Source organism: Choloepus didactylus, chromosome X (assembly GCF_015220235.1).
Source record: "Choloepus didactylus isolate mChoDid1 chromosome X, mChoDid1.pri, whole genome shotgun sequence".
NCBI lineage: Eukaryota > Metazoa > Chordata > Mammalia > Pilosa > Megalonychidae > Choloepus > Choloepus didactylus.
The window spans coordinates 108,625,749-108,697,837 of record NC_051334.1 but is presented as its reverse complement, the minus strand read 5'-3'; positions in this window follow the sequence as shown (position 1 = coordinate 108,697,837).

Below are 72,089 nucleotides of genomic sequence, written 5' to 3'. Positions count from 1 at the left end.
AGTCCCTGCTACTCAGGAGCTGGGAGAAACAGACAAAAACAAAACAAATATAATATATGTAGCAAGATAAGGGAATAGAGTGATAGGAGATGAAGGACAGCTTATTTAAATTGGGTGGTGACAGAAATTATTTCTCAGAAGGTAATATTTGAGCAAAACCAGAATGACATGGGGAGTGAAGTATGAAGTGTTTACAGGGAGAGGAAACCAGGAAAAAAAATCATGCAAAGACCCTGAAGGAAGAGCATACTTGCCAAATTTAAGGGAGAGGAGGATGCCAGTATGGCTCTAACTGAGTGAGGAAGAAGGAGAATATTTTATATGAGATCAGAAAGTAAGCCAGGAACCAGATCATGTGAACCTTGTAGACCATACCAAGAAATTGCATTTTATTCAGAGCAACGTGGGAAACCAGTGAAGAGTTTGGAATCAAAGAGTGCTGTGGTCTAATTCACATTTGAAAAGCTTCACTCTGGCTATTGTGTAGAGAATAGGCAACTGTGGAGGAGGGAGCAAGGGTGAAAGCAGAAACCAGTTAGAAAGATATTGCTTGATGGTCACTGTGCTAGCTTGAAGCTGTTATGCTATGTTGAAGATGTTATGTTTAAGAGTAAATGCAGGGCAGACTGGTGAGCTGTATGTTTTAGTTACTCCTCCAGGAAAGTAGGTAAAAAGCCAGGAACTGCGTGGACTGGACACCACAGAGCAATCTGTCTTTGGGCATACTTCATACAACACTCATGAAAACGTGGAACTGCTGAGATCACCGAAATCTGTAAGTTTTTGCGGCCAGGGGACCCGCGCCCCTCCCTGCCAGGCTCAGTCCCGGGGGAGGAGGGGCTGTCAGCTCCAGGAAGGAGAAGGGAGAATTGCAGTGGCTGCTCTCATCGGAAACTCATTCTACTGATTCAAACTCCAACCATAGATAGACTGAGGCCAGACACCAGAGACTCTGAGAGCAGCCAGCCCAGCAGAGAGGAGACGGGCATAGAAGGAAAACAACACGAGAAGCTCCAAAGTAAAAGCAGAGGATTTTTGGAGTTCTGGTGAACACAGAAAGGGGAAGGGCGGAGATCAGGCCTTGAGGCGCATATGCAAATCCCGAAGCAAGGCTGATCTCTCTGCCCAGGGCACCTTTCCTTAATGGCCCTGGTTGCTTTGTCTATTAGCATTTCAAAAACCCATTAGATCTCTGAGGAGGGCCGTTTTTTTTTTTTTTTTTTTTTTTTTTTTTTTTAAATCCTTTTTGCTTTTTCTAAAACAATTACTCTAAGAAGCTCAATACAGAAAGCTTCAAAGAATTGAAATTTGGGCACGTCAAGTCAAGAGCAGAAAAAAGAGAGCTCTGAGACAAAAGGCAATAATCCAGTGGCTGAGAAAATTCACTAAACAACACAACTTCCCAAGAAAAGGGGGGTGTCCGCTCACAGCCACCATCCTGGTGGACAGGAAACACTCCTGCCCATCGCCAGCCCCATAGCCCAGAGCTGCCCCAGACAACCCAGCGTGACGGAAGTGCTTCAAATAACAGGCACACACCACAAAACTGGGCGTGGACATTAGCCTTCCCTGCAACCTCAGCTGAATGTCCCAGAGCTGGGAAGGGGGAGCAGTGTGAATTAACAGAGCCCCATTCAGCCATCATTTGAGCAGACTGGGAGCCTCCCAACACAGCCCAGCAGCCCAGAACTGCCCTGGGGGGACGGCACTCACCTGTGACATAGCACAGTCATCCCTCAACAGAGGACCCGGGGTGCACAGCCTGGAAGAGGGGCCCACTTGCAAGTCTCAGGAGCCATACGCCAATACCAAAGACTTGTGGGTCAGTGGCAGAGACAAACTGTGGCAGGACTGAACTGAAGGATTAGACTATTGCAGTAGCTTTAAAACTCTAGGATCATCAGGGAGATTTGATTGTTAGGGCCACCCCCCCTCCCCGACTGCCCAGAAACACGCCCCACATACAGGGCAGGCAACACCAACTACACACGCAAGCTTGGGACACCAATTGGGCCCCACAAGACTCACTCCCCCACTCACCAAAAAGGCTAAGCAGGGGAGATCTGGCTTGTGGAGAACAGGTGGCTCGTGGACGCCACCTGCTGGTTAGTTAGAGAAAGTGTACTCCACGAAGCTGTAGATCTGATAAATTAGAGATAAGGACTTCAACTGGTCTACAAACCCTAAAAGAACCCTATCAAGGACAGCAAATGCCACGAGGCCAAAACAACAGAAAATTATAAAGCATATGAAAAAACCAGACGATATGGATAACCCAAGCCCAAGCACCCAAATCAAAAGACCAGAAGAGACACACCAAGAGCAGCTACTCAAGAACTAAAGATGAACAATGAGACCCTAGTACGGGATATGAAGGAAATCAAGAAGACCCTAGAAGAGCATAAAGAAGACATTGCAAGACTAAATAAAAAAATGGATGATCTTATGGAAATTAAAGAAACTGTTGACCAAATTAAAAAGATTCTGGACACTCATAGTACAAGACTAGAGGAAGTTGAACAACGAATCAGTGACCTGGAAGATGACAGAATGGAAAATGAAAGCATAAAAGAAAGAATGGGGAAAAAAAATTGAAAAACTCGAAATGGACCTCAGGGATATGATAGATAATATGAAGCGTCCGAATATAAGACTCATTGGTGTCCCAGAAGGGGAAGAAAAGGGTAAAGGTCTAGGAAGAGTATTCAAAGAAATTGTTGGGGAAAACTTCCCAAATCTTCTAAACAACATAAATACACAAATCATAAATGCTCAGCGAACTCCAAATAGAATAAATCCAAAAAAACCCACTCCGAGACATATACTGATCACACTGTCAAACATAGAAGAGAAGGAGCAAGTTCTGAAAGCAGCAAGAGAAAAGCAATTCACCACATACAAAGGAAACAGCATAAGACTAAGTAGTGACTACTCAGCAGCCACCATGGAGGCGAGAAGGCAATGGCACGATATATTTAAAATTCTGAGAGAGAGGAATTTCCAGCCAAGAATACTTTATCCAGCAAAGCTCTCCTTCAAATTTGAGGGAGAGCTTAAATTTTTCACAGACAAAGAAATGCTGAGAGAATTTGCTAACAAGAGACCTGCCCTACTGGAGATACTAAAGGGAGCCCTACAGACAGAGAAACAAAGACAGGACAGAGAGACTTGGAGAAAGGTTCAGTACTAAAGAGATTCGGTATGGGTACAATAAAGGATATTAATAGAGAGAGGGAAAAATATGGCAAACATAATCCAAAGGATAAGATGGCCGATTCAAGAAATGCCTTCATGGTTTTAACGTTGAATGTAAATGGATTAAACTCCCCAATTAAAAGATATAGATTCGCAGAATGGATCAAAAAAAATGAACCATCAATATGTTGCATACAAGAGACTCATCTTAGACACAGGGACACAAAGAAATTGAAAGTGAAAGGATGGAAAAAAATATTTCATGCAAGCTACACCCAAAAGAAAGCAGGTGTAGCAATATTAATCTCAGATAAAATAGACTTCAAATGCAGGGATGTTTTGAGAGACAAAGAAGGCCACTACATACTAATAAAAGGGGCAATTCAGCAAGAAGAAATAACAATCGTAAATGTCTATGCACCCAATCAAGGTGCCACAAAATACATGAGAGAAACATTGGCAAAACTAAAGGAAGCAATTGATGTTTCCACAATAATTGTGGGAGACTTCAACACATCACTCTCTCCTATAGATAGATCAACCAGACAGAAGACCAATAAGGAAATTGAAAACCTAAACAATCTGATAAATGAATTAGATTTAACAGACATCTACAGGACATTACATCCCAAATCACCAGGATACACATACTTTTCTAGTGCTCACGGAACTTTCTCCAGAATAGATCATATGCTGGGACATAAAACAAGCCTCAATAAATTTAAAAAGATTGAAATCATTCAAAGCACATTCTCTGACCACAATGGAATACAATTAGAAGTCAATAACCATCAGAGACTTAGAAAATTCACAAATACCTGGAGGTTAAACAACACACTCCTAAACAATCAGTGGGTTAAAGAAGAAATAGCAAGAGAAATTGCTAAATATATAGAGACGAATGAAAATGAGAACACAACATACCAAAACCTATGGGATGCAGCAAAAGCAGTGCTAAGGGGGAAATTTATAGCACTAAACGCATATATTAAAAAGGAAGAAAGAGCCAAAATCAAAGAACTAATGGATCAACTGAAGAAGCTAGAAAATGAACAGCAAACCAATCCTAAACCAAGTAGAAGAAAAGAAATAACAAGGATTAAAGCAGAAATAAATGACATAGAGAACAAAAAAACAATAGAAAGGATAAATATCACCAAAAGTTGGTTCTTTGAGAAGATCAACAAGATTGACAAGCCCCTAGCTAGACTGACAAAATCAAAAAGAGAGAAGACCCATATAAACAAAATAATGAATGAAAAAGGTGACATAACTGCAGATCCTGAAGAAATTAAAAAAATTATAAGAGGATATTATGAACAACTGTATGGCAACAAACTGGATAATGTAGAAGAAATGGACAATTTCCTGGAAACATATGAACAACCTAGACTGACCAGAGAAGAAATAGAAGACCTCAACCAACCCATCACAAGCAAAGAGATCCAATCAGTCATCAAAAATCTTCCCACAAATAAATGCCCAGGGCCAGATGGCTTCACAGGGGAATTCTACCAAACTTTCCAGAAAGAACTGACACCAATCTTACTCAAACTCTTTCAAAACATTGAAAAAAATGGAACACTACCTAACTCATTTTATGAAGCTAACATCAATCTAATACCAAAACCAGGCAAAGATGCTACAAAAAAGGAAAACTACCGGCCAATATCCCTAATGAATATAGATGCAAAAATCCTCAACAAAATACTTGCAAATCGAATCCAAAGACACATTAAAAAAATCATACACCATGACCAAGTGGGGTTCATTCCAGGCATGCAAGGATGGTTCAACATCAGAAAAACAATCAATGTATTACAACACATTAAAAACTCGAAAGGGAAAAATCAATTGATCATCTCAATAGATGCTGAAAAAGCATTTGACAAAATCCAACATCCCTTTTTGATAAAAACACTTCAAAAGGTAGGAATTGAAGGAAACTTCCTCAACATGATAAAGAGCATATATGAAAAACCCACAGCCAGCATAGTACTCAATGGTGAGAGACTGAAAGCCTTCCCTCTAAGATCAGGAACAAGACAAGGATGCCCGCTGTCACCACTGTTATTCAACATTGTGCTGGAAGTGCTAGCCAGGGCAATCCGGCAAGACAAAGAAATAAAAGGCATCCAAATTGGAAAAGAAGAAGTAAAACTGTCATTGTTTGCAGATGATATGATCTTATATCTAGAAAACCCTGAGAAATCAACGATACACCTACTAGAGCTAATAAACAAATTTAGCAAAGTAGCGGGATACAAGATTAATGCACATAAGTCAGTAATGTTTCTATATGCTAGAAATGAACAAACTGAAGAGACACTCAAGAAAAAGATACCATTTTCAATAGCAACTAAAAAAATCAAGTACCTAGGAATCAACTTAACCAAAGATGTAAAAGACCTATACAAAGAAAACTACATAACTCTACTAAAAGAAATAGAAGGGGACCTTAAAAGATGGAAAAATATTCCATGTTCATGGATAGGAAGGCTAAATGTCATTAAGATGTCAATTCTACCCAAACTCATCTACAGATTCAATGCAATCCCAATCAAAATTCCAACAACCTACTTTGCAGACTTGGAAAAGCTAGTTATCAAATTTATTTGGAAAGGGAAGATGCCTCGAATTGCTAAAGACACTCTAAAAAAGAAAAACGAAGTGGGAGGACTTACACTCCCTGACTTTGAAGCTTATTATAAAGCCACAGTTGCCAAGACAGCATGGTACTGGCACAAAGATAGACATATAGATCAATGGAATCGAATTGAGAATTCAGAGATAGACCCTCAGATCTATGGCCGACTGATCTTTGATAAGGCCCCCAAAGTCACCGAACTGAGCCATAATGGTCTTTTCAACAAATGGGGCTGGGAGAGTTGGATATCCATATCCAAAAGAATGAAAGAGGACCCCTACCTCACCCCCTACACAAAAATTAACTCAAAATGGTCCAAAGATCTCAATATAAAAGAAAGTACCATAAAACTCCTAGAAGATAATGTAGGAAAACATCTTCAAGACCTTGTATTAGGCGGCCACTTCCTAGACTTTACACCCAAAGCACAAGCAACAAAAGAGAAAATAGATAAATGGGAACTCCTCAAGCTTAGAAGTTTCTGCACCTCAAAGGAATTTCTCAAAAAGGTAAAGAGGCAGCCAACTCAATGGGAAAAAATTTTTGGAAACCATGTATCTGACAAAAGACTGATATCTTGCATATACAAAGAAATCCTACAACTCAATGACAATAGTACAGACAGCCCAATTATAAAATGGGCAAAAGATATGAAAAGACAGTTCTCTGAAGAGGAAATACAAATGACCAAGAAACACATGAAAAAATGTTCAGCTTCACTAGCTATTAGAGAGATGCAAATTAAGACCACAATGAGATACCATCTAACACCGGTTAGAATGGCTGCCATTAAACAAACAGGAAACTACAAATGCTGGAGGGGATGTGGAGAAATTGGAACTCTTATTCATTGTTGGTGGGACTGTATAATGGTTCAGCCACTCTGGAAGTCAGTCTGGCAGTTCCTTAGAAAACTAGATATAGAGCTACCATTCGATCCAGCGATTGCACTCCTCGGTATATACCCGGAAGATCGGAAAGCAGTGACACGAACAGATATCTGCACGCCAATGTTCATAGCAGCATTATTCACAATTGCCAAGAGATGGAAACAACCCAAATGTCCTTCAACAGATGAGTGGATAAATAAAATGTGGTATATACACACGATGGAATACTACGCGGCAGTAAGAAGGAACGATCTGGTGAAACATATGACAACATGGATGAACCTTGAAGACATAATGCTGAGCGAAATAAGCCAGGCACAAAAAGAGAAATATTATATGCTACCACTAATGTGAACTTTGAAAAATGTAAAACAAATGGTTTATAATGTAGAATGTAGGGGAACTAGCAGTAGAGAGCAATTAAGGAAGGGGGAACAATAATCCAGGAAGAACAGATAAGCTATTTAACGTTCTGGGGATGCCCAGAAATGACTATGGTCTGTTAATTTCTGATGGTTGTAGTAGGAACAAGTTCACTGAAATGTTGCTATATTATGTAACTTTCTTGGGGTAAAGTAGGAACATGTTGGAAGTTAAGCAGTTATCTTAGGTTAGTTGTCTTTTTCTTACTCCCTTGCTATGGTCTCTTTGAAATGCTCTTTTATTGTATGTTTGTTTTCTTTTTAAATTTTTTTTTCATACAGGTGATTTGAAAAAATAAGGGAAAGTTAAAAAAAAAAAAAAAAAAAAAAAGAAAAAAGACAAACAAGGGGAAAAAAAAAAAAAAAAAAAAGATGTAGTGCCCCCTTGAGGAGCCTGTGGAGAATGCAGGGGTATTCGCCTACCCCACCTCCATGGTTGCTAACATGACCACAGACATAGGGGACTGGTGGTTTGATGGGTTGAGCCCTCTACCATAAGTTTTACCCTTGGGAAGACGGTTGCTGCAAAGGAGAGGCTAGGCCTCCCTGTATTTGTGCCTAAGAGTCTCCTCCTGAATGCCTCTTTGTTGCTCAGATGTGGCCCTCTCTCTCTGGCTAAGCCAACTTGAAAGGTGAAATCACTGCCCTCCCCCCTACGTGGGATCAGACACCCAGGGAAGTGAATCTCCCTGGCAACGTGGAATATGACTCCCAGGGAGGAATGTAGACCTGGCACCGTGGGACGGAGAACATCTTCTTGACCAAAAGGGGGATGTGAAAGGAAATGAAATAAGCTTCAGTGGCAGAGAGATTCCAAAAGGAGCCGAGAGGTCACTCTGGTGGGCACTCTTATGCACACTTTAGACAACCCTTTTTAGGTTCTAAAGAATTGGGGGTAGCTGGTGGTGGATACCTGAAACTATCAAACTGCAACCCAGAACCCATGAATCTCGAAGACAGTTGTATAAAAATGTAGCTTATGAGGGGTGACAATGGGATTGGGAAAGCCATAAGGACCAAACACCACTTTGTCTAGTTTATGGATGGATGTGTAGAAAAGTAGGGGAGGGAAACAGACAGACAAAGGTACCCAGTGTTCTTTTTTACTTCAATTGCTCTTTTTCACTCTAATTATTATTCTTGTTATTTTTGTGTGTGTGCTAATGAAGGTGTCAGGGATTGATTTAGGTGATGAATGTACAACTATGTAATGGTACTGTAAACAATCGAAAGTACAATTTGTTTTGTATGACTGCGTGGTATGTGAATATATCTCAATAAAATGATGATTTAAAAAAAAAAAAAAAAAAGAGTAAATGCATATTAAACTGTAAATTGAAATGTAACTAGGTATTACAGAATTAAAATAGACAAAAATGTTTTGTGAAATAGTATTTGGAATTCTTATGTGTTATGTATATAGACATTAAATAATTTGTTTCATAAATAGGGTGGTGACAGAAATTATTTCTCAGAAATATGTCACATTCTTTTAGTCCATTCTTGTTGAGTGCAGACCTATTATGGGTGGGACATTTTGATTAGGTTGTTTCAATTGAGATGTGACCCACCCAATTCAAGGTGAGTTTTAATCCTTTACTGGAGTCCTTTATGAAAGGATAAAGGACAGAAAAAAGCCATAGAACTCAGAGACAGGAAACACCCACAGAAGCCAAAAGAGTCACTGAAGCCAGAACCTGAAAGAAATGAAACCCAGGAGAGAAGGAAGAAGAGATACCAGCCACATGCCTTCCCAGCTGACAGAGTTGTCCCAGATGCCAGAAACCTTTCTTCAGAGAAGGTATCCTCTTGTTGATGCCTTAATATGGGCATTTTCACAGCCTTAGAATTGTAAAATTGTAAGCTAATAAACCCCTTTTGTAAAAGCCAACTTTCTGGTATACTGCATTTTGGCAGCTTTAGCAAACTGAAACAGTCACTTGGGGCCAAAGTGATAGCAGCAGAGATGGTAAAAAGTGTTTGGATTCTGGATAATCTGTAGTTCAAATATAAGTCCAACAAAATCCTTGGACACCAAAGATTTTGTCTTCAGCAACACAAAGGTTGGAGTTGCAACTAAGTGAAAAGAGAAATCTGCAGGCCAAGCTGCTTAGGAGGTGCTGAGAATCAAGAGTTCATTTTGGGGGCATATTTAGCTTGAGTTGCCTGTTGGACATCCAAGTGGAGATGTTTAGCAGGAAATTAGATTTTAGTCCAGAGTTCAGGGTGGAGGCCAAGACTGGGAATTCAATTTTGAGAGTTATCTGAGTAGGGATGGTATTTTAAGCCATGAGGCTTAATGGGATCACACAAGATATAATTTTAAATAGAAGAGAAGAGAAGAGGTCTAAAATATCCAACAAAGGAGATTAAGAAGGGAAAGCCAGAAAGGTTGGTGGAAATTAAAGAGTGGTATCCCTGTAGCCAAGTAAAGAAAAAAGAAAATCTCCTCTCTCTCTCTCTCTCCCTCTCTCTCTCTCTCTCTCTCTCTCTATATATATATATATATATATATATATATATATATATATATATGGGACAATGGGTAAAAATAACTATCACAAACTGTTGAAACATTAAAAAATGAAAGCTCCCTGGATTTACTGATCTACAGGAACAAATTAGATCAAGACAACCTTAATAAATAAATTTTATTAGCTTGCTACCTTTATTGTCTGATGCTAGACTTTTAGCATCCTACAGATTTGTGTATCAGTCATTGTACTCTATTACTAAACCTTATTTCCCCTTGAATATGATGGCTATATTAGTATGCTATATTCATTATGTCTATTTCATTTTTAAAAGATAAATTCTTTTGTGAAGCCTTTTTGTTCTCTCCTGTGAAGAGGCTTTTATTGGGTCCTTTCTTAAGGTTGCTTGACATGTCCAGATTTGTTTGAACCTCAATAGTGGATGCAACTGGAGTTTTTTTTTTTTTTTCCAGAGGGCTCCTCAGCAAATAGACTTCAATTGAGCCTGTCTCATCAGTTCATCAGAACATGTCTAAACATGCCTGAAACCCTAGCTGTTTCTGGCTATGCACGTAAGATCTGTATTGCATTTTCTGCTAGGATATGTACAAAATGCAGTAGAAAAACTACTGTAGGAAAGTCAGTTGGAATGTCAGGGTATAGAAAATCTTCACAGAAAAGCTCTGACTTTGAAGAGGACCTTGAGCAATAACATGTGATTTTGCCAAATGGAGAAAATAGGCAGAGAAGGCATTGTAGGTACAAGGTACATGAACAAAGGCACAGAAACATGAATGCATGTGATATGATAAAAAATAAGCAAATAGCCTAATTGCTAGAGTACAGAGTTGAGTTGACTGATAAGATGAAAATAGAAAAATAGGTCTGGTCAGATTTTGAAGAGCTTTTTGCATTGTGCTAAAAATTTCAAATTTTATTTTATAGGTATTGAAGTCACTGAAAGATTTTTCTTTTTCCTTTGAAGGTTTTGCATTATTGGGCCTCTATTATACAAAAAAAATAACTGGTGACTGTGTAAACAGATAAAGAACTGTTGGGACAGTTAGATGCGAGATTATGAATAACTAAACTATGGGAGTGGCACTGGGAATGAAGAAGGGATAAGTGTGATCAAGAGTCTTAAGGGAAGAATTAATGGGATTTCCTGACTACTTTTATATGGCTAGTGAAAGAAAAGTAGGCATAAAAATCAATTCTGAAATTCCAATATTGATTCTTATGTAGATGGTGGTGCTGCAACCAAAATAAGAGATAGAGAAACAAATACAGATCTACAGGAAGAGCAGTGAGTTAAGTTTTGAACCAGTTGAGTTTGAAGTATCTCTACAACATCCAGTGATAGATTTTTTTGGGGGGGAGGTTCCAATGGGGTTTTATTAGTTTACAAATTTACAGTTCTAAGGCCATGAAAATGTCAAAATTAAGGCATCAAGAGGAAGATGCCTTCTCTGAGGAAAGGCTGCTTGTATCCGGGATTCCTCTGTCACATGGGAAGGCACTTGGTGACGTCTGCTGGCCCTTGTCTCCTGGTTCTGGTTTCAATTGCTGTCTCCAAATGTCTCTGGACCTTTCTCTCTATGCTCTCCTGCTTTGGATTAAGACCCACCTTGAATGGGCTGGGTCACATCTCAATTGAAATAGTCTAACCAAAAGGTCCTGCCCACAACAGGTCTGCCCGTGCAAGAATGGATTAAAAGAACATGGTCTTTCCTGGGGTACATAACAGATTCAAACCAGCACAAACTGCCACAGCCAAGAGTAGTGAGTCTAAGGAGACATGATGACTAAATGTAATGTGGTATCCTGGATTGGATCTCAGTTTTCCCCAATGCTTGGCTTGGAAGCAGTCCTCATCTGACAAGAGGTCCCCATGCCATTGCCAACAAGAGGGCAAATCTTCCTCCATTTCAGTTGACCACATAACTGCCTGACCTCTACCAAGCAGCATATCTCATAATGCAGCCTTTGAGCATGTGACTAACCCTGAGCCTTCTTTGAAGGAACAGGATTCTGGGAAACAAACACAGAAATTGTACACAGCATACGTTGAGAACAAAAGTAGTCAGATGAGAAATAAACAAATGAAAACCCTAAAAAACAAAAGACCAGAATGACCAGCTTTGAAGGACTGGACAACTCTTTGTTGAGTAACTCAGGCCTGATCCCTCGAAGATTCTCAGAAAGCAAGGATATTGCTGCAGAACCAGTCTGATAATGCAGCAGTGCAAAACTTAAGAATGATGTTTCTTTCTGGAAAGTAAGCAAGCCAACTAGTGCCTTCATGCAGATACTAACTAGAATCTGTGTTGGCTTACAGGTGCTCTCTGGGTGCCCCAAGACTCCTTAGCTCTTGCAGGTGCTGGTCGTTGAGGACATCTCTTAGCACATATATCCAGGAATCACTTTCTCTCCAGATATTCCCTGAAGGATGAATGAGAAATTTCATTCCATGACTCTTTGAGGAGCTTTAAACGTGGGTCAAGCATAAAGTAATAGTCTTGGATGTTTCACCTCCTCTACCCAGAAGAAAGAACTGAGTCTCTGCATTATCAAAATCTTGAATGTCTTTGCTTGCTTCACTCATAGTGTTAGGACCCAGGCCAGCGGCCCAACCCCTCAGCTGCACACAGTTGCCTATAGGACCAGGAAAGACATTAAAGGTCAACAGGCCCCTCTCCCCACCCTCGATGGAGGGAAGCATTAAAATTTAGTAACCAAATCTTGCAACATCCTGTTGTAACCAAATCTCATGAGACCTTGTTGTAACCAAATCTTGCGAGATCCTGTTGTAGCCAAATCTTGCAAGAAACTCCATTGTGACAAACCTTTATAAGCCCCTCTATGGAATGCTGACATTACTTTCCCAACCAGTTGCCATCAGGAAGAATTGTCTCCTGTTTTGTTTATGTCCCTGATTAAAATTGCCAGGCATGTTCTTTGGTCTTGGGGCTAATCTGGGTTGGAACACATACTTTATCCAAAATTTCTTAGTGTCATCAAGAGTGGATGAGAGCTCAGGACTTTTCCACAAAAGTTTCTTCCAATGCCACACAAATTTTTGACTATGGTCTCCCAAATCCTTTTTTTTTTTTTACATTTTATTTTGAAGTAAATTCAAAGTTATACGAACAGTTGCAAAAACAATACAAACCCCATACACAGAACTCCAGCATTTCCTGATGCCCCCGATACCCCAATCCACTAACTTTAACATGTTGTCACACTGCTATTTCTTTCCCTCCCTCCCTCCCTCTCTCCCTATCTATCATCCATCATCTATTGCTCTGTCTTCTGAACATATGAGAGCTAGCTGCACACCTCCTTGAACAAACACTATAATTCACATATACAACTCCCATGAACAAGAATATTCTTTTATGCAATCCCATTAAGCGCAGCTAAGAAGTACAAGAGATTCAACAATGATACAAAGCTTACATTTTATATTTCCTTTTCCTTATGTCTCAACTGTGTCCCTTTGAACCTCCTCTCCTCCATCCTCAGATCCCCTCCAGGATCATCCTTGACATTCAATTGTCATCTATTTAGACTGTCTTTTTTTTTCTCAATTGTGGAAACATACATATAGCTTAAATCTTCCCATTCTACCCCCTCTCGAGCATTCCATTAGTGGGATTAATCACATTTAGAATGTTGTAATGCTATCACTTTCCCACCATCCATTACTAGAAATTTCCCTTTGCCTCAAACAGCAACCCTACACTCATTTCTTAACTCCCCATTGCCCCTTCCCCCATTTCTCTTAACCCATACTCTACTTTTCATCTCTATGGTCATAGTCTCTGATAGTTTCTTTGTGTTTACTGTGGGGCTTAAAATTAAACTTTTAAATCCATAACAATCTTGTTTTGCTTTGATACCAACTTAATTTCAATACGACACATAAACTATGTACCTATACTCCTCCATTCCCCCATCTTTATATAGTTCTTGTCAAAAATTACATATTTTACATTGAGTTCAAAACCACTGATTTGTCATTGGAGTTTTTGTATTTTATATCCTGTAGGAAGTAAATAGTGGAGTTACAATTCAATAATTATTGACTTCTATTTGTATTCCATTGTGGTCAGAGACTGTGCTTTGAATATGTTCAATTTTTTTTTTAATATATTGAAGCTTGTTTCGTGTCCCAGCATATGGTCCATTCTGGAGAAAGAACCAAGACCACTAGAGAAAATAGAGTGTCCTGGTGATTTGGGATGTAAGGTTCTATATATGTCTGTTAAAATTCTCTATATCCCTTTCTCCTTTCTTTGTTTCTCTGTCGGTAGGGCTCCCTTTAGTATCTGAAGTAGGGCAGGTCTTTTATTGGCAAACTCTCTCAGCATTTGTTTGTCTGTGAAAAATTTAAGCTCTCCCTTAAATTTGAAGGAGAGTTTTGCTGGATAAAGTATTCTTGGTTGGAAATTTTTCTCTCTCAGAATATTAAATGTCATACCACTGCCTTCTTGCCTCCATGGTGGCCACTGAGTAGTCACAACTTAGTCTAATGTTGTTTCCTTTGTATGTGGTGAATTGCTTTTCTCTTGCTGCTTTCAGAACTTGCTCCTTCTCTTCAGTATTTGAAAGTCTGATCAGAATATGTCTTGGAGTGGGTTTATTTGGATTTATTCTATTTGGAGCTCGCTGGGCATTTATGCTTTGTGTATTTATATTGGGTAGAAGGTTTGGGAAGTTTTCCCCAACAATTTCTTTGAATACTCTTTCTAGACCTTTACTCTTCTCTTCCACTTCTGGGACACCAATGAGTCTTAAATTTGAATGTTTTATTTTATCTATTGTATCCTGAGATCCTTTTTGATTTTTTTGATTTTTTTCTTCATTCTTTCTTTTGTTCTTTCATTTTCTGTTCTGTTGACCTCTAGGACACTGAGTCATTGTTCAACTTCCTCTAATCTTGTATTATGAGTATCCAGAGTCTTTTTAATTTGGCCAACAATTTCTTTTATTTCCATAAGATCTTCTATTTTTAAATTTAATCTTGCAATTTCTTCTTTATGCTCTTCTAGGGTCTTCTTTATGTCCCTTTTATCCTGTTCCATGGTCTTCTTCATGTCTTTTATATCCTGTGCCATGTTTTCATTCCTTGATTGTGATTGCTTGATTAATTGTGCCAAGTACTGTGTCTCTTCTGATATTTTGATTTGAGTGTTTGGGATCAGGTTCTCCATATCGTCTGGTTTTACCATATGCATTAAGATTTTCTGTTGTTTTTGGCCTCTTGGCATTTGCTTTGCTTGATAGGGTTCTTTCAAGTTGTAAAAAAAAAAATCTAATTTTTCAGAAATACAATTTGTTGGTGTACACTTTCTCCAACTAACCAGCAGATGGCGTCTGTGAGTCACCTATACACCTCAAGTCAGTTCTTCCCAACTCTGTCTCTGTGGTGTGTGGGGAAATGATTTTTGTGGTGAACTCAGTTTGGATTTGTTGTTGGAGATGTCTGCCCTGAACGTGGTGCGTGTGTCTGGGTGGTCAGTGAGGCAGGGCCACTTTAATATTCAAACCCCCCAGGAGTTCCCAGAGATTCAGGGCTGCTGCAAGAGTCTAAGCCTTCATTTCAGTTTTGCCCCAGATTTTCTCTGTCGGTGACCCACAAACCACTGGCATTGACATAGCATCCCTGAATTTTCTGAGCGGGCCCCCCTTCTCAGCTGTGATCTTCCAGGACCTCTGCTGAGGGAAGGCTGTGCTACATCACTAGTGTGCGTCATCCCTCAAGGGAAGCCCCGGGCTGCCAGGCCGTGCAGGGGTGCTCTCTGCCTGATGCAAAGATTAGCTTATCATTCTTGACTGGTGTAAGTTCTGAATGAAAGGCAGGTAGTAGAGTTGGGCCCCACCCCTTTCCTCTTAGAGAAGATAGACCCCTAGGGGGAGGTCATTAGCATTTCAATGGTCTCTCTCTGCCTGTGCTATACCCTTGTCTGGGTCACAGAACTGGGAACTGAAAATGGCTGAGGCTTTCTCCACTGAGTCAAAAAAGGAACAGAGCTAGTCCAAGGGGACCCTCCAGCTCTCCAAGGTCAGTCATCACCCAAAGCCTCTGTCTACTTGTTGGGGATTCATACCTCATAGTGAGCAGTTCACATTCACTAATTAAAACCCCAGTTGGAGCTCAGCTGAGCTATATTCACTTGCTGGGAGAAAGCTTCTCTCTGGCACCATGAGGCTTTGTAATGGGCTGTGGGGGAGGGGTCTCCCAATTTGGATCCACAGTTCTTACTTACAGATTTTATGCTGTGATCTTGGGCATTCCTCCCAATTCAGGTTGGTGTATGATGAGTGGACGGTCACGTCTGCCCCCCTGCAGTTATTCCAGATTATTTATTAGTTGTTTCTGGTTTTTTTTAGTTGTTCCAGGGGGACTACTTCCAGTGATAAGTTTTTAAGAGACAACTGGAAATGTGATCCTGGGATGCAAGAGAGAGACAAACCCTACATAAGCAGGTTTGGGAATTATAAATTAGTTGAATTCATAGCAAAGAATTGGGTCATCCAAGGGGAAAGAAGATAATTTTTTAATTCATTAAGTAAATTCCTAATAAGGAGGTACTATACTCTAAGAATTGTGAGAGGACCTTGTTCTGATTTGCTACTGTTGTCATTTTGCAAAATATCAGAAATTGGTTTTTATGAAGGGGATTTATTAGGTTACAAATTTCCAGTTCTAATGCCATATGTGTCCACACTAAGGCATCAACAAGTGGATGCCTTCACTGAAGGAAGGCCAATGGTGTCCAGAACACCCTATTCAGCTGGGGAGGCATGTGGCTGGCATTCTCCAAAGTGTCTCTGGGTCTCTCTTGGCTTCTCCAAGTCAAACTCTAGGCTCCATCTATTAGCTTAGCATCTCCAAACATCCTTGTGTCTGCATCTCCAACCATCTCTAAGCATCAGCAAGCATCTGGGTCTGTGTCATCTGTTAGCTTCTCTCTTAAATACTCCAGTGAATTAATCAAGACCCACCCTGAATGGGCAGGGCCACATCTACATGGAAATAATCTAATCAAAATTATCACCCATAGGTAGGTGTGTCACATCTCCATGGAAGCAAACAAAAGTTCCCACCCTAAATAAAAGACAAGTAAATCTGCCCCCATAAGATTGCATTAAAGAACATGGCTTTTTGGGGGACATAATGTATCCAAACTGGCACAGACCTGCAAACAAAATTGTGAAAAAGGAGACATGATCTCTTTTCTCATTAATCTGAAGCCACATTGCAAACTTGTAGGGAGACAGATGTTAAACAACAAATTACCTGATTAATGAACTACAATTTCATAAGTGCCTATGAAGGAATTATACATGGTGCTAAAGAAATCCTATAGCAGAGGGACCTTAAATAATTTAGGGCAGAAGATAGTCCTGTAAAGATTCATAAGTAAATAACTTTTGAGTTGAGATTTGAAGTATTTGTGGGAGTTAGGGGAAAAAAATTAGTGAAAATAAGTTTCTACAATGTTCCAGAGGGTAGAAGGGATGTAGAACTTAGTAGAATTGAAAGAAGGCCTTTGTGCTTACAGCAGAGAGGTGGTGACTTCCTTTCCCAGAGACATGGGTGATTACATAAAGAGAAACTTCCCACTATAAAACATCTAGAAATGCCAGATAAATTATAACAAACATTTTTATATGCATAACAAAGCTTTCAGTAAAGGAAATGCTTGGGGAACTGACAGAATATGATTTATAAAAAGTTATAAACATGATTGTCATACAGTTTAAAGTTAAGATGTGTCAAAGCTATATTTAATACATTAAAGAGGGAATGTCCTAAAAGGCAAAAAAAAAAAAATTCTTTGGGGTTATCTTTTCTACAAGATAAAAATCGCTACTGAGGTGGGGCAAGATGGCGGAGTGGTGAGGAGCAGAATTTCATCTCTCCCGTAGAGCAGCTGGCAATTACCCAAGAACTATATGAAACAGTGTTTTCGGGATCTCCAGTAACCAGTCACACATTGGACACAAGTTTGGAATTGGAGGAAAAGCTGAGATCGCAGCGAACATTGTAAGTTTCCCGGACCAGGGGTCTGGCGCCCCTCCCCACCCAGACCTCACAGACTGTCTTGCTGCCGGCTCCCTGAAAGGGGGGAAAAAAAAAAACAAAAAACAGCAATCTGCTGAGGGCAAGAAGGGAGGCTCAAACCAGCCTCAACTGCAGAATTAATTAACAAATTAATTAACTAACTTTGGGAGCTGGGGTGCTAAAGAAGGGCTGGGCTCCAAGAAGTGGGGGCACGTAAAAGCGGGCACCCATTCCCAGACTCCAAAAAAGCCATTTTTTTTTTCCCTTACATTTTGTCCCTTCTGGCTTCTCGCTGATCCCTTATCTTTTTGCATTTCAATAGCCCCCAGCAGGGGTGGAACTGAAGCGGTTGGAGAGTAATTATCAGACAATAGCCCAAAGCATATCTTTAAATGCTCTATTCTGACACTGACAAAACTTCCAGGCTGGGGAAAAACATTTAAAAGAGACTCTTCTTTTTTTTTTTTTTTTTTTTTTTCCTTTTTTCTTTTTCTTGATTTCTTTTCTACTTTTTTTTTTTTTCTTTTTTAAATCTAAAAGTAATATATGTGGTTATTTTCTATCGGAAAGCCCAGGTTGAAGGACTAGGCTGGGCTTGAGGGGAGACAGAGTACCCACAGTGTCTTTGAATTCCGTATTCACTACTGAAGGCCTCCACCCCCGTCTTTAATTGGCAACTCAGGCTGACCAACGAATCTACCTGGAGAGGCCCCAAAGAGGAGAGAGGAGAAGGGAATAGTGCCCCTGAGAGACAACTGGAATTCTGAGGATTGGGAGATTGGAGGGAGGCCCAGCTCAACTGGCAGTCCTCCTTCTGGGAACTCAGACCCCAGGGGCTGGAATTCAGATTCCAGCTTCAGTCAGCCACGCCCCTGACAGGATCAGAGTCACCAGGAGAACTAAAGGCTCCATACCTCCTTACACTGGTGGGGGAGCCGTGGGCGGGCAAGCGCCACCTGCTGGACAGGAGAGGAAAAGCACCAATTCTAAAGGCCTCATAGGAGGGTCTCATTCTCAGGAAAACTCCATACCCTCCCAATGAGACCTGGGCCTCACTAGACTGGGAAAATCTGACTAGGGTCGACCATATCTGAGGAGACCCACTCACAAAAAGGTTACATAGAGGCAGAGCAAGAAACAGAAAAAACAAGAGGGGAAAAATTCTGATCAACTAAATAGAACCTAAGTTAGAGGTCTAGAATAAGTTGAACTGAACAACAGAGGCCAGAAAGCAAAGCCAACCAACAAGAAAACCACTAAGTAAAAGACAGAAAACAAGGTCCAAAATAAACTAATCAAGAGAATCAGATGCCTAGACAACTTAAGATAACAAGCCATACCAGGAAACATGAAAACATGGACCAGCCAAAGGAACAAACTAATAGCTCAGCTGAGACACAGGAGTGGAGGCAACTAATGCTAAATAAATTTGATGAAATGAAGGAAGATATAGCAAAAGAGCTGAAGGATATAAAGAAGACACTGGCTGACCATAAAGAAGAATTCATAAACTTAAAAAAACAAAAGGCAGAACTCATGGGAATGAAGGCCACAATGGAGGAGATGAAAAACACAATGGAGGGACACAACAGTAGATTTGAACAGGCAGAAGAAAGGATCAGTGAACTGGAAGACAGGTCATTCGAATTCATACACACAAAAGAACAGATGGTGAAAAAAATGGAAAAATATGAGCAGGGTCTTAGGGAGCTGAGTGACAACATGAAACGCACTAATATACGTGTTATGGGTATCCCAGAAGGAGAAGAGAGGGGAAAAGGGGCAGAAAGAGTAATAGAAGACATATTCACTGAAAATTTCCCAACTCTTATAAAAGACAGAAAATTAGAGATTCAAGAAGTACAACGTACCCCAAATAGAATAGATCCCAATAGACCTACTCCAAGACACTTACTGGTCAGATTGTCCAATGTCAAAGACAAAGAGAGGATTCTGAAAGCAGCAAAAGAAAAGCAATCCATCACGTACAAGGGAAAGTCAATCAGAATATGTACAGATTTCTCTGCAGAAACCATGGAGGCAAGAAGACAGTGGCATGATATATTTAAGATACTGAAAGAGAAAAACTGCCAACCAAGAATTCTATATCCAGCAAAACTTTCCTTCAAAAATGAGGGAGAGATTAAAACATTTTCAGACAAACAGACACTGAGAGAGTTTGTGAATAAGAGACCAGCGCTACAAGAAATACTAAAGGGAGTGCTACAGGCTGATAGGAAAAGACAGGAGAGAGAGAGTTGGAGAAGAGTGCAGAAATGAAGATTATCAGGAAAGGTAAAAGGAGAGGAAAAAATAAGATATGACATATAAATTCCAAAAAACAAAATGGTAGTAGAAAGTACTGCCCTTACAGTAATAACACTAAATGTAAATGGATTAAACTCCCCAATAAAAAGACACAGACTGGCAGAATGGATTAAAAAACAGGACCCATCTATACACTGTCTACAAGAAACTCACTTTAGACACAAGGACAAAAATAGACTGAAAGTGAAAGGTTGGAAAAAGATATTTCATGCAAACAACAAACAGAAAAAAGTGGGAGTAGCTATATTAATGTCAGACAAGCTAGACTTCAAAAGCAAAACAATTAAAAGAGACAAAGAAGGACACTATATATTAATAAAAGGGTCAGTTCATCAAGAAAACATAAGTGTCATAAATATTTATGCACCAAACCAGAATGCCCCAAAATTCATGAGGCAAACACTGCGATCACTGAAAGAAGAAAGAGATACCTCTACAATAATAGTTGGAGACTTCAATACACCACTCTCATCAATGGATAGAACATCTGGACAGAGGATCACTAAAGAAACAGAGATGTTGAATTGTATGATAAATGAACTAGACTTGAGAGATATTTATAGAACACTACATCCAACAACAGCAGGATACACTTTTTTCTCAAGTGCTCATGGAACATTCTCTAGGATAGACCACATGTTGGGTCACAAAGCAAGTCTCAACAAATTTAAAAACATTGATATTACACAAAACACTTTCTCAGACCACAATGGAATGCAGTTGGAAATAAATAAAAGGCAGAAGGTCATAAAATTCACAAACATATGGAGGCTAAACAACACCCTCTTAGAAAACCAGTGGGTAAAGGAAGAAATTACAAGAGAAATTAGTAAATACCTCGAGGCAAATGACAATGAAAACACAACTTATCAAAACTTATGGGATGCAGCAAAGACGGTGCTGAGAGGGAAATTTATTGCCCTAAATGCCTATATTAAAAGAGAAGAGACAGCAAAAATTGAAGAGTTAACTGCTCACCTGGAGGAATTAGAGAAAGAACAGCAAACTAACCCCAAAGCAAGCAGAAGGGAAGAAATAACAAAGATTAGAGCAGAAATAAATGCAATTGAGAACAGGAAAACAATAGAGAGAATCAACAAAACCAGAAGTTGGTTCTTTGAGAAAATCAATAAAATTGATGGACCACTGGCTAGGCTAACAAAAAAAAAGAGAGAGCAGATGCAAATAAATGCAATCAGAAATGGGAAAGGAAATATAACTACCGACCCTGCAGAAATTAAGGAGAAAATGAGAAGATACTATGAGCAACTATATGCTAATAAACTAGACAACTTAGATGAAATGGACAACTTCCTAGAAAAGCATAAACAACCAACATTAACTCAAGAAGAAATAGATGACCTCAACAAACCAATCACAAGTAAAGAGATTGAGTCAGTCATCAAAAAGCTCCCAAAAAGGAAAAGCCCAGGACCAGATGGTTTCACATGTGAATTCTACCAAGCATTCAAGAACGAATTAGTACCAATCCTGCTCAATCTCTTCAAAAAAATTGAAGAAGAAGGAAAGCTACCTAACTCTTTCTATGAAGCCATCATCACCCTAATACCAAAACCAGGCAAAGATACTACAAAAAAAGAAAATTATAGACCAATTTCTTTAATGAATATAGACGCAAAAATCCTCAACAAAATACTCGCAAATCGAATCCAGCAGCACATTAAAAGAATTATACACCACGACCAGGTGGGATTTATTCCAGGTATGCAAGTCTGGGTCAACACAAGAAAATCAATTAATGTAATACACCACATCAATAAATCAAAGCAGAAGAACCACATGATCATCTCGATTGATGCAGAAAAGGCATTTGACAAAATTCAACATCCTTTCCTGATGAAAACACTTCAAAGGATAGGAATAGAAGGGAACTTTTTCAATATGATAAAGGCAATATATGAAAAACCCACAGCTAACATCACACTCAATGGGGAGAGACTGAAAGCTTTTCCTCTAAGATCAGGAAAAAGACAGGGATGCCCACTATCACCACTGTTATTCAACATTGTGCTGGAAGTTCTAGCTAGAGCAATTAGGCAAGAAAAAGAAATAAAAGGCATGCAAACTGGAGAGGAAAAAGTAAAACTTTCACTATTTGCAGATGACATGATTCTATATGTAGGAAATCCAGAAAAATCTACACCAAAGCTACTAGAACTAGTCAATGAATACAGCAAAGTAGCAGGCTACAAGATCAACACGCAAAAATCTGTAGTGTTCCTATACACAAGTAATGTGCAACAGGAGGAGGAAATCAAGAAAAAAATCCCATTTACAATAGCAACCAAAAGAATCAAGTATTTAGGAATAAACTTAACCAAGGACACAAAAGACCTTTACATAGAAAACTATAAGAAACTGCTAAAAGAAATTGAACAAGACCTGAAAAAATGGAAGAACATACCATGTTCATGGATTGGAAGACTAAATATAGTTAAGATGGCAATTTTACCTAAACTGATTGACAGATTCAATGCAATACCAATTCAAATCCCAACAACTTACTTTACAGAAATAGAAAAACCAATAACTAAATTTATTTGGAAGGTTAAGATGCCCCGAATAGCCAAAAATGTCTTGAGAAAGAGGAGCGAAGTGGGAGGTCTCACACTACCTGACTTTGAAGCATATTACAAAGCTACAGTGCTCAAAACAGCATGGTACTGGCATAAGGACAGATATACTGATCAATGGAATCGAATTGAGTGTTCAGAAGGAGACCCTCACATCTATGGACAACTGATCTTTGATAAGGCAGTGAAGCCGAAGCAACTGGGAAAGAGCAGCCTGTTCAATAAATGGTGTTTGGAGAACGGGATATCCATTTCCAAAAGAATGAAAGAGGATGTCCATCTCACACCTTATACCAAAATTAACTCAAAGTGGATCAAAGACCTAAGCATTAGCACTAAGAACATAAAACTCTTAGAAGAAAATGTAGGGCAATATCTGAAAGATCTTGTGAAAGGAGGTGGTTTCTTAGACCTCACACCCAAGGCACGCGCAACCAAAGAACAAATAGACAAATGGGATCTCCTCAAAATTAAATACTTTTGTACATCAAAGGACTTTGTCAGAAAAGTCAAAAGGCAACCTACACAATGGGAGATGATATTTGGAAACCACATATCAGATAAGGGTTTAATATCCCGAATATGTAAAGGAATCCTGCATCTCAATAACAGAAAGACAAACAATCCAATTCAAAAATGGGCAAAAGACATGAACAGACATTTTTCTGAAGAGGAAATACAAATGGCTCAAAAGCATATGAAAAAATGCTCAACTTCACTGGCTATTAAGGAAATGCAAATCAAAACCACAATGAGATATCATCTCACACCTACCAGAATGGCCATTATCCAAAAAACAGAAAATGACAAGTGCTGGAGAGGATGTGGAGAAAGAGGCACACTTATTCATTGTTGGTGGGAATGTAGAATGGTGCAACCACTCTGGAAGACAGTATGGAGTTTCCTCAGGAAGCTAAATATAGATTTGCCATATGACCCAGCTATTCCATTGCTGGGTATATAGTCAGAGGAACTGAAACTTAAGACACAAACAGACATTTGTAAACCGATGTTTATTGCAGCATTATTCACAATTGCCAAGAGATGGAAACAGCCCAAATGTCCATCAAAGGACGAGTCGATAAACAGACTGTGGTATATACACATGATGGAATATTATGCAGCTGTAAGACAGAACAAAGACATGGATCATGTAATAATGTGGATGAACCTTGAGGACATTATGTTGAGTGAAGTTAGCCAGAAACAAAAGGACAGATTCTGTATGGTCTCACTAATATGAACAGACATTAATGAACAAACTTTGGGAGTTAAAAGCTGACAACACAGGTGACCAGGAGATAGAAAGAGGGCAGAGATCAGCCATTTGATGCTGAAGGACTACAGAATGTTTAGGATTGATTGCATAGATCCAGAAATAGATAGCATAATACTGTGTGATGGTAGCACGGTATTGTAAGTACACTGAACAAAGATGTGTGTGAGTAAAGCTGAAAGAGGTGGGATAGGAGAATGTATGACACCAGAGGTAAAGATAGATGATAAAGACTGGGACTGTATAACGTGGCAAAAACTGGAGTGGCCAATGACTGTTACTAAATATACAAATATAAAAATGTTTTGGCATGTGGGAAAGCAAATGAATGTCAACCATGTAGAAATTTGAAAAAGGGATGGTATTCAGGAAAAAACATAATCAAAGCAAACTGGAGTCTATGGTCAACAGTAACATTGTAATATACCTCCATTAAATGTAACAAAGGCAATACGCCAATGTTAAATGTATATGAGAAGGGGATATAGGGGAGTAATACGGGATTCTTGGTAGTGGTGTTATTTGCTGTCCTTAGTAGTATATTGTATTGTATGACATGTTATTTTTCTTTTTATCATTTTTTCTTATTGCTAAAAAAAAAAAACAATTTTTCTTGTAGTAATCAGTATGTTCAAATGCTGATTGTGGTGATAAATGTACAACTTTATGATAATACCATGAACAACTGATTGTACACTGTGGATAAATGTATGGTATGTGAATATAACTCTATAAAATTGTAAGAAAATATATATATAGGAGTAAAAGTGTTGGAGAAAACATGGTGAGAGGGATGATGCCTCACCAATATGGACTAACTACAATGTGTAAACTCAGAATTGAATCTTAGAACATAGCCTAACGTGGACACAATAATTGTAATAGTCCCTAGATTGTAAGCTCTTACAGCAGTTAACTCTATCCCTGAATTGTAAGGCCTATCTCTAAACTTTAAGATGCTGATCCCCTAGCGTACGTTGTCACAAACATTGGGACTGGCAGTTTGATGTGCTGAGCCCTCAAGCATGGGACTTGCCCTTATGAACCTCATTTCCACAAAGGAAAGTCTAAAGTTGTATGTAATGGTGCCTAAGAGTCTCCCCCTGAGTACCTCTTTGTTGCTCAGATGTGGCCCTCTCTCTCTCTAACTGAGCCATCTCAACAGGTGAACTCGCTGCCCTCCCCCCTACATGGGACCCAACTCCCAGGGGTGTAAATCTCCCTGGCAACGCAGAGTATGACTCCCGGGGATGAATGTGGACCCGGCATCGTGGGACTGAGAGTATCTTCTTGACCAAAAGTGGGATGCAAAATGAGACGAAATAGTTTCAGTGGCTGAGAGATTCCAAATGGAGTCGAGAGGTCACTCTGGTGGACATTCTTATGCACTATATAGATAACACCTCTTAGGCTTTAATGTATTGGAATAGCTAGAAGTAAATACCTGAAACTACCAAACTCCAACCCAGCAGTCTGGACTCCTGAAGACAATTATATAATAATGTAGATTACGAGGGGTGACAGTGTGATTGTGAAGACCTTGTGGATCACACCCCCTTTATCTAGTGTATGGATGAGTGGAGGAATGGGGATAAAAACTAAAGGACAAATGGGGTGGGATGGGGGGATGATTTGGGTGTTTTTTTTCACTTTTATTTTTTATTCTTGTTCTGGTTCTTTCTGATGTAAGGAAAATGTTCAGAGATAGACTGTGGTGATGAACGCACAACTATGTTATCATACTGTGGACAGTGGATTGTATATCATGGATGATTGTATGGTGTGTGAATGTATTTCAATAAAACTGAATTTAATAAAAAAATTAAAAAAAATCAATTGCACAGCTACTAGACGAAAATCAAGTTAACATGTAACTTCACAGATAATAAGTCTTAATCAATATAAAGTAGTATATCAAACAAAGTACATTTCCCTAAAAAAATTAAATAATCCCTAGTTTGGTCTTTTATACAAGGCTTCAGTGTGACACTGACTGTATATGTAGCTGTTCTATCACTGAACTTTTTAATATTTTAATGTTTTGATACTTTTTTCTGAACAGACCCAAAACAAATGGGAACTCAAAACAAGAGTGGTTGTTTTGATTTGCTAAAGCTGCCAAAATGCAATATACCAGAAATGGGTTGGCTTTTAAAATGGGGATCTATTAACTTACAAGTTTACAGTTCTGAGGCCATGAAAATGTCCAAATCAAGGCATCACAGGTGATGCTTTCTCCCCCAAAGACCTGCTACCAGTGATCCTCAGTTCCTCTGTCACATGCCAGGCACATGGCTATGTCTACTGGTCTTTCTCTTCTCTCCTGAGTTTCATTGCTCCTGGCTTCTAAGTGACTTCATCTCTGTTTTCTGTGGTTTCTCTGTTTTCTGTGTGTTTTGGTTTGCTAAAGCTGTCAGGATGCAATATACCAGAAATGGATTGGCTCTTACAATGGGAATTTTATTTTAAAATTTATAGTTCTAAGGCCATGACAATGCTCCAATTAAGGCATCAACAGGATGATGAGCCTGAAGAAGAGCCACTGGCATCTGGGATTCCTCTGTCAGATAGCAAGGCATGTGGCTGGTGTCTGCTGGTCCTTTGCTCCTGGGTTTCATTGCTTTCAGCTCTTGGTTCCAGTAGTCTCCTCTCTGAGTGTTTCTGGGTTCTCTCTTTGCATCTCTGGAGCATTTCTCTTTCTACTCTCTCTTAGCTTTTTCTGCCTTTTATCCTCTCACAAAGAACTGCAGTAAAGGATTAAGACCGACCTTGAATGGGGTGGGTCACATCTCAATTGAAATAACCTAACCAAAAGTTCCCACCCACAATAGGTCTGCATCCACAGGAATGAATTAAAAGAACTGGGCTTTTCTGGGGTACATGACAGCTTCAAACCAGCACACTGTGTGTCCTCTCTCAGCTTCTTTGGTTTTTCTCTCTGAGCTTCTCTGGTGCTTTTTTGTGTGTCTTCTCTCTTTTATCCTCTTATAAAGGACTCCAGTAAGAGGATTAATACCCACACTGAATAAGGTTGGTCACAAAGATCCTACTCACCAAGAGATTCTACTTACAATGTGTCCACACTCACAGGAATGGATTAGCTTTAAGCACATGATCTTTTCTGGGGTACATACAGCATCAAACCATCACACTGGTAAACACAAATTCCATGAGGGCAGGGGCTTTGTTTTATTCACTGCTGTATCCTCAGTGCCTATAAGGATGTCTGGCATACTAGGAATTTAATAAATATTTATTGAAGAAATGAATGAACAAATTTATACTTTAGTTGATCTTAGAGCATTTGTTGTTCTCCATAACTGGACTTGGAGTTTAATGGTCACATGGGGACAATAGGATAGGTTTGGGTCCATAAGAAGTGGGACTTTGAAATTGAGGCTGTCATAAAAAGCCAAAATCCTCTATAGTATATATCCTCAGGGTAAGGGTGACTAAAACATAAACTTACCTGCAGTGAAAGTTTGTCTATATTTTCCTGGGTTTTAGATTGCAAAAAAATGTTTTCCTCCCTGAAAATCCATAACCACAGATCTTCCCTCACATGAGTTTTACACTACCTGCATATTGTAGTATACCAAAGCAAATACACTAACATAACAAGTATCCCATTCTGGTGATATTTCTGAGAAACCTGTCAGAAGCAAACACAAACAGAATATCTCCAGAATGGCACACCCTCATCCAGGGATTGCTACACAAGATAGCCACAATAAAAACCCTACCAAAATAAACACACAATCCAAAATTACAAAGCACACCAATACACAGACATTCATGAGCAAAAGATAGCAGAAATAAAAATCACAGACCTTGATGACATAATCTAGAACACCTTCAACGTGGCAGAGATCAATGATAGAAGATGTTAAGGTTAGACTGAGAATGCCCAACACATGTTTAATAGAAATTCCAGCAGGAAAGGATAATGGGTACAAAGAGAGGCAATGTTCAAAGCAATAATAATTAAAAATTTTCCAGAGCTGATGGATGACATGAATTCTCACATTCCATGCTCAGGAAATATGGAGAGAGCAAAGAAAAGAATATGAAGATGGAGATGAAGATGGAAAGTGAGACAAAACCCAGATAATGGAATGCTTTTCTGGATATCTTAAGGATTTTGGTCTTCATCCTAAGAATAATGAGAAACCATTGAAGAGTCTTAAATAGGGAAATGAATATAATCATATTTTAAAGAATAGATTGGAAGAGGACAAGACTGGATTCACAGAGACTGGTTAGGATACTATGGCAGGTGAGAGGACCTGGTGGACTGAACTAGGATGATAATGATAATGGTAGAGTTAAACAGACATTAGGAATTATAATTAACATGATTTGGCAGTGTATTACATATAAAGTTGAAAACGAGAAAGGAATCAAGTATGGTTTCCAATTTTCTGGCTTGTAAAACTTGATGAACAATGATGACATTTTCTGAATTAAAGAATATTGAATGAAGATCAAGTTTATGGGGATTGGATGGAGATCATGAGTTTAGTTCACAACATGAGGAGTTTGTGTTGCCTTTGAGGCATACAGAACATAGACCTTGGTGTCAGAAGCAGGAAAAGAGTCAGTTAAAAAAATAAAGGGCAATAAAAATGGCAAAGAAAGAAAAATCATAGAGGCTGGAGGAAAACTAGTAAAACATGATGGCATGTAATCCAAAGGAAAAGAGTTACAAGAACATTTCAAATACTACATAAGGGCAAAGAAAAATAAGCATTGAAAAGATTGCACTGGATTCAGTAAGTAGCACATCATTGATGATATTAATAAGGACTGCTTGCTCTCATATATAATAAAACATCTTCAGGATAAATGAAAGGAAGGGAGTTACTTTAGAGTGAAATAGCACTGTGGCAATGGTATTTTATTGTCATGAGTCTTAATTCATGCCAGGAGCAATATAAGCATTGTCATATTTTAAGCATTAATACTTCTAGAAAAAGACTTGAATACCACCAGCGTTTACCAGAGCAGTTGATGAACAAATATTTTCTGCTGGAAATCACACTGTTTGTTGGATTATTTACTGGGCTGCAGACATAGGGATTAAAAATGACAGCAAGACACTTAAACACAGCAGGCAAGGAAAAATACCTTTGAAAGCTACTTATAAGATAGAAGTTAAAGGGAAGTGACTTTTATGAAATGATGGAGAACTACAGCAAGAGTGCAAAACAACATACTAACTAGCTAACATTCACTCATTAGTTCATTTAACAAATACTTTCTTGGCACCTACTGAGTAAGGCATGGGGGATACAGAATAGAACATGCTTAGGTGGATAGGGGAGAGAATTGGGAATAGGTTGGGGATCTCAGATGTTACATACCATATTTTATTATTGAAAAACAAAGTTGACATTTTAATAGACTGTGTTTTAGAATCTATCAAGTATCCCTGTATAAAAGCAATCTTGCCAAGGCATCATCATCAAAAGGTCTTAGCATCAAAATGACTGTTAAAATGGTCACATCAAAATGGCTACATCAAAACAAACAAGTCAAAATGTTATGTACTCTAATGGGAGATAAATGCAACTAAATAAAATGTCATTTGATTAAATAGAGCCTGAAATTTCAGATAGAGGAATTTGGATTTACTAATTTAGGCAAAAGGAAGCTGTTGCAGAATCTTTGCAGATTCTGAGTACAGGAAATTCATGACATACATTGTATTTAAGGAACATCATCCAGGTAAATTCTAATAGTGGCAACAGATGCATTAGGCTGTCATAGCTGGGTGACACTAGCTATTAGGAACATCCAAATGACTTCCCTTGCTTAGATTTCAGGCTCTCCATGCAATTCTTCTGCTTATAATGTGGCTCCCCTTATAAATTTGCCTGCAAGAATAGAGAATACTTCCCAAAGGACCCAAATACCTGGACAGATGGTAGTTATATATCTAATGGTAAATTAATAAATTGAACCTCAGAGAGAGACAGAGACAGAGAGAATATTATCCTGGCAGCAATAGTTGGATAGCAACATTATCTTCAAATATTCTTCAAATCACAAGGAAAACATAAAGGCATTCTCATTATGAATATTAAAATGATGTGCACTGAAGAATTTTATAAAGAAATCAAAAGAATCACACTTTGAAATGTGAGCTCTACAAGCACATGCAAGGAACAAATAAAACACAACTCCCCACATAGGTCCAAAACTTTCCATCTTGCTCACATTCCACTGAGATTTTTCTACATCTCTGCCACCCCACCACCAGTCCCTAGCCAATTTTTTACTATTTTCATCTGATCCTTCTTGAAAAACCAGTTTGGATGCCACTTGCAACAATAAGCTTTCCCAAATCCCTTGATTCAGAATTACTTTCTCCCTTTGCGCCCATAATTAGAACACTTATCACCTTTGCCTTGTGTTATAGTTTGCAGTTGTTCACATATCAGTCTCAGGGGAACATTAGCTCCTTGAGAGTAAGAAACAGGATTTACCCAGAATAGGTGCTCAGTAAATTTGTACTGAATTGAATTATCCCAATAAAGTAACAGTTGCTTCATCATCTAAACCAGCGTTGTCCAATAGAACTTTCTATGTTGATGGAAATGCTCTACATTTGCATTGTCCAATATGGTATCCACTAGCTACATGTTGCTTTTGAGCAATTGAAAAGGGGCCAGCATGACTGAGGAAATTTAAATTTAAATTTAATTTAATTTAAATTTAAAATAGCCACATATGGCTAATGGTTATGGTATTGGACAGTACAATGTATGACCATGCAACATCTTAGCAGGAATGTGTTTCAATCAATGCTGTGAAGTATCAGTTAGTCCTTCCATCAAGTAGAGTCTAAAAAAATCAGTTAGGTTTTTCTTGCTTTACCTAGATGGTTCTACACTGTGCAAAGAGAGCTTTCATCAACATTTGCTTTATGGGCATTTCATGCCAAGAAATATTTGGAGAATAACAACAAAATAAGAAGCTCTAGACCCTGGCTCCAAACAGATTAGCATTTTATCAAGGAGTTTATAATTTAAGGGCATTAGCATATTTAAGAGGTTAGAAAATCTTACTTTACATGCTAGGAAGTAAATTGTAATTGAAAATGTAGCAATGACTAACTTTCTGATGAGGAGAAAATAGGTTTAGGGTTGACTCAGTAAGATAGAGTTTATTACTCCAGGGTCTGATATAGAGAAACACAGCTAGAGGGTTTTAGCTGTCATCCATCTCCTAAAAGTGTGCTTCTCATGACAGGAGAGCCCAAGTGAAAAAGCAGGGGTGGCTTACCACACACTGATCCTCACAATCAGAGAAAAAATTCAAAGGCCACAATATAGTGAGCAGAGCTCAGAAGTTCCTTTGAATGTGGAGGACAGCTCAACCCCCAGCCAGCACTTGTGTGGTGACTTGCTGAGAAGTCCTGTTGCCAAGGGCACCCCAGTCTCAGACAAACTCCCTAATTCTGCCACTTTCCTAGTGCTGCCATTCTTTCATTTTAGATCTTGTTTATAACCAAAGAGATTTCCAGTAGGCAAGTAGAGTCTGCTTTAGGACAAGTTGATCATTATTTAGTTAAAAGATATGGCATATTTGCAGACATCGATCTCAAAGGTATTGCACTATGTAGTTATCATCAGTAAGTTTCTTTTTCTGACTAATATAATGGCATTTTTGCCCTACTGAGTTTTTCATAGATGAGCTTTTCATAGTACACAGAATACCTCCTTTTCTGCCTACTTCCTCAACCTTACCTACCTAAGCTCCTTGATGGGGTGGGGGTGGGGAAGCAGCCTTCAGAGAGGGACTTTGAGTTGGTGCAAAGGGACTGACAGAAGAGTGAAGTGGAGGAAGAAGGTGGTGAGTTTGACATTTATAAACTGTCCAGCCCTGTGGACTGGTTTTGAGGAAAGCTATCAGAAGTTAAAAGCATGGGCTTTATAGTCAAACAGGTCAGGGTTTAAATCCTGATTCTGCCGTTACTAGTTCTATGATCCTATCTAAGTAACTTCACCACTCTGTGAATGTGTCTAGGACTATAAAATAAGGATAATAATAGTCCTTTCCTGGGAAAGTAGTAATAAGAACTAAAAAAAGGTAATGGCCTGAAAGGTACTTAGCATAAATTAGGGTCATCATCATCTTTAGAATATAAGCTCCACAAAAAACAAAGACAGTTTGTATTTTTAATTGTGCTAGACTTAGCATCTAGCATAGTGCTAGACATATAGTAGACTGGATGAATAATTGAATGGTTAGAGGTGAGAGGGCTAGAAAGGACAAATGCATTTACGAGAGACTGTAAGATTATGGCACAAAAGGAGTGGCTTCAGGTTGACAAACCGTGGCAGAGTCTTGAGAAGAAGTTGCTCTCAACCTCTGCATTTTGCTATGGGTGATTTAAGGTGTTGGGAGTATCTGGAATCAGCTGCATTGGCATGTACTTAGGAGTGCTCATGGTGCACAGTTGCAGTGATAGGACTTTATCAAGTGGATTAATGGGCATAGGGTGTTGACAGCAGGTGCCAGAGAACAGGAGTGATCAGAGCTGACATATTTCTTTGGTGACACACATGGGACTTTCTAAAATAACTGGAAAGTTTTTGAGAAGGGCTGTATTTCAGCAAACCAGTTGGAATGTCTATAATTTGATTCTTAAAAGTAAACTTGACCTTAATTTCTAGTCACAGGATGGTAAGATCTGGATTAATCAATGACACTATTGTAGTGTTGTTTTATCAGAAAAAGTCATTTTCCAATATTTGTTAAATTGTTTAAAATTAAACATATGGCTTTGTAAAGGAAGTGGAAGTTTCTTGACATGAATATTGCTAACACCAAACACCCTATCCTCTAAAACTCCCCATTATGGGCACTTCAATGATTTCTGCTTTTTGCTCCTTCTTTATTCTTCTCCTAAATTCCTACTTATTTATTCATCTTTCCTTCTTGCCTTTCTGGCCTTCCTATGCCCCATAACTTCCAATGTAATATCTAGTAAAGCCCTCAGGAATTTCTTAGTTACTCCACTCACCCTGAACTAAAGATATTTCCACCCCTGTGTTAGATATTATTGTGGTAAATAAGTTTTAGCTAGAATTTGATACTTATTCAATTTCATTATGAAGAGAGCAATTAGCAGCTACTTAAATGTGTTAAATGAGGGTATTTGGCCTGAGAGGGATAGCAAATAGTTGCCTAGTTTTTCATTGATGCAGAGTTTAATTTTATAGCTTATACTTTAGTCTTCATATATTTTAAAGAAGGAAAAACAAAGAGAAACAAAAATAGAGGTTAATATTGGAGTGGAGCAATATAGGAAAGGCTAGGACTAAAGGGAAGAGAATCGATGTATTACAGTTTGATGAAATTGAAGAGCACATCCACGTGAGGGCTTTGATTATCATGTATATGCTGTTGATTCTCCTAATATAATCTCTCCCCCACACTTCAGAAAATGCATAGCTGGTTCTTAATGTCTCCCAGTCACCACAGATTCAGTATTTCAAAATGAATGTAACATCCCATCCTCTCTCCCCTGTCTTCTCTCTGACTTACTCTCATTCTCTCTCATGTCAGGTTCCTTATCTCAGTGAAGAGCCCCACCAAACACACAAGTGTTCAAGGCAGAAATTCCTTCTCCTCCCTTTAAGCCTGAGTGATATTTTACAATGCAAATCCCATTTTGTCACTTTCTTTTATAAAACCTCCAGTGAGTTGTCATTTCCTGGGATAGAATTCAAACTCTAGGACATGGCTTCCAAGGTTCTTCTAGATCTGGCCCTGCCTACCTCTCTAGCCACATCTCTTGTTTCTCTCACTTTTACTCTTTTTGTTACAGGACTATACTTGAAGGTCCTTACATAGGCATTTGTCTGTATCATCACAAGCTAATATTTGCTGCCCAAGTACCATTTATGTGGCTTGTTCCAACACATTATTCAACAATTTAAATATCACTGGACTTGGTTTATCCTAATCCCTGAACAAAATAAGTGTCCTATGATGTATTTTCATTGACAATGTTGAATTTTTTCTGAACCCTCCTGGAAAACAGTGATCCACTCTTTTATGTTTTGGGAAACAGCCTATTGCAAAGAACCACCATTCCTATATGACTTAGATGAGACTTACAGGTGACCCTCTTTGCTTATTTATGATAAGACACTGACCCTCCAAATTCCCATTCTTTGTTTCATAGATAATTAGCTGAACTATTTGTCCCCACTCATTAATTGAAACAAGATGTCCATTTATCTGACTTGATCAAACTTTAGTTAAGCTTTTCTCCTCTCAGGCCACTGAACTTTGTTCCACCAATGGCCTGAGACAGCATATTAATGGTCATTGATGGTTCCTCTAGAGAATAGGCTAACCTCAGGGTAAAACAGTCTCTGATCTACTCTCTCATCAGGCCATTTCCACCCACTCACCATGTTCCCCACACCTAATTCTTTCTAACTTTATTTACTTCTTTCCTATAAAAGAAAGGCCCTTTTCTGTCTGACTTTTGAAACACTTGCATATCTCATGGGATTGTGCTCCTTATGGTAATAGTCCAACTCTCCCTAAGGCAAAAGTCTCTTCCCCCCTTTTACAATAATCCTTTTGAATGAAGTTTCTCCTTACCTAAGTATGAGCATTCATTTTTGTTTTTGTTTTGACGGCATAGAATCCTGGCATTTATTGCAGTGTATTGCTAATAGTTGTTTCATGCCTGTCTTCCCTGATAGAGAGTAAACTCCATAAAGAAAAGGACCATATTTTTTACCCAGTGTTTAATACAGTGTGTGGCCCTGCCTACCTCTCTAGCCAGATCTAAAATGGGTGTTCAATAATCTTTTATTGACTGAAGAGTACATGAATGACTGCTATATTAACAGTTCACATATAATTACAAATACTTTGAGAAAGTCATAGGTTTCTATTCTGTATATTAACCTTGTTATCAACAAGGAAAGATTTCAAGAGTTCAGTGGGTGGGTAATAGTGCTAGTAAATTACAAAGAATATTTGACTGATAGGTGACTGAAAAAGACCACAGATGAACAATATTACACCCCTCCTCTTACAAAAAGAATATGAAGATTTATGTTTTGAGATCTGATTTGTTGTTTGTCTTTTAATCAGTGAGAATAATGTTTTTCAATTGTTCTTGGCTTTAAAAAGTAGGCTAGGAGTAGAATATACTTACAGATAGAAGCTAGAGAAGGGGAAGTGGTTAGCTAATATGTACAGTCTTGTTTATGAGTTTGAACTTAAAGGTATGGGAATGGACAGTGGTGATAGTTCATTAATGGGATTATAATTAACAGTGCTGTACATGAAGGCAAACATGATTGAAAGGGGTTGTTTACAGTCATGTATCTCACAGATCAACACTACAAATATAAATAACTTCTTTCATGATCTACTTCAAAGGTATGACACTTGTACAAAGAGTTAACAACAGAGTGGTATATGGGAAAAACTACTCATTGTATGCTATGGACTATAATAGAAATACCTTACTAATACCACACCAATACTAGGGGTAAATAATTGGGGGAGGGGGGTGAGATAAAAGCTATGAGGTGTTTGGGGTTATGATAATTGTCTAAAATTGAGAGTGATGATGACTGTACAACCAAGTGAGGAAAATGTGAGACTGTTTATTTTCGATAGAATATATGCTGTGTGAAATTAGGGACCCCCTACTTAATAAATCAGAACTGGAAAAAACAACTTTCTGAAAGACCCAGAAAGTTACAGGAATGCAGTTAGAAGGTGTTCCACTTTGCTATAGCTGCCATTAAGCAAAATACCAGAAATGGATTGGCTTTTATAAAGGGGGTCCATTTGGTTACAAAGTTGCAGTCTTAAGGCCATAAAGTGTCCAAAGTAAGGCATTAACAACAGGCACCTTCACTGAAGGATGGCTGGTGGCTTCTGAAAGCCTCTGTTAGCTGGGAAGGCATGTGGCTGGTGTCTGCTTGCTTCTAGGTTGTGTTGCAAAATGACATTCTACAAAATGTCAGTGTCACCTTCCAACAGCCATCTTCAAAATGTGCCTCTCAGCTGCAGCTCCTCTCCAAAATGTCACTCTCAGTTGCTCTCCAAAATGTCACTCTCAGATGCTCTGAGCTCCTTCTCTCTGTGAACTCTTTGTATGGCTCCAGCGATTTAATTCAGACCCACCCTTAATGGGTGAGGTAACACCTCCATGGAAATTATCCAATCAAAGATCTTGCCCACAGTTGATTGAGTCACATCTCCATGGGAACACTCAATAAGTTCCAACCTAATCAACAGTAATATGTCTGCCCCCCACAAGATTGCATTAAAGAATATGGCATTTTCTGGGGGACATAATATATACAAACCAGCACAGAAGGCAAAGACTGAATCAAGAAAAAAGCACTTAAAAATTGTAGGATTTCTCTGGCAGAATTTTTGACAGGTTGTGCACAGCCCCAACCCATATCCTAATTGCTCATGCACCTAAATAAAAAAAAGATTAAGAATCTTTGAACATTTGCCACATCTGGCATTATTGGTCATTATACCTTAATGTGGCAGCTACAGGAGACAGAAAAGTTGCATGTAAAAGAAGAGCTGAGGTGCTCTATGGCAGTGTGGAATAAGGGCTGAAAGTTGGAGTGAAAGAACAGCCCATGGTTCAGTAGAGCAGTTGAACAAATCATAGCTGCTGGGGAAGAAATTAGTATAAGAACAAAGAGAACAATCCAAGGCTCACAGAGGAGGAACAGATGAAGGGAATTGCTTTCCTGCAGGGGAAACAGTTACACATACTAAAGGAATCTTGAAAGTTACTGCACATACACAGGACAAGAAGCAGGTGGAGAAAAACCTGAATAAAATCAACTATTAACCACAGGCTGCTCTAAAAGTTTGAAAGAAGCTGGACCAAGCATTGAAGAAAAGCATTAATGCACAGCCAATCTACAGTAAAACCTTATGAAAGAGGGTAAAATTGACTTCAGGGGTTAACATATCAAAATAATCAAATGCCAAGACATAAATAAAACATCATAACTCATACAAAGAAACAGGAAGAGATGGCCCACACAAGAGAACAAATTAAAACAACAGAGAATACACAGTCATTGGAAAAAACAGTCAAAAATGTTCAGTGAGATCTCCTAAGTAAGTTCACTGAGCTAAAGGGAAATATGGATATCAAATTGAAGGCTATCAAGAAGACAATGGGGGAGAAAAGAAGAATGATAAAGTTTAAAAAGGAACATAACAGAACTTATGGGAATGAAAAACACAATACACTGGTACCTTGGTACTCATGGTTAATTGGTTTTGGGAGGCATGACAAGTACCAAAAAATGGCAAGTACTAAACACATTTTTCCCACAATGAATAATGTAAATAAATTTAATGCATTCTCAAACCAAAGACAATGCACATTTTAATGTAATATGTAAAAAGATATGGTTGTATATCATTACTTTACATGAGAAATAAACCTAAAAATTAATAAAAGTTTAAATAAAATAAGAACTTCACTTTCCCTGTACTGAGAAGAGTCCATGGCCTAATGGGATGGTGGGAGGAGAGTGGTGAAGAGGATAGGTTACATGGAGTGTTGCTTAGAAGGAGAGTTCCCCTCCAATAGAACACTGGTCACTTGCACTTCAGGTATTCTTTCTCTTTTCTGCCTTTTTCAGCTTGCACCATAGGCTCTGACACACTCTGTGTCAACTTCACAAAAAACTTATCCAATGAGGACTGCTTCTGTCTTCCTTTCAGAATTCCTCAAAAATATGAAACTGGTCATTCAATAAATTCACATTTCTGCCTGTCAAAACTTTGGATGGTACATCGCCACAAAGTTTTGAACTTCTGCCAATTTTGCACACATTTCTTCTATCAATGAACTGGGAACATCTGCCCTTATCTCCTTCTCACCTGAAGAAGTCTCTTCACTCATCCCTTGTTGCTAATCCTTCTGTAGTTCCTGTAGCTCTTCAGTGCTGAGCTCTTCATGATGTTCCTCCACTAACTCCTCAACATCAGCAGCATCAACATCCAGACCCATGGATTGACCCGAAGATACAATATACTGCACAACTGTACCCTGGGTACCTGCAGGCTTAGGGTCAGCATCAAACCCTTGGAAGTCTCTCTGAGTCACAGCTTCTGGCCACAAATCCTTCCATGCTGAATTCATTATCCTATAAGAGACTTTGTTCCAGGCCTTATCAATAAAGTTAAGGCAGTACAGGATATTGAAATGCTCCTTCCAGAATTCTGTGAGTGTCAACTGGGTGTCAGAGGTGATCTCAAAGCGTCTCTGGAAAAGTGTCTAGGTGTACAACTTTTTGAAGTTTGAAATGACCGGCTGGTCCATGGGCTGAATGAGAGGAGTCATGTTGGGAGACATGAAACTTACAGTGATGAAACTGAACTCCTCCAGTAAGTCATCCACCAAGCCTGGAGGGTGGGAAGGAACATTGTATAAAAGTAGGAGAGCTTTCAGAGGCAAATCTTTCTATAACAAATATTTTTTCACTGAGGGACCAAACACTTCATTTATCTGCTTGGTGAAAAATTGCCTCATGACCCAAGCTTTGCTGTTTGCCCTCCACATCACATAAAGTTTGCTATTTATGACATTATGCTTCTTGAAATATAAGAAGGGGTTTTCACTACAATAGACCAGTAGTGGCTTGAGTTTTAAGTCCCCACTAGCATTCACACACAATAGCATGAGCCTCTCCTTCATTGGTTTGTGGCCTGGTAATGCCTTCTCTTTGGTGATGTAGGTTCCACTCAGCATTTTTTTTGAAAAACAGTCCAGTCTCATCACAGTTAAAAACTTGGTGGGGAATAAAACACTCAGCCTCTACATAGTCTTGAAATTCACTGATGAATTCATCAGCATCAATTTTATTAGCACTCACTGCCTCCCCATGCCTCACTATATTATGGATGCCAGTCCTTTTTTTAAAATTATCAAACCATCCATAGCTGGCCTTAAAAGCTTCAACACTCCCATCACTAGGCCCCAATTTGTTTTTCAAAAGAGCAATATGCAACACTTAACAATTTTTCACATATCATGACTTCTGATACACTGTTGCCTGCTAACCACTTTTCAATTACCCAAACTAATAACAGCTTTTCAACTTCCTCAAGTGTTTGGGAATGCTGTTTTATTACTGCTTTAACTCCTTTTGCAAATTCAGCCTTTTTAACACTTCTTTATTCTTAATGATGGTGGAGACTGATGCTCTAGGTAAACTGTGTTCCCCAGCAAGATCAGTAATGTGAATACCACTTTCATATTTGCCTATTATTTCTTTTTGTGTGTGTGCTCAATGGTGGTGTGAAGTAATTTTCCTTTCTGCTCAGTGCTATCACTACTCATTTTCTTAGGACCCATGATGAGAAAATAAGTGCAAAAATACATAAAATGACCACAGAAGCTAAGATAAGACTGCAAGGGGATGTGTTCAGGGCAAGAGCTACCACTTGACTAATGCATGACTCTTTGTTTAAGCTGGAAAGGGTACTGAGTCATGAGGCAACCAACACTGACAAGTTCTAGCTTGTGTGTCAAGTACCAAACAATGAGTACTGGGACAAAATTTTAGCATCAAAATGTGTCAAGTACAAAATTCAATGAGTTTCAAAGCAGTCAAGTACCAAGATATGACTGTAATGGAGATTCAAAATACACTTGAGGCTTTCAGTAGCAGATTTGAGAAGGCCAATGAAAGAAGAAGTGGATTAGAAGACAATACAATCAAAGTCATACAATGGGAAGAGCAGATAGAAAAAATAATGAAAAAGTCCATGTTGCTTAAGGGACTTGTAGGACAAAATGAAGTACAGTATAGTAATAGCCACATTATGGATACCCATGAAGAAGAGGAGAAGGAAAAAAGGGCAGAAAGAATACTTAAGAAAATAATGGTGAAATTTTTCCCAAATCTGCAAAAGGCATAAATATAAGTGACCAAGAAGTGTAAGGACTCCAAACAGGATAAACCCAAATAGAACTCCTTCAAGGTATACACTGATCAAAATGTTGAATTCCAGAGATAAGGAGAGAATCCTGAAAGCAGCAAGAGAAAATTGATTCACCACATACAAGGGAAACTTAACAAGACTAACTGCAAATTTCTCATCAGAAGCCATGGAGACAAGAAATCAGTGGTCTGATATATTTAAGATACTGAAAGAAAAAAAAAACTGCCAGCCAAGAATTATACATCCAGCAAAACTACCATTCAAAAATGAGAGGGAGTTTAAGTCATTCACTGATTTAAAAAATGAGAGTTGTCAACAAAAGATCTGCCCAACAAACAATGCTAAACAGATTTCTTCAAATTGAAAGAAAAGGACAGGAGGAGTACGAAGAAATCAAGATCTTCAGTAGGGTAACTACAAAGGTAAATACAAAATTCACTAGTGTGACATCCTCTGCGTGTAACACTTCTCTTTATTTACTATGAAATGTAGAATACAATTGAAAAAGAAATAATCACATTTCTATGTTAGGAATGTGCAAAATACAAAGGGAAAATGTGTGACAAAAACAAGCTAGGAGACAGAAGAAGATGGCAGCATAGAGAGGAGTGCAAGTTAGTTAGCCCACTGAGAACAACTAATAAACAACCAGGAAAAACTAGTAAATGATCTGGAATAACTGCAGGGGGACAACTGTGACTGTCCACACATCATACACCAACATGGATTGGGACAAATGCCTGAGATTGCAGCATGGAATCTGTGAGTAAAAGCTGCAGATGTGAGCTGGGATCCCCCTCCCAAATGGCAGCCCAAACAGCAAAACCTTTCTGTGATAGAGAGCAGCACTCTCTAAACAAGCAAATATTCCTCAGTCCAACTCCAACTAGGGTTTTAATTGACAAACATGGACTGCTTAATGCAACTGCAAATCACCAACAAGCAGACAGAGGCTTTCAGTGACGATTGACCTTGAAGAGCCAGTGAACTTCACTGTTCCAGGAGGGGGAGCCAAGAGGACCAGGTGCTCTCTCTGGCTGGTGGGTGAAACTGGGGGCCATTGACTGACCCTGCAATGGGGCTTTCTGTCCCTTTTCCTCTCTCTCAACCTGAGTAGCTCAGTGAAGAAAGCCTCAGGCATTTTCAGTTTGCTTAGCTCTGCAGTGGAGAAAGCATCAGCCATTTTCAGTTTGCAGCACTCTGACTGAGACAAGGGAGGAGATAGCAGAGTCAGAGAGACAAAGAACTCATTTAAATGCATATGAAAACTCCTTAAGGGTGTATCTTCCCTAAGAGGAAAGAGGTGGTGCCCAGCTCTACTACCCACCTTCCATTCAGAACAAGACCCCAGAGCTTGAGGGAAAACAACTATGAGCCACACCTCCTTACACCAGTCAGGAGCCACAGGCTGACAGGCACCACCAGCTGGGAAGGTTAGGAAAAGCAAAATGGCTTGAGGCCTCAAAAGGTGTGTCAATCTCCTAAGATACATGCTCAGGGAAACCTGATACTGAATATTACCTCCTTCTGTGACCTGAGCTGTTCTGGTGTGGGAAAACCTGATTAGAGTAACCAAGGAAACCAGATGACTAGACAATAGAAAACTACAACCTGCACTAAGAAAAATGAAGTTATGGCTCATTCAAAGGAACAAACTTACACTTCAAATGAAATACAGGAACTGAAATAACTAATGCTAAATCAATTCAAAATCTTTAGGGAAGATATGGCAAAAGAGATGAAGGCTATAAAGAAAACACTGGACATACATAAGGTAGAAATCAAAACTTCAGAAAACAACTGGCAGAATCTATGGAAATGAAAGGCACAACACAAGAGATGGAAGACAAAATGGAGACATACAACAGCAGATTTCAAGAGGCAGAAGAAAACACTCAGGAACTGGAGAACAAGACATCTGAAATCCTACACACGAAAGAACAGATAGGGAAAAGAATGGAAAAATATGAGCAACATCTCAGGGAACTGAATGAAAACATGAAACACATGAATGTACATGTCATGGGTGTCCCAGAAGGAGAAGAGAAGGGAAAAGGGGCAGAAGCAATAATAGAGGAAATAAGCAATGAAAATTTCCCATCTCTTATGAAACACGTAAAATTACAGATCCAAGAAGTGCAGGGTACCACAAACAGAATAGATCTGAATCATATGCCAAGACACTTAATAATCAGATTATCAAACATCAAATACAAAGAAAGAACCCTAAAAGTAGCAAGAGAAAAGTGATCCATCACATACATAGGAAGCTTGATAAGATTATTTGCAGATTTCTCAGAGAAACCATGGAGGGAATAAGGAAGTGGTGTGATATATTTAAGATACTGAAAGAGAAAAACTGCCAACCAAGAATCCTATATCTGGCAAAACTGTCCTTCAAACATGAGGGAGAGTTTAAAATATTCTCTGACAGGCAATGAGAGTTTGTGAGCAAGATGCCAGCTCTACAGGAAATACTAAAGGGAGCATTACAGACAGATAGGAAAAGACATGAGTGAGAGGCTTCAAACACAATTTGGGGTGATGCTAGCACAGCAATGTAAGTACACTAAACAAATATGACTGTGAGTATGGTGGAAAGAGGAAGGTTAGGAGCATGTGGGACACCAGAAGGAAAGAAGAAAGATAAAAACTGGGACTTTATAACTCAGTGAAACCTAGAGGACTCCACAATTGTGATAAAATGTGCAAATATATTTTTCATGAGGGAGAACAAATGAATATCAACTTTGAAAGGTGTTAAAAATAGGGAGGTATTGGCAGAAATGTAATCAATGCAAACTAGAGACTACAATTAACAGAAGCATTGTATTATGCTTCCTTCAATGTATCAAAGGCAATATACCAAAGCTAAATGCATATAAGAGGGGGACATAAGTGAGGGGTATTGGACTCTTGGCATTGGTAATGTTGTTTGACTCTTTATTCTACTTTAGTTTAATGCTATGTTTCCTTTTGTTTCTTCACTGCTGTCATATTTTTATTTTGTTTGTTTTTTTCTCTTTCTGTTTTCTTTTTCTTTTTTCTGTCTACCTTCTTTGGCTTTTCCTTCTGCTTTGTGGAAGAAGTGGAGATGTCCTTATATAGACAGTGGTGATGGCAGTGAATACTTTAATATGTGACTATACAGGGAACCATTGATTGTTTACTTAGTATGGAATGTATGTTGTGTGAACAAAGCCATCTTTAAAAAATGGGTTGATGAAGAAACCTTGAGGGCACCATCTTGAGTGAGATAATTCAGAAACATAAAGACAAATATTGCAGGGTCTCACTGATAGGAACTAATTATAATATGTAAACTCATAGACATGAAATATAAGGTACCAAGATATAGGATGAGGCTTAAGAATGGGCAGCAGTTGCTTAGTATGAGCAGAATGTTCAACTAGGATGAACTTAAATGTTTGGAAATGAACAGAGGTGATGGTAGCATATTGTGAGAATAAATAACAGTGCTGAATGGTGTGTGAATGTGGTGGAATGGGGAACCTCAGAGTCACATATGTTACCAGAAGGAAAGGTGGAGGATAAAAGACGGGAATGTATAAAACAGTGAACCTTGTGGTGGGCAATGTCTGTGATTAACTATACAAATATTAGAAATCTCTTTCATGAACCAGAACAAATGTATGACACTATAACTAGAAGTTAATAATAGAGGGGCATATAGGGAAAAATATACCTATTGTAAACTATATACTACAATTAGTAACATTTTAATGTTTTTTGTCAATGGTAACAAATGTGCTATACCAATACTATGAGTCAACAATGGAGGGGGGTGGTTAGGGGTATAGGAGAATTTGAGTTTCCTTTTTTGTCTTTATTTCTTTTCTGGATTAATGAAAATGTTCTAAAAATTGAAAAAAAAATTAATTGTGGTGATGAATGCACAGCTATTTGATGGTACCAGGGGCAATTGATTGTACCCTTTGGATCTTTGGATAATTGTATGATATGTGAACAATCTCAATTAAAAAAAAAACAAGCTAAAGAGAGGAGGTGAAGGAATATAAGAACAGGGATTGTGTATGCTATTTAAGTTAAATTGATATTTTGATCTAGTTGGTTATAGATTTAGATGTTTAATACAAACTTCAGCATAACCACAAAGAAGGTGTTTAAAATATATACAGAAAAGGAAATGAGCAAGGTATCATCAGTTACAGAAAAGATCAACTGCATACAAAAGAAAGCTGCAATAAAGGAAAATAGGGTCAAAAAAGTTATGACACCTTAGAAACAATGAACAAAATGGCTAAAGTAAATTCTGCTTAACCAGCAATTATACTGAATGTAAAAGGATGAAAATCTTCAACAAAAAGACCCCAATTAGCAGAATGAATTAAAAAGCATCATTCAAATATATGCTGTTTACAAAAGACTCTCTTTAGACACAAAGACCTTTCCTAAAGAAATACTAAAGGAAATTATGCAGGCTGAAAGTATAAGAAGGGAGAGAGTGGCTTGAGGTAGTGTGAAGAAATGAAGATTATCAGTAAGGGTAACTAAAAGGGTAAAAGGAGGGACAAAAATAAGATGTGCCATATAAAACTCAAATATAAAATTGCTAAAGAAAGTACTGACTTTACAGAAATAACATCAAATGTTAATGGATTAAACTGCCCAAACAAAAGACACAGATTGGCAGAATGGATTAAAAAGCATGATTCAAACATACACTGCTTACAAGAGATTCACATGAGACCCAAAGACACAAATAGCTTGAAAGTGAAAGCTTTGAGAAAGATATTCCATGCAATTCATAACCAAAAAAGCACTGGAGCAGTATACTAATTTCAGACAAAATAGACTTTAAATGCAAATTTGTCATGAGACAAAGAAGGATACTATATATTAATAAAAAGGAAATCCACCAAGAAGAAATGACAATCTTAAGTATTTATGCACATAAACATGGTACCCCAAAATACATGAGGCAAGCTCTGAGAAAACTAAATAGATGTTTATACAGTAATAGTTGAAAACTTCAATACACCACTCTCATCAATAGATATAGCATCCAAAACAGAGGGTAAATAAGGAAGCATATAACTTGAGTAATATGATGAATGATATAGACCTAACAGACATATACAGAACATTGCACCCCAAAATAGTGGGGTATACATAGCTTCTTAAGAGTTCATGAATCATTCTCCAGGATAGACCACACATTGGTCACAAAACCAGTCTAAATACATTTTAAAAGATTCAAATTATACACAGCACTTTCTCCAACCACAATGAAATGAAGCAGGAAATCAATAACAGGCAGAGAAAAGGAAAATTCACAAGTATAAGGAGGTTAAACAACACACTCTTAAAAATCACTGGGTCAAAGAAGAAATTGCAAGAGAAATCAGTAAATATCACAAGATGAATGAAAATGAGAACACTATATGTCAAAACTTATAGGACTCAGTGAAGGCAGTGCTGAAATAGAAATTTATAGCCCCAAATTATTACATTAAAAAATATAGAGCTAAAATCAAAGACCTAACTGCACACTTAGAGGAACTAGAAAAAGAACACAAAAGTAATCCTAAAGAAAGGACAAGGAAGCATGCAACAAAGATTAGAACAGAAATGAATGAAATTGAGGAAAAAAAAAAAAACAATAGAGAGAATTAAAACCAAAAGTTTGTTCTCTGAGAAGATCAATAAAATTAACATACTCTTAGCTAGATGGACAAAGAAAAAAATAGAGAAGATGAAAATAAATAAAATTTGAAATGAGAGGGTGGGACATTATTACTGACCTCATGGAAATGAAAAGGATCATGAGAGAATACTATGAAAAACTGCATGCCAACAAATTAGACAACTTAGATGAAATGGAAAGATTCCTAGAAACACATGAAAAACCTACACTGACTCTAGAAGAAATAGAAGTCCTCAACAGATCAATTACAAGTGAAGAGATGGAATAAGTGATCAAAAACCTCCCAAAAAAGAAAAGCCCAGGACCAGATGGCTTCACAGGTGAATTCAATCAAATCATTCCAAAAAGAATTAATATCCTTCCTTCTCAAACTCTTCTAGAAAATTTTAGGGAAAAGTACACTACCTAACTCATTCTATGGGGCCAATATCACCCTCTTGCCAAAGCCAGATATACTACAAGAAAGAAAATTACAGACTAGTTTCTCTAATGGATGTAGAGGCAAAACCCTGAGCAAAATACTTACAAATAGAATCCAAGGCACATTAGAAGAACTATACACCACAATCAAGTAGGTTGGGTCTTAACATGGGTATGCAAGTGTGTTTCAACACAAGAAAATCAATCAATTAAATACACTTCATCACCAAAACAAAGGTAAAGAACCATATGATCATCTCTATTTGATGCAGAAAAGACATTTGACAAAATCCAGCATCTTTCTTGATAAAAACACTTCAAAAAAATAAGAATAGAAGGAAATTTCCTCAACATAATAAAGGGCATATATGAAAAACCCACTGCTAACATCATACTCACTGATGAAATCCAGAAAACTTTCCTCTAAGACATGGAACAAGACACGAATGTACACTATCACCACTGTTATGTAACATTGTACTGAAAGTTCGAGCCAGGGAATATAGGCAAGAAAAATAAATATAGGGTATCCAAATTGGAAATGAAGAAGTAAAATTTTCATGATTTACAGATAACATGGTCCTGTAGACAGAAAGTCCTGGAATATTGACACCAAACTACTAAACGTGTTCAGCAAATGAGTTCAGCAAAGTGGCAGGATACAAGACCAACATGCAAAATCAGTAGTGTTTCTATACACTAGTAACAAGCACTCTAAGGAGGGAATCAAGAAAAATATTCCATGTACAAATAGCAACTAAAAATTAAATATCTAGAACTTTAACCAAGGATGTATAGGATTTGTACAGAGAAAAAAAGTTGCTCAAAGAAATAAAAGACCAAATTATATGAGAAGATATTCCATGTTCATGGATTGGAAGACTAAAGATCAATACAATCCCAATCAAAATTCCTACAGCTTACTTTGGAGAAATGGAAAAGCCAATTATCACTTCCCCTACATGCAATATGACTCCCAGAGGTGTAAGTCTCTCTGGCAACATGGAACATGACTCCCAGGGATGAGTCTGACCCTGGCATTGTGGGATTGAGAATGCCTTCTTGATTAAAAGGAGGAAAAGAAATGAAGCAAAATAAAGTTTCAGTGGCTAAGAAATTCTGAACAGAGTTGAGAGGTCATTTTGGAGGTTGCTTTTATCCAAGCTTTTTTGTCACAGTATGCTAAACCTCAACCAACAGCATTCCAAAAACCCTAAAGAATACCCTGGGCTTTATCTAAGACCCTATAAAAGTTTTACTTAAATTTATTTTTTTCAGAAACTTAAGGCCTCCAGATGAATCCTATGCCAGATAACTTCTGAAACCCAGAGGTACCATTCTCTTCAAGAACATCAACCAGTTTCTTTCCTCTACCACATAATGCTGACACCATTTTTTGACTAAGGAAGTTCGAATAGTCATTGACCAGATATCCTTGAAGATTGAGGGAATGATCAAATAAGAGGGATGGGTTGTAATGGAGAACTTAGGATTTCACAAATGATTATGACTACTGACTCATTATACAGATATTTCTTTTTAGTTTATAGTGTATTAGAATAGCCAGAAGGAAATATCTGATGAAGAATTGTAATCCAGTAGCCTTGATCTTTGATAATGACTGTATAACAATATAGTTTTTATTTTGTGACTGTGTGATTGTAAAAACATTGTGAACATCACCCCCTTTATCCAGTGTTCTGGTTTGCTAGTGCTGCTGTTATGCAAAATACCAGGGATGGGTTGGATTTTATAAAGGAAATTTATTAAGTTACAAATTTACAGTTCTATGGCCATAAAAGTGTCCAAACTAAGGCATCAAGAGAATGCCTTCACTGAAGAAAGGCTGATGACAACTGGAATACCTCTGTCAGCTGGGAAGGCATGTGGCTGTCATCTGCTGGTCCTGGGTTGTGTTTCACTTCCTCTCTCAGTTCCTATATGTCCTTAGCTTAGCATCTCCAAACATTCTTCTGTCCACAACTCCAAGCATCTCTGAGCATCTCTATCAGCTTCCAAGCATCTCTCCAAAAGTCTCCCTTAGCTGCTCTTAAGGCATTTTGTCCTCTCTTAGCTTCTCTAGAGCAAACTCTGGGCTAGCATCTCAAAGCATCAGCAAACTTCTGGGCCTGTGTCAGCTCTTTTAAAGGAATCCAGTAAACTAATCAAGATCCATGCTGAATGGGTGGGGGCACACCTCCATGGAAATCAAAGTTATCACCTACAGTTAGGTGAATCACATCTCCATGGAAACAACCTAATCCAACTGTCCCAAAAGACTGGATTAAAACATTGCTTTTGGAGAGACATAATATATCTAAACCAGCACATTCAGTGTATGGGCAGATGAGTGATAAAGTAAAGACATGCAAGAAAAACACACACGCACACTTTGGGCAACCTTGGAATCACCTTTAAATCCCGAACACACCACACAAAACATTCATTATGATAAAGATGGCCTTAATGTATAATGAAGAGAACCTGATTACATGAATAAGCTAATATAAAGACCTATACTATGAGTTGTATATATTAACATTATATTAAGTATTATCAAAATAATGTGTCTCATCTTTTAGATTAGAAATCATTGGTGGAAAAGATTCTGTAGAAAGCCACACTTTATTCAAAGATTGTTTTGTTGACTATGTACTTTACTTTTTAAGAAATAAAATATCTGTTGCAGTTTGCTAACTGCTGGAAATGCAACATACCAGAAATGGATTGGCTTTTATACCGGGGGGTTATTAGGTTACAAATTTACAGTTCTAAAGCCATAAGGCCATAAAAGTGTCCAAATAAAGGAATCAAGAGGTAGATACCTTCTCTGAGGAAAAGGTTAATGGTGTCTAGAACACCTCTATCAGCAGAGAAGGCATGTTGCTGGCATCTACTGGTCCTTTGCACCTGGGTTGCATTGCTTTCAGCTTCTGACTGCAGTGGCTTTCTCTTTAAGCATCTGTGGGTTCTCACTTTGCACCTCTGGTGCAAACTCTGCCTTCATCTCTTAGCTTAGCATCTCCAAACATCTGGGTCTGTGTTGACTCTGAGCACTTTCTCTCCCTCTCTCTCCCTCTCTCTTTCTCCCTCTCTCTCTCTCTTTCTCAGCTTCTTAAGGACTGCAGTAAACTAATTAAGACCCACCTTGAATGGGTGGGGTTACATCTCCATGGACACTACCTAATCAAAATATCCCACCCACAATATGTCTGCATCAACAAGATTGGATTAAAATAACATGGCTTTTCTGGGGTACATAATAGATTCAAACCAGCACAACATATAAACCTTAAAAAAAACAAACCAGTCATTAAGTTTATTTGCAAAGAAAAGTGTCCCTAAATAGCCTAAAACATCTTAAAAAGGAAGAAAGAAGATTTTGGACTCACATTTCCTGACTTTAATGCATATTACAAAGCTATGTTGGTCAAAACAGCATGGCACTGGCATAAGGATAGATATACAGACCAATGGAATCAAATTGAGTGTTCAGAAATAGACTCTCACATCTATGGCCAATTAATTTTTGACAAGCCTGTCAAGTTCACTCTACTGGAAAAGAGTAGTCCCTTCAACAAATGGTCCTGGGAGAACTGGATATCCATATCAACAAGAATGAAGGAGGAACCCTATCTCACACCATATACAAAAATTAACTCAAAATGGTCAAAGACCTAAACATAATAACCAAGCTATAAAACTCCTAGTTGAAAACTTAGGGAAGTATCTTCAAGATCTTGTGTTAGTCAGTGGTTTTTGAAACTTTACATCCAAAGCACAGGCAACAAAAGAAAAATAGATAAATGAGACTTCTCCAAAATTAAAAACTTTTGGCATCAAAGTACTTTACCATGAAAGTGAAAAGACAACTTACTTAATGGGAGATAATATTTGGAAACTGCATACCTGATAAGAGTTTAAAATTCAGATTATACAAAGAAATCCTACAACTCAACAATAAAAAGACAAGCAACTCATTTTAAAAATGGGCAAAAGACTTGAATAGACATGTGTCCAAGAGGATGTACAAATGGCAAAAAAAAAAAGCACATGAAAAGCACACATCAGTAGCTATTGTGAAATGCAAATCAAAACCACTATGAGCTACCATTTCACACCTACTAGAATGACTACTATTAAAAAGCAGAAGTATTGGAGAGGAAGTGGAAAAGTGGGAATATTCATTCATTGCTGCTAGGAGTGTAAAATGATGCAGTTGCTGTGGAAGAATTATATTTATAAATACATTATGACCCATCATTCCCACTTCTAGGTATATATCCAAACAAAATTGAAAGCAGGGACTGAAACAGGTATTTGCAATCCACTATTCATGGCAGAATTATTCACAACTGTCAAAACATGGAAGCCACCTGTTCTAGTTTGCTAATGCTGCTGGAATGCAAAACACCAGAGATGGATTGGCTCTTATAAAGGGGGTTTATTTGGTTACAAAGTTACAGTCTTAAGGCCATAAAGTGTCCAAGGTAAGGCACCAACAATCAGGTACCCTCACTGGAGAATGGCCAATGATGTCCGGAAAACCTCTGTTAGCTGGGAAGGCACATAGCTGGCAACTGTTCCAGAGTTCTGGTTTCAAAATGGCTTTCTACCAGGACATTCCTCTCTAGGCTGCAGTTCCTCAAAAATGTTACTCTTAGTTGTTCTTGGGGCATTTTTCCTCTCTTAGCTTCTTTGGAGCAAGACTCTGCTTTCAATGGCCATCTCCAAAATGTCTTTCATCTGCAGCTCCTCTCTCAGATCCTATGCATTCTTTAAAGTGTCCCTCTTGGCTATAACAAGCCCATTCCTTCTGGCTGAGCTTATATACTGCTCCAGTAAACCAGTCAAGGCCCATGTGAATGGGCAGGGCCACACTTCCATGGAAAATACCCAATGAAAGATCTTGTCCACAGTTGAGTGATCACATCTCCACAGAAATATCCAATCAAAAGTCTCCAAGCCAATCAACACCAATACATTTCCTGCCCACACAAGACTGCATCAAAGAAAATGGCATTTTGGGGGACATAATACATTCAAACCAGCACACCACCTAAGGGTCAATCAGACAATTAATGGATATATACAATGTGGTATATGCATATAGTGTAATATTTTTCAGCAGTAAAAAGGAATTGAGTTCTGATAGATGTGACAACATGGATGAACCTTGAAGACATGTTGAGTGAAATAAGCCAGACACTAAGGGACAAATATTGTATGATCTCAACTGACATGAAATAGTTAGAGTCAGCAAACTCATAAGGTCAGGATCTAGATATAGGTTACCAAGGGCTGGGATGGGGGTTGGAAATGGGGAGTTAATGCTTAAATTGTATGAAGTTTCTATCTGGGTTGATGGAAATATTTTGGTAATGGTTGGTGGTGATGGTACCACAACATTGTGAATGTAATTAATAGCACTGAATTATATATGTGAATATGGTTAGAGAAATTTTAGGTTGTATATATGTTACTAGAATAAAAAAATAAAAAATGTAAGACTGTACAACACAAACATTGAGCTCTATTGTAATTAATAGACTATAGTTAATAGTACAATTATAAACTTGTTCTTTCACAGATTGTAACAAATGTTCCACACTAAGCAATGTGCTACTAATAGGAAGGTGTTTGGAAACTCTATACTTTATGCATTTTTTGTAAATGCACTTCTCAACTTAAAAAAAAAATTAAATAAGTAAAACAAAGATCTCAAATCAGATAAGTAACCTCACAGCAGGAAGATATTAAAAAAGAGGAGCTAACTGGACCAGAGGCAGAAGAAAGAAGGAAATAACAAAGATTAGAGTGGAAATAAATGGAATACAGTATAAAAACAATAGAGAATCAACATAACTAAAGGTTGATTATTTGAAAAGATCAATAAAATTGATAAACTGTTAACTAGACTGACAAAAAAAAAAGACTGGATGCAAATAACTAAAATCAGAAATGAAAGACAAGATATTACTACTGAGCCCACAGAATTAAAAAGGAGTATGAAAGTATAATATGAAAAATTTTATGTCACTATATTACAAAACCTGCATGAAATGCACAAATTTCTAGATACATGCAAACTACCTAAATGGAATCAAGAAAAAAATAGAATATCTCAACAATAAGAAGGATAAGGATTAAATCAGTAATCAACCCCCACCCCAAGAAAGAAATGCCCAGGACTAGTTTGCTTCAGTGGTGAATTTTGCCAGACATTTCAAGAAGAATTAACTACAGTCTTTCTCAAACACTTCCAAAATTTAAGAAGAGGAAAATTCATAACTCATTCTATGAGGCCAACATCACTCTACTACAAAAGACAGCTAAAAATATCAGAAGAAATTAAATTACTGACCAGTGTCTCTCATGATTATACATGTAAAATCCTCAATAAAATAAAAGTAAACCAAATTCAACAGCACATCAAAACAATTATATACCATGATCAAGTGGGATTTATTACAGGAAAGGAAAGGGGGTCCAACATAAGAAATTCAATTAATGTAATACACCACATTGAGAGAATGAAGAAAAAATACTACATGATTATCACAATTGTTACAAAAGAGGTAGTTGACATAATCCAGCACTGCATTGATAAAAACACTCAGAAAACTAGGAACAGAAGGAAATTTCCACATGATAAAGGGCATATATGAAAAACTGACAACTAAGATCACAGTCAAGAAAATAAATCCATTTTCAATAACAACTAAAAGAATTAAATATCTAGGACTAAATTTAACCACAAATGTAAATGACTTTGTTCCAGTTTGCTAATGCTGCCATTATGCAAAATATAAGAAATAGATTGGCTTTTATAAAGGGGATTCATTAGGTTACAAATTTACAGTTCTGAGGTCATAAAAGTGTCCAAACTAAGACATCAACAAGAGGATACCTTCCCTGAAGAAAAGCCAATGACATCTGGAACACCTCTATTAGCTGGGGAGGCCTGAAGCTGGCATCTGCTTGTCCTTTGCTCCTGGGTTCTGGTTTCAAAATGGCTTTCTCCAAAATGTCTCTTATCTGCTGACTCTTTTAGCTTCTCTCAGCTCTCTGCTTGGTTCTCCAGAGGCTTTTCTCTCTAAGAATCTGGGGTCCTCTCTTAGCTTCCCTGGGGCAAACTCTGGGCTTCATCTCTTGGCTTAGCATCTCCAAATGTCCCTCTGTCCACATCTCTAAACCTCTCCAAGCATCTGCATCAGTGCCTGTTCTGGCTCTTGGCTCTCTTAAATACTCCAGTGAACTAACGATGACCCACTGTGATCAGGTCTACACCTCCATGGAACTAATTTAGTCAAAGGTTCCACCCTAATAAACAGACTAATCAGTCTGCTCCCACAAGACTGCATTAAAGAACATGGCTTTTCAGGGAGACATAATATATACAAACCAGCACATTCTGCCCCCTGGACCCCAAAAAGACATGTCCTTTCCAAATGCAAAAAATACATTCATTCCATCACAATATAGACAAGTACAAAGTCCTAACAGTCTCTTCTGACTGTAGACCTCTGAATCTCAGAACAAGTTATCTGCTGCCAATATACAAAGGAGAGAGAGACATAGGATAAATTTTCCATTGCCATAGGGAGAAATTGACAGGAAAACAGGGCTCACAGGACTGAAACAATTCCTAAAATCCACAGGGCAAACTTCATTAAATTTCAAAGTCTGAAAGTCATTTATTGAATGTTGTTTTAGCATCAAAGCTTCACAGAGTGGCCATTTCACCATTTCCAAAGGCTTACACAGAGGACTATTTTTTTCACCTTTTAAATTCAATTTTATTGAGATATATTCACAAACCATACAATCATGCACAGTGTATAATCAGTTGTTCACAACATCATCATCACATAGTTTTCATTCATCACCACAATCAATTTTTGAACATTTTCATTACCACACACAAAAAAGAATAAGAATAAAAATTAAAGTAAAAAAGAACACCCAAAACATCCCATACCCCCCACCCCTCCCTAATATTCATTTGCTTTTCATACTCATACACTGGATAAAGGGTGTGGGAGCCACAAGGTTTTCACAATTCCACAGTCACACAGTGTAAGCTGTATAGTTATACAGTTGTCTTTAAGACTAAAGGGTACTGGGTTGCAGTTCAAGTTAATGCATTTTTTTTTCCTTTTTAATTTTTATTGGGATTGTTCAGATACCATACAATTATCCAAAGATCCAAAGTGTACAATCACTTGCCCTTGGGTACCCTTATACAGCTGTGCATCCATCACCACACTTAATTTTTGTTCAATTTTTAGAAACTTTTCATTACTCCAGACAAGAAATAAAGTGAAAGATGAAAAAAGAAAAAAAGAAAAGGAAACTCAAATCCTCCCCAATCCCTAACCAACCCCCCTCAATTGTTGACTTGTAGTGTTGGTATAGTACATTTGTTACTGTTTATGAAAAAATGTTGAAATACTACTAACTGTAGTATATAGTTTGCAATAGGTATATATTTCTTCCCTATATGCCCCTCTATTATTAACTTCTAATTGTATTGTCATACATTTGTTCTAGTTCATGGAAGCGATTTCTAGTATTTGTATAGTTGATCATGGACATTGCCCACCATAGGATTCAGTTTTATACATTCCCATCTTTTGACCTCCAACTTTCCTTCTGGTGACATATATAACTCTGAGCTTCCCCTTTCCACCACATTCACACACCATTTGGCACTGTTAGTTATTCTCACATCTTGCTACCAACATGTCTGTTCATTTCCAAACATTTAAGTTCATCCTAGTTGAACATTCTGTTCATACTAATCAACCGCTCCCCATTCTTAAGCCTTGTCCTATGTCTTGGTACCTTATATTTCATGTCTATGAGTTTACATATTATAATTAGTTCCTATCGGTGAGACCCTGCAATAATTGTCCTTATGTGTCTGGCTTATTTCACTCAGTATATTGCCCTCAAGGTTTTGTCATCAACCCATTTTTTTTTTAAGATGGTTTTGTTCACTCACCATGCATTCCATTCTAAGTAAATAATCGATGGTCCTCTGTATGGTCATATATTTATGTGTTCACCACCTTCACCACTATCTATATAAGGGCATCTACATTTCTTCCACAAGGCAGGAGGGAGAGTCAAAGAAGGTAGAGAGGCAAAAGAAAGAGGAAAAAAAATGACAGCTAGGAAGCAGCAAAAAGAAAAATAACCTTAAATCAAAGTAAAGAATCAGACAATAACACAAATGTCAAGTGTCTAACATGCCTCCCCATCCCCCCCTCTTATCTGCATTTACCTTGGTATATCACCTTTGTTACATTAAAGGAAGCATAATACAATGATTCTATTAGTTACAGTCTCTAGTTTATGTTGATTGCATCCCTCCCCCAATGCCTCCCCATTTTTAACACCTTGCAAGGTTGACATTTGCTTGTTCTCCCTCATAAAAGAACATATTTGTACATTTTATCACAATTGTTGAGCACTCTAGATTTCACCAAGTTACACAGTCCCAGTCTTTATCTTTCTTCCTTTCTTCTGGTGTCTCACATGCTCCCAACCTTCCTGTCTCAACCGTATTCATAGTTATCTTTGTTCAGTGTACTTACATTGTTGTGCTGCCATCTCCCAAAATTGTGTTCCAAACCATGCACTCCTGTCTTCTATCACTCTGTAGTGCTCCCTTTAGTATTTCCTGTAGGGCGGGTGTCTTGTTCACAAAGTCTCCCATTGTCGGTTTGTCAGAAAATATTTTGAGCTCTCCCTCATATTTGAAGGACAGCTTTGCTGGATGTAGGATTCTTGGTTGGTGGTTTTTCTCTTTCAGTATATTAAATATATCATACCACTTCCTTCTTGCCTCCATGGTTTCTGCTGAGACATCCACACATACTCTTATTAAGCTTCCTTGTAAGTAATGGATCACTTTTCTCTTGCTTTCAGGATTCTCTCTTTGTCTTTGACATTTGATAATCTGATTATTAAGTGTCTTGGCATAGGCCTATTCAGATCTCTTCTGTTCGGAGTATGCTGCACTTCTTGGATCTGTAATTTTATGTCTTTCATAAGAGATGGGAAATTTTCATTAATTATTTCCTCTATTATTGCTTCTGCCCCTTTTCCCTTCTGTTCTCTTTCTGGGACACCAATTATACGCACATTATTGTACTTTGTTTCATCCTTAAGTTCCTGGAGACATTGCTCATATTTTTTCATTCTTTTCTCCATCTGCTCCTTTGCATGTAGGCTTTCAGGTGTTTTGTTCTCCAGTTCCTGAGTGTTTTCTTCTGCCTCTTGAGATCTGCTGTTGTATGTTTCCATTGTGTCTTTCATCTCTTGTGTTGTGCCTTTTATTTCCATAGATTCTAGTGGTTGTTTTTTTGAACTTTCGATTTCTGCCTTATGTATGCCCAGTGATTCCTTTACAGACTCTATCTCTTTTGCAATATCTTCTCTAAACTTTTGAATTGATTTAGCATTAATTCTTTAAATTCCTATATCTCAGTTGAAGTGTATGTTTGTTCCTTTGACTGAGCCATAACTTTTTTTTCTTAGTGTAGACTGTAATTTTCTGTTGTCTAGGCATGGTTTCCTTGGTTATCCAAATCAGGTTTTCCCAGACCAGAACAGGCTCAGGTCCCAGAGGGAAGAAATATTCAGTATCTGGTTTCCCTGCGGGTGTGTCTTAGAAAATTGCTCCACCCTGTGATGCCTCAGGTCACTGTGCTTTTCTGCCCAGCAGGTGTTGCCTGTTAGCCTATAATTCTTGACTGGTGTAAGGAGGTATGGCCATGTTCCCCCAGGCTCTGGGGTCTGGTTCTGAATGGAAAGGGCCCCACCCCTTTCCTCTTAGAGAAGACAGACCCCCTAGGGGGAGGTCATTAGCATTTCAATGGTCTCTCTCTCTGCTTGTGCCTTGTGCTGTCTCCACCCTTCTCTGAGTCACAGCCCTGGAAACTGAAAATGACTGGGGCTTTCCCCACTGAGCCAAAAAAGAAACAGATAGTCCCCTTCAGACCTAGACCAAGGTGACCCTCTGGCTCTCCAAGGTCAGTCATCACCCAAAGCCTCTGTCTACTTGTTGGGGATTCATACCTCATAGTGAGCAGTTCACACTCGCTACTTAAAACCCCAGTTGGAGCTCAGCTGAGCTATATTCGCTTGCTGGGAGAGAGCTTCTCTCTGGCACCACAAGGCTTTGCAGCTATGGAGGAGGGGGCCTCATGACTTGGATCCACAGGTTTTACTTACAGATTTTATGCTGTGATCTTAGGCATTCCTCCCAATTCAGGTTGGTGTATGATGAGTGGACGGTCTCATTTGTCCCCCTGCAGTTATTCTGGATTATTTACTAGTTATTTCTGGTTTTTTTTAGTTCTTCCAGGGGTACTACTTAGCTTCCACTCCTCTCTATGCTGCCATCTTGCTCAAGCTCCCACAGAGGACTTTTTATTGCCAAATGCTAGAGTGAGTGCTCCAACATATCCAGCCATTGGAGAGACCACCTTCTTCTCAGCCCCAGCTTCCTCAAACATCGGGGTGCCACCCAGACTCTACATCTCTGAGTCAAAGGCTCTCCCCTCTCAAAAACAGTGGGGTGGTGGCCAGGCTCTCCCCAATCACTGGGGAATGTGCTCCACCCTCTCTGAGACCTGAGGTGGCAGCACTCTTCCTGAGCACTGAGGCAGAAGGCCTGCCCTCTCTCTCTGAGGCAAATGTCCTTTCCATGTGCAAGGGTTGCTCTGCTCTCCTTGCCTAAGATTCCTTGGCTTAAGACCTTGAATCCCATGGTTCTGCTGTCTTTGAAGAAATTTTTCCTTCAATCTGTTCCTTTTCTGTCTGTCTCCTTTAGTCCAGACTGGCAGTGGTTCTGTCTACACAGATCTTGCAAAAATTTGCTGGCTTGTCATACAGAGGTCAAAACCATCAGACAATAGGACTTTCCACAAATCCTTTCTGAATAACTCCATCTCCGTTCCTGGATTGTACAGAAATAGCTGGATGGTTCCAGGTTTCATTAAATCCTCACATGAAGCTGTAGCCTCTGGATTTCACTTTCCTGAAGCCCAGAATTTTCCAGACCTCAATTTCTGGTTTCTTTGAACTCAAGTGTTCAGTTCTCAGCTTATCTCTTTCCTCTTGCATTTTACCATAAGATTCAAGGAGAAACCAGGCTGCATTTTCCACTTTTAGTTTGAAAATCTCTTCAGCTAAGTATCCCAGCTCACTGTTTCCAAATTCTGCTTTCCATCTGACACCAAGATTCAATTTTGCCAAATTCTCTGCCACTTTAAAACAAGGATAGCCTTTCTTCCAGTTGGCAATGATACATTCATCATTTCTGTTTAAGGCCTCATCAGAAGTATCTTTAGAGTCCATATTTCTACCAAGAGTCTCTTCAGTGAAGTATAGGCCTTTTCTGTCAAGCGTCTCACAATTCTTCCAGAATCTTCCCCTTACCCATTTAAAAGCCATTCCAACATGTTTGTTGTTTGCAAACTCAGCAGCACCCCACTTCTGGTAACAAAATCTGTTTCCAGTTTGCTAATGCTGCCACTATGAATAATGCCAGAAATGGATTGGCCTTTATAAAAGGGATTTATTGGGTTACAAATTGACAGTGATAAGGCCATAAAATGTCCAAATTAAAGCATCAAAAAGAGTATATCTTCACTAGAGAAAGACTGGTGGTGTCCAGAACACCTCTGTCAGCTGGAAAGGTGCATGACTGGCATCTGCTGATCCTTTGCTCCAGGGCTCTGGTTTCAAAATCACTTGCTCCAAAGTGTAACTCTTAGCTTCAATCTGCTCTCTGCTTTGTTCTCCTGAGGCATTTCTCTCTAAGTGTCTGGGGGGGCCTTTCTTAGCTTCTCTGGGGCAAACTCTGGGCTTCAACTCTTGGCCTAGCATCTCCAACATCCCTCTGTCCACAACTCCAAGCATCTCTCAGCATCTGCATCAGTGCTTGTCTTGGCTCCTGGCTCTCTTAAATACTCCAGTGAATTGATCAAGACCCACCCTGAATGGGCAGGTTCCACACCTCCATGGAAATAATTCAGTCAGAGGTTCCACCTTAATCAACAGACTAATCTATCTTTCCCCACAAGATTACATTAAAGAACATGGATTTTCAGGATGATATAATATATCCAAACCAGCACAGACTTGCATGCAGAAGCTGCAACAACATTGCTAAAGGAAATCAAAGAAGACCTAAATAAATGGAAAGACACTCTGCATTAATGGATTGAAAGACTAAATATTGTTAAGATCTCAACCCAGCCAATATGATTAACAGATTCAGTGCAATCCCAATCAAAATCCCAACAGTGTTATTTACAGAAGTGGAAAAGTCAATCATTGAATTCATAGAGAAAAGTAAGGGGATCTGAACAATGAAGACCATCTCACAAAAAGATGAAGTTGGAGGACTTACACTTCCTGATTTTAAATCTTATCATGAAAACGCAATAATCAAAACAATATGGTGCAGGCATAAGGCCAGACATATAGACCAATGGAATCAAATAGAAAAGTCAGAAATAAACTTTCACATCTATGACCAATTGACTTTAGACAAGGGTGTCCAGTTCTCTCAATGGAGAAACTATAGTCTTTTCAACAAATGGTGCAGGAAAAAGTGAATATCCATATATAAAACAACAAAGGTGGACCCTTACATCACACTGTATACAAAAATTTATTCAAAATGGATAGAAGGCCTAAATGTATGAACCAAGACTCTAAAACTTCTGGAGTAAAACAAAGGCAAACATCTTCAGGACCTTGTGTTAGGCAAGGCCCAAAACAAAAGTATGAGCAACACATGTAAAAGCAGATAAATGGAACATTATCTAAACTACAAACTTTTGTGCATTAAAGGACTTAATCATGAAAGTAATACACTCCACCAAATTGGAGAAAATTTTGGAAATTACACATCTGGTAAGAGTTTAAGATCCAGAATAGAAAGAAATCCTACAACTCAACAATAAAAGACAAACAACCCAATTAAAATGGTAAAAAAAAAAGACTTGAATAGACATTTCTCCAAAGAAGATACACAAATGGCCAATAAGGATATGAAAAGAAGTTCAAAATCATTAGCTATTAGGGAAATGCAAATTAAAGCCATGATGAGATACTATTTAATACCCAGTAGAATGGCTACTACTAAAAAAAACTGAAATAAATAACAAATGTTGAAGAGGATGTGGAGAGATAAAAACAATATTTAGTGTTGGTGGGAATGTAGAAAAGCACAGTCAGTGTGGAAAACAGTTTGGCAATTCCTCAGAAAATTTAAGTCTTGAGTTACAATATGACACAGCAATCCCACTTCTAGTTATATACCAAATAGAATGGGAAAGCAGGGACTTAAACAGATATTTGCATACTGATGCTCACTGTTTTAGTTTGCTAAAGTTGCTGAAATGCCATATACCAGAAATGCACTGGATTTTAACAATGAGGATTTATTAGTTTACAAGCTTACAGTTCTGAGGCTGTGAAAATATCCAAATCAAGGTATCAAAAGTTGATCCAGTGATGCTGAACTCTGTCACATAGCAAGGCAAACAGAGGCATCTGCTGGTCCTTCTCTCCTAGGTTTCATTTCTCTCAGCTTCTGGCTGCTCCATCTGTGGCTTTCATTCTGAGCTTCTGTTCCTGTCCTTCTGTCTCAGTTTCTGTGCTTTATCTTTATATCATGCTCTTAAAAGTGGCTCCAGTGACAGGATTAAGACCCATCTGAGCCATGCCTCAACTGAAGAAACCTAATCAAAAGTTTCCATCCATAATAGGTCTACACCCACAGATACAGATTAGCTTTAATAACATGATAATTTCTGGTGTCCATGAAACCTCCAAACCATCACACTCACAGAGGCATTATTCACAATTACCAAAACATGGAAGCACCCCAAGTGTCCATCAACTGATGAATGGATTAACAAATGTGGCATATACATACAATGGAATTTTATATTATACAGCTTTACAAAGGAATGAAGTTTTGATGTATTCTACATGGATGATTTGTGAAGACATCATGTTCAGTGAAATAATCTAGACACAAATGGACAAATATTATAAGATCTCACTAATATTAAAAAATTAGAGTAGGCAATTTTGTAGCATCAGAAACTAGAATACAGTTTACCAGGGGCTCAGTGGGTTTATGGAATGGAAAACAATGCTTAATTTTTGCAGTTCTTAATTGAGGTTTTGGAAAATATTTTATAATCAATGGTGGTGAATGTAACACAACATTGTGAATGCAATTAACACCAAAAAATTTCATATTTGAAAGTGGATAAAATGGGAAAATTTGGGCCATATATAAGTGACCAGAAAAAAAAACTACAACAACATAGAACTGTACAACACAGGAATGAAACTAATATAAAATATGGGTTAAGGTCAATTCTATGATTATAATAGCAGTGTTTCAGCAATTGTAACAAAATTACCAAAGTAATGCAAAATGTTAATGTTCTAGTTTGTAATGCTGCCTAAATGCAAAACATCAGAAATGGATTGGCTTTTACCTAATAGGGTTTATTTGGTTACACAGCTACAGTCTTAAGGCCATAAAATGTCCATCAACAAAGGGTACCATCACAGAAGGAAGGCCATTGGCATCCAGAAACCTCTGCTTGCTGGGAAGGCATGTGGCTGGTGTCTGCTTGCTCCCAGGTTGCATTTCAAAATGGCATTCTCCAAAATGTCTGCATCAGCTTCCAACAGCCATTTTCAAAATGTCTGTCTCAGCTCCAGCTATCTATGAGCTCCCTCTGTCTGACCTTTTATCATGCTCCAGTAAACTAAACAAGGACCATGCTGAATGGGTGGGGCCATACCTCCATGGAAATTATCCAATCAGAGTTATCACCTATAGTTGGGTGCATCACATCTCCATGGACATTGAACCAATAGGTTCCAATCCAATCCACACTAACACATCTGCCCCCACAAGAATGCATTAAAGAATATGGCTTTTTCTGAGAGACATAATATATACAAACCAGCACATTTCATCCCCTGGACACCAGATAAACATATTCTTTCCAAATACAAAATACATTCATCCCATTACAATATCACAAAAACTTAAATCATTTCAGTAAAAATAGGTAAGTACAAGATCACATCAGAATTGGTTACAGGTATGGTCTGTCCAAAAGCAAAATTCCCCTCTGGCTGTGGACCTGTGAAACTTAGAACAAGTGATCTGCTTCCAATATACCAATGAGGGACAGTCATAGGATAAACATTCCCATCACCATAAGGAGAAACAGTAAGGACAGCAGGGTTTAAGGGACCAAAACAATTCCTAAAACCCACAGGGCAAACTCCATTAGATTTCAAAGCCTGAGAATCATTTAAAGAATGATGTTTTATCCTTGGAGCTTGAGAGAGTGGGAGTCTAATCCTTCCTAAGTGCCTCTCCAGCAGAACTTTCTCTCCAAACACTGGGGTGAGTACTCCAACATATCCAAATTTTGGGGAGACCACCTTCTCAGCCCCACACTCCTCAAACATTGGGGTGCCACCCTGACTCTTCCTCTCTGTGGCAAAGGCTCTACTCTCTCTGAACAGTGGGGTGATGGCAAGGCTCTCCCCAATGCCCAGGGAATGTGCTCCACCCCCTTTGGGGCTTGAGGTGGCAGAATTCTTCCCAAGCATCAAGGCAGAAGTCACACCCTCAACCTCTGGGCAAACTCACCCTTTCCATGCCTGTGGGCCACTCTGCTTTCCCAGCCTGAGATCTCTTGACTCCAGACCTCAACCTCCATGGCTCTGTCTTTGGAGAAATTTTTCCTTCAATTGTTTCCTTGCCTATCTCCTTCAGTCCAGACCAGCAGCATCTCCATCTGTAAAGATCTCACAAAAATTCTGTTAGCTCCACATGAACTACACAGGGGTCAAAGCCATCAGACAATAGGACCTTCCACAATTCCTTTCTGCTTACCTCCTTCTCCAATCTTGGCTTGTACTGAAATGGCAGCTGGGTTCCATATTTGGTTAAATCCTCATGTGGGGCTATAGCTTCTGGGGTTCCACTCCCTGGAAGCCTGGAATTTTCAAAACCATCAGTTTCTGGTTTCTTTGAATCTAAGAGTTCAGGTATAATTTTCTCTCTCTCCACCCACATTTTACTGTAAGCTGCAAGGGGACGCCAGGGTACATCCTCCACACATAGTCTGGAGGTCTCCTCAGCCAGGTATTCCAGGTTGTCACTTTCAAATTCTGGCTTCCATCTGACACTAGAACACAATTTTGCCAAATTCTCTGCCACTTTAAAACAAGGATCATCTTTTATTCCAGTTTGTCACAACACATTCACCATTTTTGTTCAAGGCCTCAACAGAAGTATCTTTAGAGTCCACATTTACACAAACAGTCTCTACAAAGAAATTTAGGCCTTTGCTACCAAACTCCTCACAATTCTTCCAGAACTTTCTCCTTATCCATTTAAAAAGCCTTTCCAACATGTTTGGTATTTGCAAACTCAGCAGCAACACCCCACTTCTGTTACCAAAATCTGTTCTAGCTTGCTAATGCTACCAGAATGCAAAACACAAGAAATGGATTGGCTTTTATAAAAGGGGGGTTATTTGGTTGCACAGTTACAGTCTTAAGGCCATAAAGTGTCCAAGGTAAACACATCAACAATTGGGTACCTTCACTGGAAGATGGCCAATGGTGTCCGGGAAACCTCTGTTAGCTGGGAAGGCACCTAGCTGGCATGTGCTCCAAAGTTCTGGTTTCAAAATGGCTTTCTCACAGGACATTCCTCTCTAGGCTGAAGTTCCTCAAAAATGTTACTCTTAGTTGCTCTTGAGGTGTTTGTCTCTCTTAGCTTCTCCAGAGCAAGAGTCTGCTTTCAACAGCAATCTTCAAACTGTCTCTCATCTGCAGCTACTCTCTCAGCTTCTGTGCATTCTTCAAAGTGTCCCTCTTGGCTGTAGCTCCTCTTCAAAATGCCACTCTCAGCTGCACTGAGTTCCTTCTGTTTGTCCACTCATTTATATGGCTCCAGTGATTTAATTTAGACCAACCCTGAATGGGTAGGGTAACACCTCCATGGAAATTATCCAGAGTCATCACTCACAGTTGGGTGGGGTACATCTCCATGGAAACACTCAAAGAATTACAATCTAATCAAAACTGATACCTCTGTCCACACAAGATTGCATCAAAGATAATGGAGTTTTGGGGGACATAATACATTCAAACCAGCACACACAGTTACAGTCTTAAGGCCATAAAGTGTCCATCAACAAAGGGTACCTTCACTGGAGAAAAGCCATTGGCATCTGGAAAACCTCTGTTAGTTGGGAAGGCATGAGGCTGGCATCTGCTTGCTCCCAGGTTGTGTTTCAAAATGGCATTCTCCAAAATGTCTGCATCAGCTTCCAATGGCCATTTTCAAAATGTCTGTCTCAGCTCCAGCTAGCTATGAGCTCTTCCTGTCTGACCTTATACAGTGCTCCAGTAAACTAAACAAGGCCACACTGAATGGCCTTGGAAATTATCAGTCAGAGTTATCATCTACAGTTGTGTGGGTCACATTTCCATGGCCAATGAACAAATAGGTTCCAACCCAATCCACATTAATATGGTTGCACCCACAAGAACACATTAAAGAATATGGCTTTTTCTGGGGGACATAATATATATAAACTGGTACAGTTAATAAAAGGGAAAATTGTGCATGCGTGAAAGAGGTCCATGGGAATTCCATATTTTTTTAATTTTTTTCTGCAGAAACACAATTTCTCTAATATAAAGAATATTGCACCTGCCTGGGGCAGAGTTTTGTGGGCTATGAGATAAATGGTACAGTGCCCAGGTCTATGAGGTAAAACTGTTTCCTAGGAGAAGGGTGCATTTGAATCCATTTAAATGGTGGAATTCCTAGGGCTACACATGCAAGCTTAGGACAAGACACGTGCAGATGGACCAGGAAGGATACTATGATTCTTCTTCCTTGATCTATTTTCTATTCTCACTGTATGGCAAAACTTGAAGAAAAGCAGTCATGCAAGTCAATTTTCAGACTATGTTTTCTTTTATTCTTTCTTAATCTTTTATTAGTCCTTGGCATTCAAGGAAATCTCTATCATAATTCTAGTTGTAAACAATTTTAAGGAACAGAGTCCTCAGGGTTTAAATTCCAGTAATAACACATTTAAGTATCTAAATGTCAAGGCTCAAAAAAGGATTACAAAACATACAACTAAACAGGAAGTGATGTCCCATACAAAGGAGAAGATTAAAGTTCTAGAAACCATCAATGACAAAGAACAGACCTTATGCATTTCAGCCAAAAGGTTTTTTAAAATGGTCCCAAATATGCTCAAAGAGCTAAAGGAAACTGCTGGTTGGAATGTATTATGTCCCCCAAAATGCCATTATCTTTGATGTAATCTTGTGTGGGCAGAAGTATCAGTGTTGATTAGATTGTAATTCTCTCTTTCTGTGGATATATACCCCACCCAACTGTGGGTGATGACTCTGATTAGATAACTTCCATGGAGGTGTTACCCCATGCATTCAGGGTGGGTCTAAATTAAATCACTGGAGACATATAAATGAGTGGACGAATAGAAGGAACTCAGTGCAGCTGTGAGTGACATTTTGAAGAGGAGCTACAGCCAAGAGGGACACTTTGAAGAATGCACAGAAGGTAAAAGTGTAGCTGCAGATGAGAGACAGTTTGAAGATGGCTGTTGAAAGCAGACTCTTGCTCCAGAGAAGATAAGAGAGGACAAACATCCCAAGAGCAACTGAGAGTGACATTGTGGAGAGGAACTGCAGCCTGGAGAGGAACATCCTGTGAGAAAGCCATTTTGAAACCACAACTTGGAACAGATGCCAGCCACATGCCTTACCAGCTAACAGAGGTTTTCCAGATGCCATTGGCTGTACTCCAGTGAAAGTACCTGATTGTTGATGCCTTACCTTGGACACTGTATGGCCTTAAAACTGTAACTGTGTAACCAAATAAACCCCCTTTATAAAAGCCAAACTGTTTCAGGTGTTTTACATTCTGGAAGCATTAGCAAACTAGAACAGAAACCATGGACAAACAGCAAAGGAAATCAGGAATATGATAGATGAACACCATAAGAATACCAATTGATAGATGGAAATTATGAAAAGGAACTGAACAGAGCTGAAAATCACTGCAAAAGAAATAAAAATTCCTCTAAAGGGGTTCAACAGCAGATTGTAGCTGGCAGAAAAAGAATGAGACAACTTGAAAATAAGAACTGAAATCATTCAGTCTGAGGAGCAGAAATTAAAGAGGATGAAGAAATATGAACAGAGCCTGAGAAACCTGTGGGACACCATCAAGCATACTGTTACACACATTTGGGCATCTTAGAAGGAGAAGAAAGAAAGAAAGGATCAGAGAGAATATCTTAAAAACAATGACTGAAACCCACAATTTAATGAAATACATGAATATACAAATCCAAGATGCTTATCAAACCCCAAGTAGGATAAATCCAAACAGACCCACACTGAAACACATTATAATGAAACACCCCAATGACAAAGATAGAGAATTCTAAAAGCCACTACAAAGAAGCAATATGTCATATACAATGGAGCCTCAATATGATTATGAAATAAAGGTCTCTGATAAAGGTAATGATATAGGTAAATATAAAAGCAAGTACTATTGTATTTTTAGTTTATACCAACACTTTTTACTTTCCACAGGAATTGAAAGGCAAATGCATAAAGTATAGTACTATATCAATGGTTTTTGACACATACTATATAAATATATAATTTGTAACAACAACTGCATAAAGGTGGGGGGTGAGAGGTTTAAGAACACAGTTTGTATGCACTGTGAAGTTAGTATCAAAACAAATGAGATTGTTGTAGATTTGAGGTGTTAACTTTAAGTCCCATGGTAATAATGAAGAAAATATTGTAGAATATAGACGCAGAACATAGAGTACTAGATACCAGATGTGGGGGTCAGGGGCAATGGGGAGGTAATGTATAATGGGTATAAGATTTCTATTTGTGGTGATGAGAAAGTTCCAGCAATGAATGGTAGAGATGGTTCCAAAACAGTGTGAATGTTATTTTTCCCATTGAATGGTATGCTTGGTAGTAGTTGAGCTAGGAAAATTTATGTTGTATGTATAGTCCCACAAGTAAAAAAGCAACTTAAGAGGTGGGGCAAGATGGCAGACTGGTGAAGTGTGGAATTTTGTTACTCCTCTAGGGCAGCTGATAGTCAGTAACTTTGTGGAACAGCCATTTCAGGGAAGTCTGTAATCAGTCACACATCATACAAGAGTCTGGAATGGATGGAATGACTGAGATAACAGACAAACCTGTAAGGTTCCCTGACCAGGGGGCTGGAACCCTCCACCCAGGCATGGCAGACTGTATTTACACTAGTTCCCTGAGGGAAAAAGAAACAATCTGTGCTGCAAGCAAGGATGGGGGTTCAACCCAGCCCCAATTGCCAAATTACTTAATTAAATTTGTTCTGTTTATAAAAGCTCCAAGCACAGATAAGCTAAGAGAAGGAACAAAAGAATCTAGGAAAAATCAGTCCAGCAGAGAGGAGACAGGGCTAACAAAAACAGCAAAAAATAACAGAGTTTTGGAGTTGGAGGTGTTCAGAATACTGCAAAAGGGCTGAACTCCAACAAAAATGAGCACATAGAAATTCCTGTCTGAAAATCCAGGAAGCTGGGGTTCAGCTTTGAAAAGCAGGCTTTTTTTCCTCCTTTCTTGCTCTCTGACTATCTTTTTACATTTCAATAGCCCATCAGAGCTTCTGCCTCAGCCAAGCCCCCCTGCAATGGCAGAAAGGCCCCCTGCAATGGCAGAATTAAAGTTGTCTCACTTCACAGTAACTATTCAGGTGAAAGAGATAATAGCCTAAAGTGCTTATATTTAAATAGTGTATACTGGGACTGACAAAACTTGGGGACTGTGGAAAGGCTTCAAAAGGGATTTCTTTTTCTTTTCTTTCTTTTTTTTTTTTTTTTTGTTTTTTGTTTTTGTTTGTTTTTCTTTTTGAAATAACTATTCTAAGTAGCTCATTACAGAAAGCCTCAAATACTTGCAATTGGCCACTGAACCCAGGCAAGAGCAAACCTAAGATATCTCTGAGGGAAAAAGCAATGAATCTAGTGGGGGAGACAATCTCCAGAAGGGCATAAATTCCCCAAGAAAAGGTGAGGGCAGGGCCCAGCAAAGCAGTGGCCCTCCTTCAGAGAACTCAGTGCCCAGGGGTTAGAAAACAGAAACCAGCTTGAGTCAGCCATGCCCCCAGTGGGGACAAGGTAGGTGGAGAATTAAAGGCACATGTGGCATCTTTTTACACTGGTCAGTACCTCTGGGCTGACAAGCACCACATGCTGGACAGGATAAGAAAAGCAGAGTCTAGAGGCTTCACAGCAGGGTCTGAAAGCCTGCAGGTTATTATTCTCAGGGAAACTCCATACTCTCCTCATGAGACCTGGGCCTGTCTGGACTGGGAAAATCTGATTGGGGTTGATCATATCTGGGGAGACCCTCACACAAAATGGTTACATAGAGGCAGAGAAAGAAACAGAGAAACAAGAGGTGAAAAATTCTGATCAATTAACAGAAGCTGTGGTAGAGGTCTAGAATAAGTTGAAATGAATGCCAAAGGAGAGAGAACAAAGCAAACCAATGAGAAAACCCTAGGTAAAAGAGTTAAAATGAGCTCCAGAGTAAACTAATCAAGAAAATCAAGTGCCAATACAGTTAAAAATAACAAGTCATAATATGAAACATGAAAATATGGACCAGCCAAAGGAACAAGCTAACAGTTCAACTGGGACACAGGAATTGAAACAACTAAATAAAGATGTTCAAATAAATCTCATAAATCAAATCAATGAGCTAAAGAAACTGTGGCAAAAGAGATGAAGACAGTGGATGACTATAAAAAAAGAATTTGTAAGCTTGAAAAAACAAACAACAGAACTTATGGAAATGAAGAGCACAACAGAAGAGATGGAAAACAAAATGGAGTCATACAACAGTAGATTTGAACAGGCAGAAGAAAGGATCAGTGAATTGGAAGACAGGACTTTGAAGTCATACACATGAACAGATAGGGAAAAGAATGGAAAAATATGAGCAGGGTCTTAGGGAGCTGAATGAAAACATGAAGCACACAAATATATGTTTTATGGGTGTCCCAGAAGGGAAAAGGGGAAGAAAGAACAATAGAAGAAATAAGCACTGAAAATTTCCTAACTCATGAAAGACATAAATTTAGATATTCAAGAAGTACAGCATACCCCAAAGAGAATCAATCACAGTAGACAACCCCAAGACACTGATCAGATTGTCCAATGTCAAAGACAGAGAATTCTGAAAGCAACAAGAGAAAAGAAATCCATCACATACAAGGAAAGCTCAATAAGACTATGTACAAATTTCTCTGCAGAAACCACAGAGGTGAGAAGGCAGTGGTATAATATACTTAAGATATTGAAAAAGAGAAAACTGCCAACCAAGAATTCTATATCTGGCAAAACTGTCCTTCAAAAATGAGGGAAAGATTAAAATATTTTCAGACAAACAGGCACTGAAAGTGTTTGTGACTAAGAGACTGGTGCTACAAGAAATACTAAAGGGAGTGCTACAGGGTAATAGGAAAAGACAGGAGAGAGAGATTTGGAGAAGTGTGTAGAAATGAAGACTATCAGGAAGGGTAAAAGGAGAAATAAAATAAAATAAGATATGACCTATAAAATACAAAACACAAAATGGTAGAAGAAAGTACTGTCCTTACAGTATAACACTAGTAAAAAGACATAGACTGGCAGAATGGATTAAAAAACAAGACTAATCTATATGCTTTCTAAAAGAAACTCACTTTAGACACAAGGAAAAAATAGGCTGAAAGTGAGAGGATGGAAAAAGATATTTCATGCAAGTAATAGGCAGAAAAAAGCAGGAGTAGCTATACTAATATCAGACAAATTAGACTTCAAAAGTAAAACAATTAAAAGAGACAAAGGAGACTATATATCAATAAAAGGGTCAATTCATCAAGAAAACATAACAGTCATAAATATTTATGCACCAAGTCAGAGTGTCCCAAAATACCTGAGGCAAACACTAAGAACACTGAAAGAGAAGTAGATGCCTCTACAATAAGAGTAGTAGATTTCAATACACCACTCTCATCAATGGAAAGAACATATAGACAGAGGATCAATAAGGAAAAAAAAGATGTTGAATTGTACAATAAATGAACTAGACATGACAGACATTTATAGAATACTATACCCCACAACATCAGGATACACATTTTTCTCAAGGGCTCATGGAACTTTATCTAGGATAGAACACATTTTGGATCACAAAGTAAGTCTCAACAAATTTTAAAATATTGCTATTATACAAAACACTTTCTTGGATCATAATGGAATGAAATTGGAAATAAACAACAGGCAGAAGGTCATAAAATTCACAAATATATGGAGGCTAAAAACACTCAAAAAACAAGTGGGTAAAGGAAGAAATTACAAGAGAAATTAGTAAATACCTTGAGGCAAGTGACAATGAAAACACAACATATCACAACATGTAGAATGCAGCAAAGGCAGTCCTGAGAGGGAAATTTATTGCCCTGGATGCCTATATTAAAAGAGAAGAGAGAGCAAAAAGTTGAGGAATTAACCATTCACCTGGAGGAACAAGAGGAAGAACAGCAAACTAAACCAAAAGCAAACAGAAGGAAATAAATAACAAAGATTAGAGAAGAAATAAATGAAATTGAGAATAGAAAGACAATACAGAGAATCAACAAAGCCAGAAGTTGGTTCTTTGAGAAAAACAATAAAATTGATGGAACCTTAGCTAGGCTAACAAAAAAATAAATAAATAAAAAGAAAGAAAAAAGAGAAAGAGAGAGAGAGGATGCAAATAAATAATCAGAAATGGGAAAGGAGACATAACTACTGACCCCACAGAAATAAAGGATATAATGGAAAGACAATATGAGCAACTATATGCTAATAACCTAGACACATTAGATGAAATGTGGAACTTCCTAGAAAAGCATGAACAACCAACATTGACTTGAGAAGGAACAGATGACTTCAACAAAGCAATCGTAAGTAAAGACATTGAGTCAGTCATCAAAAAGCTCCCCAAAAAGAAATGTCCAGGACCAGATGGCTTCATGTGTGAATTCAGCCAAGCATTCAAGAAAGAATTAGTATTAATCTTGCTCGAACTCATGAAAAAAATGGAAGAGGAGGGAAAGCTATGCAACTCATTCTACGAAACCAACATCACCCTAATACCAAAGTCAGACAAAGATACTACAAAAAAAAAGAAAATTATAGACCAATCTCTTTAATGAATATACATGCAAAAATCCCCAACAAAATACTCACAAATAAAATACAGCAGCATATTAAAAGAATTCTACACCATGACCAGGTGGGGTTTACTCCAGGTATGCAAGGCTGGTTCAACACAAGAAAATCAATTAATGTAATACACCGCATCAATAAATCAAAGTGGAAGAAACACATGATCATCACTATCAATGCAGAAAAGGCAGGTGAAAAAATTCAAAATCCTTTCTTGATGAAAACATTTCAAAGGATAGGAATAGTAGGGAATATTCTCAACACGATAAAGGCAATATATGAAAAACCCACAGCTAACATCATACTCAATGGGAAAAGACTGAAAACTTTGCCTCTAAGATCAGAAAGAAGACAGGGATGCCCATTGTCACCATTGTTATTCAACATTGTCCTGGAAGTTCTAGCTAGAGCAATTAGGTAAGCAAGAGGAATGAAAGGCATCCAAAATGGAGAGGACCGAGTAAAACTCACTGTTTGCAGATGGCATGATTGTATATGTAGAAAATCCAGACAAATCTACAGAAAAGCTACTAAAACTAGTCAATGAATACAACAATGTGGCAGGCTACAAGATCATCATGCAAAAATCTGTAGTGTTCCTATACACAAGTAATGTGCAAATGGAGAAGAAAATCAAGAAAACAATTCCATTTACAATGGCAACCAAAATAATAAAATATCTAGAAATGA